The sequence below is a fragment of the Mesoplodon densirostris genome (assembly GCF_025265405.1).
Source record: "Mesoplodon densirostris isolate mMesDen1 chromosome Y unlocalized genomic scaffold, mMesDen1 primary haplotype SUPER_Y_unloc_2, whole genome shotgun sequence".
Classification (NCBI taxonomy): domain Eukaryota; kingdom Metazoa; phylum Chordata; class Mammalia; order Artiodactyla; family Ziphiidae; genus Mesoplodon; species Mesoplodon densirostris.
The window spans coordinates 487,366-559,454 of NW_026778237.1; the positions used below are offsets into that span (position 1 = coordinate 487,366).

Genomic DNA, 72,089 nt, shown 5'->3' on the forward strand with positions numbered 1-72,089 from the left:
ATTTTGATATATGTTACAACATGAATGAACTTTGAAGACTTGTTAATTGAAATAAACAATCCACAGTAAGACAAATATTGTATAATTCCACTTATATACTGTATACAACATTAAAAAATGTATAGAGACACAAAGCAGAATAGTGGTTCTTAGGGACTGGGAGAAGGTGAAAATAAGGATACAGATTGAATGGGTAGAGAGTGGATAGTGGTGAATGTTTCAAACATTTAATGGGTACAGAGTGAATAGTGATGAATGTTTCACAACAATGTGACAGTGTATGATATATTCACTGTCACTGAACTTTACACCTAAAAAATGGTTAATGATAAATTTTGCTATATTTTACCACAATTTATAAAGGGAATAATTCACACAATTAAAAAAAAATTAAACCACAATAAAACCGGCATGACCTGTGCCAAATGAAATAGTTGCCAACCACAAAATTGAGATGTATGAACAATTAGAGACTTTAAAGTAGTTATCATAGATATACCCTACCAGGTTAAGGAAAACAACACAGTAAATGTAGGGAAACACCAATTTGAACAACTTCAAATTTTTCATCAAAAACCCATGCAATGAGAAGACAGTGAAATAACTCTTTAGAGTGTGGGGGAGAAAGCAGTAAATGTAGTTTTCTTATACTAGACATAATTCTGAGATCGAGATAAATGAAGACAATTCATTAGTACAATCTTTCCATAGAAATGAAGGACAGGAAACAGAAAATAGTTAAAAGATTTATTTTTCCTCTTAAGTCTCTTAAAATACAAATAGCTGCTTAAAGAAGAACTATAATATTTTCTTCCTGTTTCTCAATATGTGCAGATGTAATACATATGAAAGCTATAACAGAAAGGTTAGTAATAGTAAATTAATATGAGAGTAAAGTTTTTCTTTTTAATGATGTATTGGTTCAAAATAAACTCTAACTTGCAAATGAAAGGTTAAGTTTGTATGCTGTAATCCCAAGAGCAGCCCAAGGTAGGGGGGAGAAAAAGAGAGACAGGCAGGCAGAGAGAGAAGAGAGAAAGAGACAGAAACAGAAAGCAGTTGGAGGTAGGAGCAGAGACAAAAGGAGAGAGGGTGTGAAAAGGGAAACAGGATTAATTGAGAAAGACACTATAGGAAAGTTAAAATGGAATGTTAAAAAATTCAGATAATTTGAGGATAGTTTACAATGAGAAATAGTGGAATATAAAAAGGCAACTAACAGAAAACAATAATAAAATGGTATACTTAAACAAATCATTGTCAATAATAATGATAAGTACTAATAATCTTTTTTTCCTCAAATGTTCATTTTTATTCTACTCACAATCTTCTTCATTCTCTCTCTCTCTCTGTGTGTGCGCATGCATGCATCCCAGTATGCTTGCACATATCCAACCACATCCCCAATACACAGACCTCTGAATCCTTTAAGAGTGAGTTTCAGATACAATACTTCTTTCCTGCTATGTACTTCAGTGTGTATTTCCTAAAACTAAGAACATCTTATGTAACCACAGTACAATTTTCAGAATTAAGAAATACTGATGTAACACTATTATTTACTATACAGTCCTTATGCAGATTTCACTAATTGTCCAGTAATGTCAATTATAGCAAAAGAAATTTAAGATCAAGCATCATATTCAGTTGTCGTATCTCTTTACTTTCCTTCAACATGGAAGTCCTGAGACATTCTTTGTATTTTATGAAGCAGATATTTTTGAAAGGTACAGGACACGGATTTTGTAGTGTCCTTCAAATTAGGATTTGTCAGATGTTTTCTCGTGATTAGGTTCAAGTTTTGCACTTTGGTAGGAATATCACAGAAATGAGGCTGTGTTCCCCTCAGTGCACCACTTAGGAGGAATATGCTGTTTATTTGTCCAATTATTGTTGAAGTTAAAATGATTATTTGGCAAAGGTGATGTCTGTCATGTTTCTTCACTGTAGCATTATTTATATTATGTCACTGTAGCATTATTATATTAATTATTAATATAGTACATTATATTATATTATGAAAATTATAAGCATTACTTAATACATGCTTTATGAAAACATATTTTGAGATTATGTAACCATCTTAAAACTCCTCAAAAATTTAACACCAGTTTAGCATTTATTGCTGATTACTGCCCAAATTAATTAGAATAAATATCTTTCATTGAACGTTTCTTTTTTTAAAACATCTTTATTGGAGTATAATTTCTTTATAACATTGTGTTAATTTCTGCTGTATCAGGAAGTGAATCAGCTATACGTATACATATATCCCCATATCCCCTCCTGGCATCTCCCTCCCACACTCCCTATGCTACCCATCTAGGTGATAACAAAGCACCGAGCTGATCTCCCTGTGCTATGCTGCTGCTTCCCACTAGCTATCTATTTTACATTTGGTAGTGTATATATGTCAATGCCACTCTCACACTTCGTCCCAGCTTACAATTCACCCTCCCCATGCCTTAAGTCCATTTAATACATCTGTGTCTTTACTCTTGTCCTGCCCTTACTTCTTCATAACCTTTTTTTCTTTTTTTTAGATTCCATATATATGCATCAACATATGGTATTTGTTTTCCCTTTCTGGCTTACTTCACTGTGTGTGATAGACTCTAGGTCCATCCAGCTCACTACAAATAACTCAGTTTTGTTCCTTTATAAGGCTGAGTAATATTCCATTATATATATATGCCACCTCTTCTTTATCCATTCATCTGTCGACAGACACTTACATTGCTTCCATGTCTTTGCTATTGTAAATACAGCTGCAGTGAATTTTGATTTTCTCAGGTTATTTACCCAGTAGTGGGATGCTGGGTCGTATGGTAGTTCCATTTTTAGTTTTCTAAGGAAACTCCATACTGTTCTCCATAGTGGCTGTATCAGTTTACATTCCCATGAACAGTGCAAGAGGGTTCCCTATTCTCCACACTCTCTACAGCATTTATAGTTTGTTGAATTTTTGATGATGGCCATACTGAACAGTGTGAGGTGACTCCTCATTGTAGGTTGTAGTATTGATTTGCATTTCCCTAAAGATGACTAATGTTGAGATCCTTTCATGTGTTTGTTGGCAATCCATTTATCTTCTTTAGAGAAATGTCTATTTAGGTCTCCTGCTCATATTTGGATTGGGTTATTTGATTTTTGGTATTGAGCTGCATGAGACGCTTGTATATTTTGGAGATTAATCCTTTGTCAATTGCTTCATTTGTAAATATATTCTCCCATTCTGAGGGTTGTCTTTCCGTCTTGTTTATGCTTTCCTTTGCTGTTCAAAAGGTTTTAAGTTTCATTAGGTCCCATTTGTTTATTTTTGTTTTTATTTCCATTTCTCTAGGAGGTGGGTTAAAAAGGGTCTTGTTGTGATTTATGCCATAGAGTGTTCTGCCTATGTTTTTCTCTAATAGTTTAGTGGTGTCTGGCTTTCTATTTAGGTCTTTAATCCATTTTGAGTTTATTTTTGTGTATGGTGTTAGGGAGTTTTCTAGTTTCATTCTTTTACATGTAGCTGTCTAGTTTTCCCAGCACCACTTATTGAAGAGGTTGTCTTTTCTCCATTTTATATTCTTGAATCATCAAAGATAAGATGACTTTATGTGCCTGGGTTTCTCTCTGGGCTTTCTATCCTCTTCCATTGATCTATATTTCGATTTTTCTGCCAGTACCATACAGTCTTGACTACTGTAGCTTTGTAGTATAGTCTGAAGTGAGGGAGCCTGATTCCTCCAGCTCCATTTTTCTTTCTCAGGTATGATTTAGCTATCCGAGGTCTTTCGTGCTTCCATACAAATCGTGAAATTTTTTGTTTTAGTTTCATGAAATATTCCATTGGTAGTTTGAAAGGGATTGCATTGAATTGGTAGATTGCTTTGGGTAGTTTAGTTATTTTCACAATGTTGATTCTTACAATACAAGGACATGGTATATCTCTCCATCTGTATCATTCTTGACTTAATTAGTGTCTTATAGTTTTTGGCATAAACGTCTTTTGTCTTCTTAGGTAGGTTTATTCCAACAGATTTTCTTTATGTTGCAATGGTAATTGGGAGTGTTTCCTTAATTTCTCTTTCAGGTTTTTCATTGTTAGTGTATAGGAATGCCAGAGATTTCTGTGCATTACTTTTGTATCCTACTACCTTACCAAATTCATTGGTTAGCTCTAGTAGTTTTTTGGTAGAAGCTTTAGGATTCTCTATGTATACTATCATGTCATCTGCAAACAGTGACAGCTTTACTGCTTTTCCAATTTGGATTCCTTTTCTTTCTTTCTTCTCTACAGTGGCGAAAACTTCCAAAGCTATATTGAATAATAATGGTGAGAGTGGGTAACACTGTCTTGTTCCTGATCTTCCTGGAAATGGTATTTTTTCACCATTGAGAAACAGGCTGTGGGACAGTCATAAATGGACTTTATTATGTAGTGGTAGGTTCTCTCTATGCTTACTTTCTGGAGGGTTATCATAAATGTGTATTGAAAGATGTCAAAAGCTTTTTCTGTATCTTTTGAGATTATATGGTTTTTATCCTTCAATTGGTTAATATGGTGTATCATATTGATTTGAATATGTTGATGAATCCTTGCATTGCTGGGATAAACCCCACTTGATCATGGTGTATGATCCTTTTAATGTGAAGTTAGATTCTGTTTGCTAAAATTTGTTGAGGATTTTTGGGTCTATGCTCATCAATGATATTGGCCTGTAGTTTCCATTTTTTGTGATATCCTTGTATTGTTTTGGTATCAGGGTGATAGGGCCTCGTAGAATGAATTTGGGAGTGTTCCTCCCTCTGCTATATTTTGGAAGAGTTTCATAAGGATAGTTTTTAGCTCTTCTCTAAATGTTTGATAGAATTGGCCTTCGAAGCCATCTGGTCCAAGGCTTTTGTTTTTTGGAATATTATTTATCACACTCTCAATTTCAGTTCTTCTGAGTGGTCTGTTTATATTTTCTATTTCTTCCCTGTTCAGTCTCGGAAGATTGTGTTTTTCGAAGAAGTTGTCCATTTCTACCACGTTGTCCATTTTCTTGGCAAATAGTTACTTGTAGTAATCTATCATGACCCTTTGTATTTCTGCAGTGTCAGTCATTACTGCTCATTTTTCATTTCTAATTCTGTTGATTTGAATCGTGTCCCGTTTTTACTTCATCAGTCTGGCTACTTATTTACCGATTTTGTTTATCTTCTCAAACAAGCAGCATTTAGTTAGATTTTTCTTAGCTATTATTTCCTTCATTTTTTTCACATCTTTATTGGAGTATATTTTTTTTACAATGGTGTGTTAGTTTCTGCTTTATAACAAAGTGAATCAGTTATACATATACATATGTTCCCATATCTCTTCCCTCTTGCATCTCCCTCCCTCCCAACCTCCATATCCCACCCATCCAGGTGGTCACAAAGCACTGAGCTGACCTCCCTGTGCTATGAGGCTGCATCCCACTAGCTATTTTACATTTGGTAGTGTATATAAGTCCATGCCACTTTATCACAGCTTACACTTCACCCTCCCCATATCCTCAACTTCATTCTCTAGTAAGTCTGTGTCTTTATTCCCGTCTTACCCATAGGTTCTCCATGACATTTTCCTTCTTAGATTCCATATATATTTGTTAGCATACGGTATTTGCCTTTCTGACTTACTTCACTCTGTATGACAGACTCTGGATCCATCCACCTCACTACAAATAACTCAATTCAGTTTCTTTTTATGGCTGAGTAATATTCTATTGTATATATGTGCCACATCTTCTTTATCCATTCATCCAATGATGGACACTTAGGTAGTTTCCATCTCCTGGATATTGTAAATAGAGTTTCAATGAACATTTTGGTACATGACTCTTTTTGAATTATGATTTTATCAGGTTATATGCCCAGTAGTGGTTTTGCTGGGTCGTATGGTAGTTCTATTTTTAGTTTTCTAAGGAACCTCCATACTGTTGTCCATAATGGCTGTATCAGTTTACATTCCCACCAGCAATGCAAGAGGGTTTCCTTTTCTCCACACTCTCTACAGCATTTATAGTTTGTTGAATTTTTGATGATGGCCATTCTGAACAGTGTGAGGTGATATGTCATTGTAGTTTTGATCTGCATTTCTCTAATGAATAATGATGTTGAGCATTCTTTCATGTGTTTGTTGGCAATCTGTATATCTTCTTTGGAGAAATGTATATTTAGGTCTTCTGCCCATTTTTGGATTGGGTTGTTTGCTTTTATGATATTGAGCTGCATGAGCTGCTTATAAATTTTGGAGATTAATCCTTTGTCAGTTGCTTTGTTTGCAAATATTTTCTCCCATTCAGAGAGCTTTTAGTTTTGTTTATGGTTTCCCTTGTTGTGCAAAAAAGCTTTGTAGTTTCATTTGGTCCCATTTGTTAAATTTTTATTTCTCTAGGAGGTGGGTGAAAAAGGATCTTGCTGTGATTTCTGTCATAGAGTGATCTACCTATGTTTTCCTCTAGCAGTTTGATAGTTTCTGGCTTTACATTTAGGTCTTTAATCCATTTTGAGCTTATTTTTCTGTATGGTGTTAGGGAGATTTCTAATCTCATACTTTTACATGTATCTGTCCACTTTTCCCAGCACCAATTATTGAAGAGGCTGTCCTTTCTCCACTGTACATTCCTGCCACCTTTATCAAAGATAAGGTGACCATATGTGCGTGGGTTTATCTCTGGGCTTTCTATCCTGTTCCATTGATCTATATTTCTGTTTTTGTGCCAGTACCATAGTGTCTTGATGACTGTATATTTGTACTATAGTCTGAAGCCAGGGAGGCTGATTCATCCAGTTCCATTTTTTTTGTTTTCAGGGTTGCTTTGGCTATTCAGGGTCTTTTGTGTTTCCATACAAATTGTGAAATTTTATGTTCTAGTCCTGTGAAATATGCCAGTGGTAATTTGATAGGGATTGCATTGAATCTGTAGATTGCTTTGGGTAGTAGAGTCATATTCACAATGTTGATTCTTCCAAGAACATGGTATATCTCTCCATCTATTTGCATCATCTTTAATTTCCTTCATCATTGTCTTATAAATTTCTGCATACAGATCTTTTGTCTCCTTAGGTAGGTTTATTCCTAAGTATTTTATTCTTCTTGTTGCAATACTAAATGGGAATGTTTTCTTGATTTCACTTTCAGATATTTCATCATTAGTTTGTACTTATGCCAGATATTTCTGTGCATTAATTTTGTATCCTGCTACTTCACCAAACTCATTGCTTAGCTCTAGTAGTTTTCTGGTAGCATCTTTAGGATTCTCTATGTACAGTATCATGTCATCTGCAAATAGTGACAGCTTTACTTCTTTTCTGGTTTGGATTCCTTTTATTTCCTTTTATTCTCTGATTGCTCTGTCCAAAACTTCCAAAACTATGTTGAATAAGAGTGGTGAGAGTGGGCTACCTTGTCTTGTTCCTTATATTACTGGAAATGGTTTGTTTTTCTCAACTGAGAATGATGTTGGCTGTGGGTTTGTCATATATGGCCTTTATTATGTTGAGGAAAGTTCCCTCTATGCCTACTTTCTGCAGGGTTTTTATCATAAATGGGTGCTGAATTTTGTTTAAAGCTTTCTCTGCATCTATTGTGATGATCATACATTTTTTTCTCCTTCAATTTGTTAATATGGCGTATGAGGTTGATTGATTTCCTTATATTGAAGAATCCTTGCATTCTTGGAATAAACCCCACTTGATCATGTTGTATGATCCTTTTAATGTGCTGTTGGATTCTATTTCCTAGTATTTTGTGGAGAATTTTTGCATCTATGGTTACCAGTGATATTGGCCTGTAGTTTTCTTTCTTTGTGACATCCTTGTCTGGTTTTGGTATCAGAGTGATGGTGGCCTTGTAGAATGAGTTTGGGAGTGTTCCTCCCTCTGCTACATTTTTGAAGACTTTGAGAAGAATAGGTTTTAGCTCTTCTCTAAATGTTTGATAAGAGTTCGCTTGTGAAGCCATCTGATCCTGGGCTTTTGTTTGTTGCAAGATTTTTAATCACAGTTTCAATTCAGTACTTGTGGTTGGTTTGTTCATATTTTCTATTTCTTCCTGATTCAGTCTTGGCAGGTTGTGCATTTCTAAGAATTTGTCCATTTTTTCCAGGTTGTCCATTTTACTAGCAGAGTTGCTTGTAGTAATCTCTCATGATCTTTTGTATTTCTGCAGTTGTCAGTTGTTACTTCTTTTTCATTTCGAATTCTATTCGAGTCTTCTCCTTTTTCTTCATGAATTTGGCTAATGGTTTATCAACTTTATCTTCTCAAAGACCCAGCTTTTAGTTTTATTGGTGTTTGCTATTCATTCTTTCATTTCTTTTTCATTTATTTCTGATCTTTATGGTTTGTTTCTGCGAACTTTGTGGTTTTTTCTTATTCTTCTTTCTCTTGTTGCTTTTGGTGCAAGGTTAGGTTGTTCAATTGAGATGTTTCCTGTTTCTTAAGGTAGGATTGTATTGCTATACACTTCCCTCTTAGAACTGCTTTTGCTGCATCCCATAGGTTTTGGGTCATCGTGTCTCCATTGTCATTTGTTGCTAGGTATTTTTTTTATTTCCTCTTTGATTTCTTCAGTGATCACTTCATTATTAAGTAGTGTATTGTTTAGACTCCATGTGTTTGTATTTTTTACAGATCTTTTCCTGTAATTGATATCTAGTCTCTTAGCTTTCTTGTCGGGATACTTGATACAGTGTCAGTTTTCTTAAATTTACCAAGTCTTGATTTGTGACCCAAGATATGAACTATCCTGATGAACATTCCATGTGCATTTGAGAAAAATGTATATTCTGTTCTTTTGGATGTTATGTCCTATAAATATCACTTAGGTCCATCTTTTTTAATGTATCATTTAAAGCTTGTGTTTCCTTATTTATTTTCATTCTGGATATCTGTCCATTGGTGAAAGTGGGGTGTTAAAGTCCCCTACTATGATTGTTATTGTAGATTTCCCCTTTTATGGCTGTTAGTATTTGCTTTATGTATTGAAGTGCTCCTATATCGGGTCCATAAATATTTATAATTGTTATATCTTCTTCTTCTATTGATCCCTTGATCATTATGTAGTGTTCTTCTTTGTCTCGTTATTGTCTTTATTTTAAAGTCTATTTTGTCTGAGAATTGCTACTCCAGCTTTCTTTTGATTTCCATTTGCATGGAATATTTCTTCCCATCCTCTCACTTTGTCTGTATGTGTCCCTAGGTCTGAAGTGGGTCTCTTGTAGAGAGCGTAGCTATGATCTTGCTTTTTTATCCATTCAGCAAGTCTGTATCTTTTGGTGGGAGCATTTAATCCATTTACCTTTAAGGTAATTATCAATATGTATGTTCCCCTTCCCATTTCTTAATTGTTTTGTTTTTGTTATTGTAGATGTTTTCCTTCTCTTGTGTTTCTTGCCTAGGAAAGTTCCTTTAGCATTTGTTGTAAAGCTGGTTTGGTGGTGCTGAACTCTCTCAGCTTTTGTCTGTAAAGTTTTTAATTTCTCCATCAAATCTTAATGAGATCCTTCCTGGTTAGAGTAATTTTGATTGTAGAGTTGTCTCCTTCATCACTTTAAATATGTCCTATACTCTCTTCTGGCTTGCAGAGTTTCTGCTGAAAGATTCGCTGTCAACTTTATGCAGATTCCTTTTTTGTGTTATTTTTTTTCCTTGTTTATTTTCTTTGTACCTAATTTTTGAGTTTAATGTGTCTTGGCATGTTTCTCCTTGTATTTATCTTGCATGGGACTCTCTATGCTTCCTGGGTTTCATTAACTCTCCCCTTTCCCATATTATGGAAGCTTAGAACTATAATCTCTTCAAATGTTTTCTCAGTTCCTTTCTTTCCCTCTTTTTCTTCTGGGACCCATATAATTCGTATGTTTTTGTGTTTAATGTTGTCACAGAGGTCTCTGAGACTGTCTGCAGTTCTTTTCATTCTTTTCTCTTTATTCTGCTCTGCAGTACTTATTTCCACTATTTTATTTCCAGGTCACTTATCCGTTCATCTGCCTCAGTTATTCTGCTATTGACCCCTTCTAGAGTATTTTTAAATCATTTATTGTGTTGTTCATCATTGCTTGTTTCTTCTTCAGTTGTTCTAGGTCCTTGTTAAATGTTTCTTGCATTTTCTCTATTCTATTTCACAAATTTTGGATCATCTTTACTATCATTTTTCTGAATTCTTTTTCAGGTAGACTGTCTATTTTCTCTTCATTTGTTAGGTCTTGTGGGTTTTTACCTTACTCCTTCATCTGCTGGTGAACTCAGGGACCTGCACAGACTGAATGAGTATGGTCACAGCAGCTCGGTCCTGAGAGCCCCTCAGCCCATAGGTCTGGGCAAACAGGTTGGCAGCACCTATCATGCAGTCCAGATGAAGGGGCTAAGAGAAGGCAAGGTATGAGGGGTAAGCATATCAGTACTCACCTAAGGAGCCACAGCCTCCTTCCCATCCACGTACCCACATTTGACCCGACTGTAGGAGATCATGACATGATCTCCCTCGGGAGGAGGGAGGAGACTTACATTGCTGACATCAAAGATGAGCGGGTGTGGACAGCATTTAGGCCCAGACCAGAAAGGGGCTCCTGAGCTTGTAAGCTAGGAAAACAGAAAGATGGGGGGGGGGACATGAGAGGTGAGGTCTTTCTCATAATTGTGACTCCTCATTTTCAAGCCCAGAAGGCCCTACTTAGTATATCGCTGGGCACTCACTTTGTGCTAGACACAGAGCTATTTATGAAACTTTTATGGATTGCCAGGCATGTACTAACATACTTAATTTATTAACTTAATAATTATCAATTAGCCCTCATAGAACTCTTATGAAATTAGGTCACCTTTATTCCTACTTCCTACATGAGGATACTGAGGAAGAGAGGAAATACATGATTAGTCCCAATATCAAATATAGTTGAGACTTGAAGCCACCTAGGTCCTGTGCTCTTAACACCAAAAGTTCTCTTGTACAACCTCTATAGCCCTGACTGGAAATCTGGAATGACTCATGTCATATCTAAGGGAAATAGGTACCAACTATCTTGCTTGAGAGAACAGGGATGGGCAGATAGAGGAGACAGGTCAGCAGGAACAGGTCTTTGATTTCAAAAATCACTCGCTTAATCGTTTAATGAGATCTCTGGGACTTGGTGGGCTTGCCACAACTGTATTAACTGCAATGAATCATGTCAAAAGCATGTAGCAAACAGCTTACAGTAAGCCTACTCTGACAAATGGACCCCACAAGAGTGTAATACCTGGTTCAGAGGAAAGTTGTGCAGCAGCTGTCTGATGTTCAGTGCTGGGTGTGCCAGTGGTAGTAAGCCCAGGTCACACAGTCAGCCTAGGTTTATGGCCACTGAAGCACCAGGCTGCGCTGCACAGCCTCCAGCACCTCCAGGGGTTGGGTGCCTGCCAGGTGCAGTGTTTGCTCCACAAACATTGAATCCCTATGAAGAATTAGACGGGACACAAACTCAGAATTACACAGTGATCCCAGAGTGAGCTTAACACCACGGAAAGCCAGTGATGACTCCCAAAGGTATATGGCCCAAGGAATCATTAGTTTATTTGAAAAGTAGGCCAGGTCCTAGTGTTACACTGGTTACAGAATGCTTTGACTGACAGGCAGGAGACAGAGTGAGCGAGGATTTGGACAGAATTACACACATTAGGTACTGGTTGACGTTTTCTTCTGGCTGCTTGAAGAGACCTTCAAACTCATCCCGAGCCCACTGCAGACAGAGCAAATCAACACTACGTGGGTTATGGGAAACAAATAAGTTTATGTAGGCATTAGGAACACCATCAGGAAATACAGCAAATAGGAAGAGCATGGCTGTTATGGGACAACAGAGGAAGGAAGCCCTCCCAATGTGGCTCCTCAAACTTGTCAAGCCCTCACCACTTCAATTTAAAAACCAATTATCTTAGTCTGGGAAGAGTTTAACACACAAGTGTACATTCATGCAGAATTAATTAAGATGTACACCTTAACCTAGGTACGTTATGCCTCAATAAAAGACAAAGTTCACACCAAGAATAAAACATGAACGATCTCTATGCAGGTTCTGGGGACTGGGCAGAAAGTAAGATAGAGGCTTGGCCCCTGCTAATTTGGAGGTCGATAGTCACTGGTGAAGTGATCTGGAGCATCTTGATGCTCGAAATCCAGGTTCAAATGCCAGCTCTGCCACAGTCTTGTGACCATCAGGTATATCTTTACTTCTGTATCCTCATTTTAAAAACATACACTGTAACAGTAAAACTAAACCTCATGGAGTTAATATGAAATAAACATGTACACATTTAAAGCTTAGTTTTCAAGTCACAAGGACATATTAAGTGTAAATGCTTTACAGAAGTCCCGTGAGAGTTACTACTGTCATTCCAATTTTACAGATAAGGAATCTGAAGCATGAAGAGGTTAAGTCCAAGGGCACATAGTACATTTGTTTTAAAAGCATTTTTATTGGTCTTTCTGCATGCTGGGTAGAGAGAAACATAGTAATAGAACCATACCCTAGTAGAGGTTTTATATATATAGAAATGAACACGTACACAAAAACACATCTCTTTCTGTCTCCGTCTCTCTGTATCTACACACACAAACCCCTACACACACACACATACACACCCCAACATGGGATGTATGGACAGGGAGAAAGACACATACTGAACTGAGTCCACAAGTATAAACTCATCCATTCTGGAAGGAAAAGTGACAGACTGAACTGTTACTGCTCATTTTCTTCCTGTTCCCATACTTCCTAAACATAGCCTCAGAGACTGCATTAAGAATCATTTTGATAAAAGGATGGTTATTCGTGGTTTGAAAGAGGACTGTAATTAGGGCCAAGTCCTGAGGGCCAGTTAATGGGTTGCTTTTACTTTGTCAATCTACATGATAGGCATGCTGTTTTGTATGTATGTGTACTATTTAAACACAACTATGCTGATAAGCTATTAAACATATTTTGGGAAACAATTAGAAAATCAGTCCTAAATGTGGACTTAATATTAGATATTTAAATAACTAGCAGAGATGATACTAAGTTAATTTTGTTCAACAACAGAATAGTATCCTGTACATAAAGAAACATATCCTCACCTTTTAGATATACAATTCTTACATAAAGTATTTCACATGGTATAAGTAATACTTCCCTGTATGTTTCCAAAATAAAAATTTCAAGTTAAAAAAAAATCATTTTGAAAAGCTTATGCTGCTAGGTTTAAAGTGAGTGAAGGAGAGTTAAACAGAGGGCAGATATTACATACACTGAGGTTTCACCATCTGAATAACAAGGGTTTGGCAACTGAGACACTGTCCAGGTACCTATCTGTTCCACCTCTTTCTCACTGCAAGGCTGATCACCTGCAAAGTGTGCTTGACGGCCTTCGGGAAGTTCTTCAGTGTGCACATGGGGATGGACTTCTCAGGAGGGTCCTGGCTGGAGATGTATGACTGTCAGGAAGGGGATAACCACTTGCACGTTACCCTTGGTACCCAGTGTGCCTGACTCCAGAAGTGGCTTACGTTACAACACATAGCAGTGGTCCATATACGTGCCTGTGAGAAAGCTGCAGCAGGTGAGGGTGGGGAAAATAACATCAGGATGGGACACGGTGACACACACTCCCTAAAACACACACATTACTCTCCCCTTGTCCTCAACCACCCCCAAAACTCATAGGCATCCACACTGTCCAAGGCATTGGCCATACCATCCAGGTTTTGGAAGAAGTTATCATCATTCACATACTCTGTGTGAGGGCCCACACAGTTCTGATGGCTCATCACCTGGATGTGTGGAGTTATCTGGTTCACAGCTGCAGCAGCTGTATCAGACTTCAATTTCTGGGTAGGGATGGAGAAACAACTGTCATTCATATAATCACCCAACAAAACTTTACAGAGCTGTTCTGAAAACTGATTTATGTAATGATGCACAAGACCTAGGCTCTGAGGTCAGGAGGCTCTGTGGTCTATGACAAATGCCACACAGCTTGGGCTGGGACAAACGAGGAATGTGGTGAATAAAAAAGGAAAACAGTGATACAATAGGAGACAATGGGTTGAGATTTGTACTTTTGTCTACCGAACATCGTTTTTAGTTACTAGCACCCAGAGTTGGAGTGCATTCACCCAAAGAAAACCAAGGTCCTCTAAACTTACAAAAATAAAAAGGATCCTCTGAAAGTACAAGTCATATCACATTCCTCTCCTCAAAGCGCTCTATTGATTCCCACTTTCACTAAGGGTAAAATGAGCTGGTCCCTATTACTTTTACAACCTTCTCTCTTACCATGGTCTGTCTCTGTCTCTATTCCTTAAACACACCAGGCATATTCCAACATCAGGGTTTTGCTCACACTGTTAAGTTCACCTGGCATACTCTTCCCTGAGATTTCTTCCTGTTCTTGTATATCATCTTTAATTCTCTGTGGATATACCACCTTTCCAATGATTATTCCCTTTACCACACTGCACACCACCCTCTCATGGCACTTCCAGTTCTATATCTTGTTTTTCATTCTTGCCCCTACACAGTATTTTTCACCTTGGTATGTTCTAACCACATACTGTACTATTGTATTTATTATTTGCTGTACCAGTTGTCCAAACTAATGATTTTAAAACGAAGTTCTGGTTTTTTTTTTATGTGATGCACAGCTATCTAGATTTACTACATTAGACATTTAAACTCAGAAAATTTTAAAATATTATTACTCCATTTAAAATTGGAGGGGCTTCCCTGGTGGTACAGTGGTTGAGAATCTGCCTGCTAATGCAGGGACATGGGTTCGAGCCCTGGTCTGGGAAGATCCCACATGCCGCAGAGCAACTAGGCCAGAGCCACAACTACTGAGCCTGTGCGTCTGGAGCCTGTGCTCCGCAACAAGAGAGGCCGCGGTAGTGAGAGGCCCGCACACCGCGATGAAGCATGGTCCCCGCTTACCACAACTAGAGAAAGCCCTCAAACAGAAAGGAAGACCCAACACAGCCAAAAATAAATAAATTAATTAATTAATAAAAATGGAATAATTCCATTATATAGTACAAACATTATGAAAAAAGCTCCAGGACAAATCTTTAATGACAGGAGTCAATCTGTATTTACAGTTTTGCAAATTTAAGTTATCTTAGAAGATAGCTGAATTTTCATTATCTACTGCCTTTAATGTATTACATGTTTTCCTTGAAAGATGTAAGGGATATCCAGCCTTACAGAAAAATACTTCAATAACATTTTCAGATAACTCTTGATATTTAAAAAAATAATACATAAAAACTTGACAAGTGATAGTACTTTAAAATTTAGTTGCAAGGTGAGATACTGATCCACATCAATATCCACTGTCTTTCTCTGTACTTTGAATGGTTCTTTAGTTAATGAACAATTCTGTATCAACATGAATTGGTCTGGTCATTTGGAAAATACTGTGTCTTTGGGTTATGGACAGCCTCCTAGAGCAGTGGAAAATTACCCTTTCACCTGATAAAATGAGGATAAAAAGGACATAATGTCTTAGTATTATTAAAACAGTTGTGATCTTTTGGACTTGAGGAAAGAGTGCTGGCACCGTCCACTGCATTCGAGAATCTCTCATTTACTATGTCTTCCAACTAGACAAAAGCAGAAACCTTTCACTTGCTATCTTATATATTCTAACTACTTAAGTAGTGCCTAGTATTTGCATGATAAAATGAAAGGAAAGATAAACACTTGGCAGGCAAAAATAGCACTGTTCTTTACAGAGACTCCCCAGATAGATCCCTCTATAACCTAGTTTCCATAGTCCCACATTAGTCGTAACCAGAAACCAAAGGAAAAAAAAATGGTTGGGGACAGGTGTAAACTCACAAATGAAAGATGTAATAAGTTTTCAATAAATATCTGCTAGAAGAAAGACTGAATGGTAGAGAAAAAGAAATAAGGGAAGAACTAAGGAAAGAGAGAAACAAAAATGTCCTAAGGTGGGCTTCCCTGGTGGCGCAGTGGTTGAGAGTCCACCTGCTGATTCAGGGGACGTGGGTTCGTGTCCCAGTCTGGGAACATCCCACATGCTGCGGAGAGGCTAGGCCCGTGAGCCATGGCTGCTGAGCCTGAGCGTCCAGAGCCTGTGCTCTGCCACGGGAGAGGCCATAAAAGTGAGAGGCCCGCGTACCAAAAAAAAAAAAAAAAAAAAGTCCTAACGCGATAAGATAGATAACAAAAAGACAGAAGTGAGAAAAAAAGCTCAACCACTTACCATGTCCATTCCACTAACGTTGATATCTTAAGGCCAAAACAGAAACTGTCGACTCAGATTGGATTTTTCTACGGTGTCCATGTCTGTAATGGTGATTGCCCCGCCCTCCCCACAGACTAGCCCAATCATGGCAAAGCTCTTGAGCAGCTCACAGCCAACGGCCCCTGCATCCACCTGGAAGGTGGCCAAGAAGAGAGACAGAAGATGGTTAGGGTCACTGGGGTAACAAAGGCACTCAACAGTCCTCACTCCCCCTAGAGATGGCAAGAGAGGGTAAGAGGATCTACTACTGCATATTTAAGTCCCAGGGCCATAAAAATCCATGGTCCTCTAAGAAAAGAGGCACAAGACCGGTGAATAAAGCACCTCGTATGAAGAAAATGGAAGAGGGATGAGATGAGGGTACAAGCAAACACCATCCCTTGTAAGCCAAGAGGAGACTCCAGAAGAGGTGGCCAGAGGCTAGGGGACCTAAAGGTAGCTTTTGACCACAAGGTTCTCTCACCAAGAAGTATCTCTGCTTGCCCAGCTTCTCTTGCAGACCGGAGCCAAATACAGCCACCTGTCCATCATAACTGTTCTGGCACTGAGTCATGTGAAGGCAAGAGAGGGTTAGGGAAAAGGCACCTTAAAAAGATCCACACTAATGCCTACTCCATGGGCCCCAATCACATACTGAAAGGCACACGTCCTCTGTAAAGGCCTCTTGGTCCTCAGGGAGACACTCAACGGCATCAAAGTAAAGCCACTGCATAACAGGCATAAACTTTCCAGAGCAGGTCTCAGGACGGTGTAAGAAAGAGGAAGTGATCACTGGTTAATCAGAGCTGGACAGCAAGCAGCAGGGCCAGGAAGGAACCTGACCCACTCCCAGCACTGTCCGTCTCCACTTGCACTGACCTTCATAAACTCCTGGGCAGCCACAAACCAATGAAGGAATTGATGGGTGCCAGATCCCCAGCAGCCATAAGCCAGCTTCCTGATGAGGGCTTCATCCAGACTGTTTTGCTGCACTGCTGGCAGAGCTTGAGCATTCACAGCCTGTGCTAGGGTCACCAGTTCTATTGCATCCTCCTGGAAGGAGAAAAAGAACAATCACACCACTGTGGGGAGAGGGAGAGGTAGAAAAACTAAATAGATGAAGACGCATAGAGCAGCTTTGGTTCAAGGACCTGGCTGGCTTGCCCACCCATCTACCTCATTGTGGGGCCAAGGGGGCTGGCCATGCTGGGCACAGAACTGGTGCAGGGCCTGGAAGCAAATGTGTAGCTCAGGAGGGCAAGAATACTTGGCAAAATCTGTTATCACAAAGTCCGGCTCTGACAGTGAAGTGGGCAAGGATTTCTGTGCAGAGCAAGATATCAGAACAAAAAAAGTAAAAAACGTAGAGATGCCTGGAACCCTACAGCACACCCTCCAGCTCATACTCACAAAGCTTATCTTCTTAGTTACTTTGACCTGACTGACAACGCCTCCACAGATGTAGTCAGAGAAATTGGAGGTATCACAGATACTAAAGGTGTAGGGACCTGGGGAATGAAAAGAATGAAGGGTTATCTGTCAGTTCATTCCGTCCCAAGATCAACAGCACTATCAAAACAGGAATGGGACAACCTCCCACCTCCTTCCTACCCCAACCCCCTCCCCCATACAGTGGGAGTTTGGAGTTAACAGATGTAAGCTATTATACATAGAATGGATAAACTACAAGGTCCTACTGTAGAGCAATGGAACTCTATTCAGTATCCTGAGATAAAGTATCATGGAATAGAATATGAAAAATAATGTATATATAGATAACTGAGTCACTTTGCTGTAAAGCAAAAAGTAACACAACATTAAACATTAAATCAACTATCCTTCAATTAAGAAATAAAAATAAGGTATCGTACATCATGAAAAACAAACGAACAGAAATACAATGCTGATTTCTTCAGACAACACAAGTAACCTATGTCTAAAGGCCACTCTAGAGAAAAAGAAGTAAGCCCTGAAAAGATCCAATGGCAACTACATAATTTCTCTAGAATAAACTCAAAAATATTAAAGGAACACAAAACGCAACTCCAAACAGCTAACATTCACAATTACCTCCCATCCATCAAAACTTACCAGAACACGGATCTGTGGCTGTAGTTTTCATCAATTTGTGAATTTTTTGGCCATTACTTCTTCAAAAACTCTTTCGGCCCACCCCTTTGTTGAGAATTTCTTTGACATCTGAAATATATTTATAATAGCTGTTTTAATGTTCTTGACCAGTGATTTTACATAACAGATGTGATTAACAAATTAACACACAAGAAAAAATTAGGTGATTTCACAAAGTAGAAGACACTATCTGAAATACAACAAAGAGTTGGGGGGAAAGACAAACAAGTGAAGTGCCTTAATATACACGTAAATGGGGTTCTGGAAAGAGATAATGGGGTGGCAGTGAGCTGTGAAAGTAATATTTTCAAAAAAAATACGGCCAGAAATTTTCCCCATGTGATAAAACTCTAAACCCATAGTTAATATAAGTTTAATAAACTGCAAAAGAGACAGGGAGAAAACTATACTAATGTATATCATAATCCCATTGATTAAGATCAGTGATAGAAAAAATAAGCACATTAAATACAGAAAAACAAGAATAAGAATAGCAGACTTCCTGTGGAAAATAAGGCAGGAAAGACAATAGAGCATATCTTTAAAGCAATGAATTCTAAAATGCTACACTCTGTAAAGACATCTTTCAAAAACACAGGCAAAATAAAGTTTCAATCATTAAAAAGCTAAAAGAATCACCACCAGCAGACACCATTCCACAACATATGTTAAAGGCTTTCTTCAGCAGCAGAAAACTTGCATCAGATGCAAATCTGGAGCCACAGAAAAGTATACTGGAAATGGTGATTATGTGGGTAAACATAAACTTTCTTAAATCTTTTCAACAATATAACTGTGGAGTCAAAAATAATGTATTGAGAAGTTTATGATATACATAAAATATACGACAATCAGAAAGTGGAAATATTTTGTTGTAAGTTTTTCTTTAATACGTGTGGTGATGAAGTATTACTTAGAGATTGTTATACTATACATTGTAAAACAGTTTAAAAAAAGAAAGAAACTGAGTCAATGGGCCAAAAAATAATAATGGAATCAAATACTAGTGGTATAAACCTTTTCTGCCTGTAGCTCAGTTCACATGTCTTTATTAAGGCTACCTGGACCCATCTCTTCTAAGTCCCAAGTCAGATTTCAGCGAGGCATCTCCTCTTGGACTTTGGTACAAGTCAAGACTACAGATACGTGTCAACTCTTGGGCTGTGGGTCACCCCACACCACCCGGACAATTATCTCTTTGATCTGGGCAACCATTTCTTGCCCTCCAGTCTTGGCATACCCAGGACTTTGATCTCTAGGGGATAGATGCCATTGAGTTGATTCATGCCCTGAACTTGTGTGAAGGAGATGAAGTCACCACTCTCAAACCCATGTTGGGCCTCATCTAGGCAGGTTACAACACCAGGGTTGTCCTAGTTGGAAGAGAAGTAAAGAAAGCCTCAGAGGTAGGATCAGGGTACCAGGAGCATGAAGGAGGACTATGGCTACCCACATGCCTGTCAGAATCCCTGAGGCCAATCTCCTTATGTTGGTATCCATAGAAATCATAGCACTGAGAGGCTGTTCCCCATTGGAATCCGTCAGGATCATCTCCTCTCCAAAGTCACAGAACAACTGCCTGTAAAAGGAGACAAGAGGACTGGTGCCTGAGACCCTTAGAAATAGTGAACACTTCCTATGAAAGCTTAGCCATCACTGCTGGCACTCAGTGCTCGTGCCAACTGGGGAGAGGTGAACATGGAGAATGGAAAACCTGGTGGGCTGAGAGTAGCATTATGACACTAGGTGCCAGGGGGTCTTAGCCTGGGCTTGGGAGGAGTTGGGGATAAAGGAAGAAGCAGGCACTCACCCAAACAGACCCCGAGTGTCTGCCGTGGCCAGCTTGATTCCATGGCTGTGACAAAACTCACCCACCCACAGCTGGTCCTCCAAAGGACAGTTGGTAAGGACCACCTGTTACAAGAAGGAAGCTCATGCAAAGGTACTGGCATTGGGGTGAAGGGAAATAAGAAAATAAAGGAGAAAGGCAGGCCAGGGGTTGGCAGAATGGCAGGACTAAAGCTTACTGGTTCAGACCTTTTCTGCAAATATTTACAAAGTATGTGTGTCATACTCAGTGAGGGTAAAACTCAATGAAGAGAAATATGAAACCCCAGAATATGACAAGAAAAGTAATGCAGTATTAGGAGGACAGAATTTCAAGACAAACTAATTCACTTAATTCATTTGAAAAACACCCATTTCTGCCTGCCTACAACCCTGCATGTCCTGGGAGTCAAACAATGAGTCACAGTCTGTTCCCAGGTAAGTTTGGGTTTATCCCCAAATCCTACACTCATTTGCTTCAATTCTCAAATAAAACAAAACAGAACAAAGCAAAGCCTGCTCAGCGATAATTTGTAGGGAATCTTTGAATTCCCTTCCTTATTCACCAGGATAAGTTCCTACTGCTGCATCAGGAGTTTCAGTGCCCAAGTTCTCTAGAAACCCCATGGCCCACACCCACAGGACTGGTCCATTAAATAAATACTGAGCAAACCAACCAGGAAAAGGATCTGAGAGTGCAAGTCACGAGGCAGGGTGATGCTGCAAAGTACCTGGAAACCATAAGGAAGTCATAACAAGGGCCCCAGTGTGGGTGGTGACAGGCACATAGCTGTTGAGTTCAGCAAGGCGGGGCTGTGATGCCTCAGCCCGGTTCTTACCGATGTTCTCCTCCCTTAGGTAGAACTACAACAAGGTACAAGAAGGAAAGAAGTGAAGTGAATGCAGACATCAGGTGGTTTGGTGCTTGGGCAAGGGGAAGGGATCCAGGAAGAGGTACCTGGGATGAGCGGTCAGCCCACTGGGCAGTGCCCTGGTCATGGAGGGTGACAGCTTTGACCCCACCAAGGATGATATTCTTCACAATCTCCACCTCTAGGCCCCGAAGGCCCGACACCAGCACACTGGATGTCTGGAGGTGCTTCATAGCCTCATGGCCCAGGACATACCTGCTAGATTTGAAGGAGACTCTGGGTCACGGCTTGGCCTACTCAGCTCTATCCTCTCTGTGACCCCCTCCTGCTTCACATTCCCAGGCTCAGCCATACTCACCGCTGCCGGGAGTAAAGACCCTCATCTATGTCTGGTGCACTGCCTGTTTTTGGCATTCCCTAGGAATGGAGGGGAAAAGAGTTTCAGCAAGACAGCAAAAAAACGCTTAAATAAGAGGTACTTTCCCACCAACCACAATACCATCCCACCTCCAAGATTTAGGGAAAAGACACTCACGTTGGTTGGTTCTGATGGCACTTTGAACAGTACAGAACATGCAGAAGGGCAATCAGCACATAGTTTTGGATCAGGCCCAGACATACAACGTTTCTTCGATAGTGGCATAGTGCACATCTTTAGAAAAAGGGTCAGAGGTGAGCCAGATACGGGGAGGCTTTTCTTTTGTTGGTGGTAACTCTGGTGGAGAGAAGGACTTAAGTACTAGCATCCTCATTTCAAGAACGGAAACATGAAGACATGCTAGGTACTAGAGCTACTCTGAGAGGGAGGAAAGAGGAGACTGAACTCAGACAGTTGATTTTCCCCAGGAATGGAGGATAAAAGTTTCAGGAAGATAACAGACTGCAAGAGTGAGTGAGCAGACACTGGCTAGATTGTGAAGTCCGGCTGGGCTTCTGTGACCACTGATGCAGAGCACCATGCAGGCTGAACAGATGCTGAGAAGGGGATCTAGTAGGAAGGAAGCGTGCTGGGGGAGGGGTTGTATAATAATGATATAGGGGCCTATGAGGCTGAAAGCAGAAGATGAAGGCTTGTGAATGAAGATATTGGCCACTTGAAAGGCCCTAGGGGAGACTATAAGGCATGATGTGGAGTACAGGATCTTAAAAGAAGGGAGGACAACCTGTTTGCTTTTGAATGCACAGGTTGAGCCCTGGGCAAGACTGGGAAGGTGAGTCTCTGATAGGGGTGGTTAGAACCAAAATCTGAAAGGGTCTATCAAATACTGGTGCAGGGAAGGGGAACTGGGAAAGGATGTCTGCCAGATTATGTATCTGAAGAATTCCTACCTGGTATCTGGTCCCCCGGGAGCTTCTGAGAGAAGATACTTGGGATTATCTGGAAAGAATTCTGAGACGATGAAAAGGGGGTATTTTCTAAGAGCAGATATTGGGTTAGTAGTAAAGCATTTTAGTAAAGGACAATGTCGGATTCGGAGGTGTTTTTGATGGAAAATGCTAAAATGGAGTTTGGGAAGGTCTACGACTAAGTAGAAATGCTAGGTGTAGGGACACTTCTTGAAGATGCCATAGAATGGAAGGTCTTTAACGGCAGGTAATAAAGGTCTTTAAAGGGAAATGCTAAAAAATATTAAGTAGAAATGCTGCGTACAGAGTGATCTCTGACAGATGAGACTACCAGGGTGAGACGTGAGCAAGAGGTCTCTGAGAACGAGTCAGGGTCTGTGGTATTCCATAGTGTTGTACTTTTTTAGCTCTGAATGGTGATGAGGAGGAGGAAAAAGGGGAGGGAAGTGTGAGTAAAGATGTTAGAGATGAGTAAAGATGTTCCTCTTGGAAGCTGTGAGGATGGTAATTTGGGTTTACGGTCTTCTATGTAATACACTGACTGGGAATATTGAATCTGGTGCTGTAACGTGCTAGATCTGTGAGGGAATAAGGTTCTTGGCTAGATATGTTGCACCCGAGACTCTAAAGGTTAGGAACTGGGCCTCTGGAGCCCTGAGGTCAGATTCCAGAACACAGGCAAGAAAGAGTAACATCGGCCCCGCCCCAGCATCCATCCCTATGCCGCCTCTTCAGCCCAGTTAACCAGTTAACCACCTCCAGGACCCTCCCAAAAACCCTGCCCGGGGAGAGGTGCCAAGAAAGGCCGTTTGGTACAAATGCCCGTTCCCACAATCACTCTGCCGCCAACTCCATGTGGAGCCAAAGCCAAGCCCGGCCGCTGCCCTCTTTTTACTACTACTTCCCCGCCGACTGGCTGGAGGACAACTGCAGCTGCCTCAGTCTTACCCTCTTCCACTGACCACGCCTCCTTTACCTCAACCGCTGAGCCAGAAGCCCAAACCAAACGTTGGGTCCTACTCGCCATCGCACCGGTAGTGAAACACTGGTGATGTCAGCAGCCCTTGTGTGACTCATTACGTGTGCTGACGGCAGTAGGAAGACAGCTCCACCTAGTGGCTGCATTCAGTAAAATGGGTATAAACTGAAACACGCATAGTTACATCACTGAATCACTCTGAGGGAAGACAGCAAGCTAGAGGAGTCAAGACTTTTGGTCTCGAATTATACAAGACACTAGGTGTTAACGGACTTCCTGAGTGGAAGTCCGTCCCGAAAGAGACTTGCAACAGAGGCATATGAAAGCAAACGGGTGCTAAGATTTCCCGGAACTGCTTATGATTCCTTTTATCAGCACATAGTTTAAGCATGTAAAATTTCTACTCTGAGACCTGAGTGCTCTAATCTCCATTACTCACTCTTGAACTTAATAAGTGAGTAGGGACCAATGCCTCACTCTCCTATTCTATACAACTGTGATAACAGCAGCCACCTGATATGGTCAATATGATATGAAATTGGAAACATTATGTACAGGGAAATAAGATAAAATGAATAATCACTATGGTGTAAAAAGTTTACAGCAATGCTCTCTATGCACTAAACACTAAATGTTAAGTTTAAATATTATAATAATATTGATGAGCATGCACAATGCACATACATGGTAAACCTGGCATAAGTCCAATTGGACAACTTGGAATTTACTATCAGTCTTTGCCAAGCATTGTAGTAACCTAACCGCCTAAAAAGATATTAAGACTTGGCATCAAGAAATAAAGTGGATCCAGGGCAGGTAAACAACCACCCAGTCATCAGGGACCCAACATTTGATACCTAAAGCTTTCAATTGAAAAATCAATGATCAAAGCGGGAAAAGTGATGAAAATTTATACCTTAAGGCATGACAAGAAAATTTAAACCTAAACTTCTCTTTCTCTGGTCTCTTCCCTCCCCTTTAAGTATGCAATATTGATAAACATTATAAATTAACCAGACCTCCTCAAAGATAGGACCACCTGCTCAACCATAAAGATCTTTTTTTTTCTTTTCTTTTCAAGGCAGCAAGTAACTTCTTCAAAGAATAGTGTTCTTTCCCAACTCTGTAGGGCAACACTGTGACTTACTGATTGCTTTGTACCTGCTTACTTAGACTATATATCCATGGTGAACTTTATGTAAAATATCATTTTGTCATTTTGATGTATGATCCTTTGTCTCAAGGTCTGCATCAAGTTCTAATAGTAAGAAGAGATTTCAGAGCTTTTTGAGAACCAGTCTCCCAGGTTATAATCCTCAGTTTGGCAGAAATATAATTTTTTTCTTCTTAACTTGATTGTTAGTTCAATTTGCATGGATAGCAAGACATTTTATTCTTTTTGATGCAGTTGTAAATTGGATTGTTTTCTGAATTTATCCTTCTGGTAATTCGCTGTCACTGTATAGAAATCCAACAGATTTATATTAATTTTGTATTCTGTAAATTCACCCAATTTACTGATGAGTTCTCGTGTTTTTTTGTAGTGTTTTTAGGATTTTCACGTATGTTATAGTCATCTAAGAACAGAGAGAGTTATGCTCTCCCTTTTCTACTTGGATTCCTTTTATTTCTTTTTCTTCTCTGATTGCTGTGGCTAGGACTTCCAAAACTGTGAGTAAAAGTGGTAAGATTTTGTATCAGTGCCTTGCTCCTGATCTCAGAGGAAATGGTTTCAACATTTCACCACTGAGTATCTTGTTAACTGTGTGCTTGTCATATATGGCCTATGTTATGTTGAGTTATGTTCCTTCTGTACGAACATTGTCAAGAGTTTTTTTCTTTTTTTCTTTTTTTTTTTAATCCTGAATGGATATTGAATTTTGTGAAAAGCTTTTCTGCATCTATGGAGATGATCATGTGGTTTTTATTTTTTAATTTGTTACTATGGTGTATTACATTGGTTGATTGGCAGACATTGAACCATCCTTGCATCCCTTGGATTAATCCCATTTTGTCATGGTGTATAATACTTTTAATATATTGTGGGATTCAGCTTCCTATATTTTGTTGAGAATTTTTGCTTTAGTGTTCATCAGTAATTCTCCTTTTTGGGGGTATTTCTGTCTGGCTTCAGTATTAGGGTGATTTTGGCCTCACAGAATGAATTTGGAAGTGTCTCTTGCTCTGCAATTTTTTGGAATACTTCCAGAATGATAGGCATTAAGTCTTCTCTAAATGTTTGGTAGAATTCACCTTGAAGCCATCTTGTCCTTTTGTTGGGAGTTTTTACACTGATTAAATTTCATTTTATCACTTATCAATTTATTACTCAGATAAATGAGAAATCATGCATCAGAGTATTTTTTTAAGTGAAGTTCTCTTATTATGAGTGAAGTTTCATGACCTTTTCCTATATCATGAATAATGTTTAGGGTCATGCATTTATAATGTGCATGTGATGTGCTCTGTTATTATGCTTTCAAATGGCAATTGAATTATCCCAGTATCATTATTAAAATGTCCATTTTTTTATACTGAGATATTTAAAATTTTCACATGTATTTGGGTGGAATTTGTGATTTTAATTCTGGGCCACTGCAAAGGGTTTATATTATTTCATTTTATTTTTGTCTATTCATGTGTAAGAGCCAGGTGTTCAATTATACAAGCTTTGGATTGGGCTTGAGACGTAGTAGGACTAATTTCTTTCATCTCCCCACATTTTTTGGGGGGGAGCTTTCCTTTTCCATTTATTTTGTTGTTACTCTTACATGTTTACTTTCTGGTCTCCTCAGAATGCTCTTCAGTGAGGTTTATTTTTTTCCTTAGTTGTGTTAGAATATACATAAGATAAAGTTGTCTTTTTCAATATTTTTTTCTCCTTTTCTCTCTTCTTTTGTTTTTCATGTGATACGTAACATTATTATTTAGCCATTTTTAAGTGGCAGTAAGAGCATTGACAATGTTGTGCAACCATCACCACTGTCCATCTCCAAAAATCTTTCACATCCTAAACAGAAACCCTGTCCCATTAAATGAGCAAACCAGGTTACCACCTACTTCCAGCCCATGGTAACCTCTATTGTACTTTCTGTAAGTATGGTTGTTGTAATCAAGTTATTGAAAGATTTCTGCAGTAAGATATTGCAGAAGTTGTAGTTATTCCTGGCAATTTACTGCAGAGATTGCAGTAAGGCTGCTGTTTGTTAACCCAGAATTCCAAGAACAGAGATGTGGTTGAGACAAACCAAACAAAAATAAAAAACTCCACCTTTTATTTAAGATTTGTATGACTTCAGCCGAAAAATACAGATTCAAGAAGCACTTTGATTGTATTCTGCCACGCTAAAAAATGGAGGAGAGTTATACAGAGGCAAGAAGTTATTTGTCAGGTACTGTAACTAGAGAAAGCAAGAAGTTAGGGTGCCTGTTAAGCAAATATTTGTTGTGGGTGTGAAATGTTTGCATAATTACCAGGGGGAACCTTGTTACTATAAACTTGCAACTGGCATATGCTATTCCAAATATGGCTGGTGGTGTTCTTGGGGTTATACAGTTCATAGAATGTTCAACTTCTTAGTGGTAAAGGGACATAACTGAGGACAGATGCTAAATGGCTGTCCGACCCCGTTTGTTATGTTGAAACTGTAATTACTCCATTATGATTTCAATCTTTCATTACTGTGTTGACCAGTTTCTGCAAAGGTTGTGATTTAACTTCCTTGTCCAATTTCTGCAAAGATTGAAATTTTGCTTCTTATGTAGTTACTGCAGAAGTTGATTAGTTTGCCTCTCTCTTCACTACAGAGGTTGTGTTTGTTTCTTGGGCTGATTGTTTCAAAACTGTGTCTTAGACTTCCTGGGCCAATTGCTGCAAAGGTGTTTATCTCTAGCTGCTGCTGAAGAGGTTATGGTTTGGCTCCTGTCTACCTGATGAAGAATTTGTGGTTAACTTTCCTAAAGATCACTGCAGAGTTTTGTGGGTCAATTTCTGCAGAGGCTGTGGTTAAACCTTCAAAGTTGGTGGTCAAAGTGATTGTGGTTAAGCTTTCTGGGCTAGTTGCTTCAGAGGTAGTGGCTGGCTTCCTGTGTCAGTTGCTGCAGAGCTGTGTTATTTTTCCTGCGAGGACTGCCATACATTTGGTTTCCTTTCTTAGGTACATTTCTATAGAGATCTGGTTAAACTTCTCGGTTTGACTATGTTCATGCTCAATGGATACAAGCTACAGAAGTTGCAGTTAGAGTTCCTATGTGGTTTTTACATCTAGGTTTTAGTATTCAGGTGTGGTTTGGCAAAGAGTTCAGGAAATAACTGCCACTGAGGAGATAATGTATTACAATTCCAAAGTACTGAAACCATATCATGTTATGGGGAGGGGCCATGCTGGTAAGCAGCAGTGTCAGTCAAGAGACAGAAGGAGGGGCTTCCCTGGTGGTGCAGTGGTTGAGAGTCCGCCTGCCGATGCAGGGGATGCGGGTTCATGCCCCGGTCTGGGAGGATCCTGCATGCCGCAGAGCGGCTGGGCCCGTGAGCCATGGCCGCTGAGCCTGCGTGTCCGGAGCCTGTGCTCTGCAACAGGAGAGGCCACAACAGAGAGATGCCCACATACCGCAAAAAAAAAAAAAAAAAAAAAAAAAAAAAAAAAAGGAGCAAGTAAAAATGCATGGAAGAGCCTTTATTGTGCTTTCCTTATGAAGAGTAAGACAAGGCAGTGTAATCAGCCTTAGCATTGACTGGGGTATAGTGATTTCCTAGAGTTGTCTGGTACTTAGCCCTGGGGTAATTAGGACAGGTGGATAGTGGCCTGAGTTTTAGAACCAGATAAAGTGGGTGGTTGCCATATGGGCTTCAATTTGGTTGGTTTGCATTTGGAAGATGTGCCCTGGGCATGCTTTCTGCTATCTCTAGGCAGTAGCTAAATTTGAGAAGGGCAATCCCTTCCAGTGTCCGAAAGACCCCAAGATGTCAAAGCATGAAAAGAAGTGCTTACTATAATTGACCCTGTGTTAGTCCACTGGCATATTAAGAACTTTTGGAGTGTTGATATCATGTTCAATGGTAAGGTCCTGGACTGGAGATGATATTGAATATTGTCTGAGGAGAGGTCATCTGTAATGATGAGTTCCTGAGGAAAGGTGATGTTGTCTGGGAAGATGGAGTGCATTATCATTGTTAAGTGGATGCCCACTTGAGTTGATATGTCTCATATTTCTTCCTCTGTAGTATTATAGTAAGTCTGAGTTTGTTGGATCCCCGCATACGTCTGTAGGCAGACCCTCTAGATTTGCTCAGTGGCTATGGGCCATTTCCTTATTAGTTTGGTGATGAGCAAGCCAGTGAGGTAGTTGGGTCGTACAGCTTGTATTACCCAATTTCAACGGCCTGTGGGTCTAAGCATTAGAGCCCCGTATCCTGTCTCATGCTCTGTAAGTCTTCCTCTACATTTTATCTTCTTTGTATATATCCTTCAATTTCTTCATCTGTATATCTCTCCCCTCCTCATGTACCTCCCGCATTTCCCTTCTCAAATAACTACTCTCTTGTATTCCTCTTTGTATATTTTCTTTATTTATCTCCCTACGTGTCTCCCTTTCAGGTGTTTTGTACTTTCGCATTCTCTGAACATTCTCTTAATCTTCGCATTTATTCTCCTTGGTCTCCCTCTTCAAATTTTTTCAGGTCTATCCCATTTCAAATTACTCTCTTCTTTGCTGTCTATTTTCCCCCTGTGCTCCTTTCTGTATCTCTTATCCCTCTGTCTCTTGTTTTCCCTTTTATCTTCCTTCATGTCTCCCGTTCTCTCTCTCTTTCTCTTTCAGTATGTTCTCACTGACCTCCTTTTTTATTTTTAACTTGTGGTAAGCAACACAAAGGATTTACCATCTTAACCATCTTTAAATATAGTAGACTTCCATTTTGGAAGGCTCAATATTTCATTGAATGGATTTTAAGGCTTAATATTTTAAGGCTTAATATTTCATTGGATGGATAGATCACATTTTTCTGTCCACTCATTCACCAGTGAACAACTTCTGTGCTTTCACCTCTTATCTGTTATGATTAGTGCTGCTGTCTATATCCTTTCTTAGTGGCTTTACCTGTTGCCCTCAGTGTCTCTACATATATCTCCATGTCCCACACACTGTCTGCCTTTTTCTTTTCTGAGGTGTTTTCTGTCCTATCTTTCCCCCTTTTCTCTTTCCCACGATGTCTCTCCTTTTTAAATCCTTTATCTGCCTGAACATCTCTGCCCCACCCTGGACTCCTGCTTGCATCTCAGACACTGGCCTGGGATCTAACATGTATCTAAGGACTAACATGTACTCCCTCCCTTTCTGCAGCTGATAAACGCCTGCAGGAGCTCCAGGCCATGCTGCCCGGCCCAGAGAGCCTCCCTGGGTTCAAGATGTACCTCATCAACTTTGAGAAGGTGCTATGATGGGGACCTTCAACAGTGTAGGAGAATGGGCTGAGCCATCCTAAACTTTCGTGGGGATTACAGGCCTGACTGTAATTATGTTAATTTTTTTTTTTTTTTTTGGCGGTACATGGCTTTCACACTGTTGTGGGCTCTCCCTTTGTGGAGCACAGGCTCCGGATGTGCAGGCTCAGCGGCCATGGCTCACGGGCCCAGCTGCTCTGCGGTATGTGGGATCTCCCCAGACCGGGGCACGAACCCGTTTCCCTTGCATCGGATGGCCCAGTTATCTTTTGTGTTCTGGGCTAGTATTTGGTTGGTCTGGCAGGTACTTGAGGTGAATATACTTCAGGTCGCAGTATCCAGGAAAACTTTTCCTCCTTAACTCTGTCTCCTGTTCTTCCTCTGTCTCCACTCACAATAGGATGATGACAGCAACTTTCATATAGATTTCATTGTGGCTGCATCCAGTCTCCAGGAAGAGAACTATAACATTCCCCATGCTGACCGGCATAAGGTAACAATAGTCTAGACCTAACCTTGCACCCTTTTCCAAGTTTGAGTCTGCCACGTTTAACCTCTTCTGTAGACCCTGAACGTCTCTAACTACTACGTCTGCTCATCACCTTCTGTGTTATAGAGTAAGTTGATTGCAGGGAAGATCATTGCAGCCGTTGCCACAACCACCGCAGCTATAGTTGGCCTTGCAGGTCTGGAGCTGTAAGGTAGTGCTGGGACACCAACAGCTTTAGTCCTATAAGAACAGCTTCATCAACTTGGCCCTGCTCTTTTTCAGCTTCTCTGAGCCCCTTGCCCCACACCGTCACCAGGTAAGGGCTTGCTTTTATAGAAACCTTTGGTGTTGCCCATCAGTGAGTGATGCTTTGTGTGTGTGTGCGTGCATAGAGGTTGTGTGTATCTTATCTCTGTAGAACTGGCTCTGGTTTTCATTATACCACGTGAGAGGCTTTGTTTAATTTTGTGTATCCTTTGACCATTGTTTGAACCTGTGCAAAGTAGGAATGGAACTGGCATGTTTGTGAAATAAAGAGGAGCATATGATTAGGGCTTGCTCCCGTTTTACTCTTTGTGCTTTACTCTGTGTTTTGTCCCACAGTACTATAACCAGCAGTGGACATTGTGGGATCGCTTTGATGTACAGGGGCTGCAGCCTAATGGTGAAGAGATGACCCTCAAGCAGTTCCTTGACTACTTTAAGGTAAGGGCCTTTCACTCACTGCACTTGTGGTGGTGGTTGCCCAGGTTACTGGTACTGTCCATCCCAGTGACCCTGTTGCCCCTCCTCCTTTCCACCCTCTTCAGACAGAGCACAAGTTGGAGATCACCATGCTGTTCCAGGGTGTATCCATGCTCTACTCCTTTTGCATGACAGCAAGCAAGATCAAAGAGTGGTTGGGGGCTTCCCAGGTGGCGCAGTGGTTGAGAGTCCGCCTGCCGATGCAGGGGACACGGGTTCGTGCCCCGGTTTGGGAGGATCCCACATGCCGTGGAGCGGCTGGGTCCGTGCGCCATGGCCGCTGAGCCTGCGCGTCCGGAGCCTGTGCTCCGCAACGGGAGAGGCCACAGCAGTGAGAAGCCCGCGTACCACAAAAAAAAAAAAAAAAAAAAAAAAGAGTGGTTGGATCAGCCATGAGTTTGGCCAGTGGGCAAGCAGAAACAGGTCCTGCCTGGGGTGGGAAGCATCAGCTAGCTATGCAACTCATCTTCACTGTTCTCCTAACTTTATTTGTCTCTGTGAGTCCTTTCCTCTCTTTCTTCTTCACAGACCCTCTTTTTCCTCACCCCAGGATAACAGCAATAGTGAGACGAGTATCAAAGCAAAAGCTGGGACACCACATTCAAGCACTGTTGCTTGAGCTGTGCTGAAACAACGAGAGCGGCAACGATGTGGAGGTGCCCTATGTATGATACACCATTCGCTATTCCCTCTACACCCATCTACCTCATTCTCAGTCAAGTCAATCTATTTCCATTTGTCTTATAGTTGTGGCAAAAGCCGAGCCTTAAGTTCTGCTGAGGACTTTTTGTTGTTGTTGCTGCTTTCTACTGTTTGGAGTTGGAATTCTTAATAAAGAGTTATTAATCCAAGTGTGTCATATCTTTCTTTTGTCAAAGGCCCGTACCCTGTTGTCTGTGGGAAAGACCAGCCTTTCTTTAGCTCTGTAGGTTCAGGTGATAGTACAAAAGGTTCAGCCCCTCCCACCAGCATGGAATTTGCCTCACATCCAACCTTATGAGAAAAGATTAAATCCACCTGTTCTGGTAAATCATTGCTTTGCTATTTTCCTTTGTCCTCGTCTGTTTAAAAAGAAATAAGAGGGGGAGTTGAGGAAGATGGCAGAAGATTAAGACACGGAGATCACCTTCCTCCCCACAGATACGTCAGAAATACATCTACACGTGGAACAACTCCTACAGAACACCTACTGAATGCTGACAGAAGGCCTCAGACTTCCCAAAAGGCAAGAAATTCCCCACGTACCTGTGTAGGGCAAAAGAAAAAGAAGAAAAAACAGAGACAAAAGAATAGGGATGGGACCTACACCTGTGGGACGGAGCTGTGAAGGAGGAAAGGCTTCCATACACTAGGAGCACCTTTGTGGGCGGAGACTGCTGGTGGTGGAGGAGGGGAGCTTCACAACCAAGGAGTAGAGCAACAGGGTGCAGAGGGCAAGGTGGAGAGATTCCCACACAGATGATCGGTGCCAACCGGCACTCACCAGCCCGTGAGGCTGGTCTGATCAGGTGCCAAGGCGGGCGGGGGCAGGGGGCTGAGGCTCGGGCTTCGGTCAGAGCACAGGGGGAGGACTGGAGTTGGCGGCGTGAACACAGCCTGAAGGGGGTTAGTGCACCACGGCTCTAGGGGAGCGAGTCCGGGAAAAAGTCTGGAGCTGCCAGAGAAGCAAGAGACTTTTTCTTCCCTCTTTGATTCCTGGTGTGCGAGGAGAGGAGATTAAGAGCGCTGCTTAAAGGAGCTCCAGAGAAGGGCGCGAGCCGTGGCTATCAGTGCAACCCCAGAGACGGGCATGAGACGCTAAGGCTGCTGCTGCCACCACCTAGAATCCTGTGTGCAAGCACAGGTCACTCCCCACACCTCCCCTCCCGGGAGCCTGTGTAGCCTACCACTGCCAGGGTCCCGTGATCCAGGGACAACATCCCCAGGAGAACTCATTGCACACCTCAGGCTGCTGCAACATCACGCCGGCCTTGGACGCCGCAGGCCAGCCCAGCATCTGTACGTCTCCCTCCCCCGGCCTGAGGGAGCCAGAGCCCCCGAATCAGTGGCTCCTTTAACCCTGTCCTGTCTGAGCAAAGAACAGACACTCTCAGGCAACCTAAACGCAGAGGCAGGGCCAAATCCAAAGCTGAAACACAGGAGCTGTGAGAACAAAGACGGGAAAGGGGGCTTCCATGGTGGCGCAGTGGTTGAGAATCTGCCTGCTAATGCAGGGGACACGGGTTCAAGCCCTGGTCTAGGAAGATTCCACATGCGGCACAGAGCAACTAGGCCCATGAGCCACAACTACCGAGCCTGCACGTCTGGAGCCTGTGCTCCACAACAAAAGAGGCCACGATACTGAGAGGCCCGTGCACCATGATGAAGTGTGGCCCCCCTTGCCTCAACTAGATAAAGTGCTCGCACAAAAACAAAGACCCAACAGAGCCATAAATAAATAAAAGAAAGTTCCCTTGATTAAAAAAAAGAAAAAAAAATTATTTCACCCCAGGGTCAAAAATGAAAACAAAACAAAACAAAACAAAAAAAGAGAAAGGGAAATCTCTCCCAGCAGTCTCAGGATCAGCGTACTAAATTGCCGCAATCAACTTGATGTACCCTGCATCAGTGGAATACCGGAATAGACAACGAATCATCCCAAATTAAGGAGGTGGACTTTGAGAGCAAGATATATTATTTTTTTCCTTTTTCCTTTTTTTGTGAGTGTGAATGCTTCTGTATGAGACTTTGTCTGTATAGCTTTGCTTTCACCATTTGTCCTATGGTTCTGTCCGTCCTTTTTTTTTTTAACTTAAAAATATTTTTTTTTCTTAATAATTATTTTTATTTTATATTTTAAAAACTTTATTTTCTTACTTTATTTTATTCTTTTTTTCTTTCTTCCTTTCTCTCTCTCTCTCCCTCCCTCCCTCTCTCCCCTCCTTCCCTCTCTCTCTCTCTCCCCCCCCCCTCTCTCTCTCTCTCTCTCTTTCTTTCTTTCTTACTTTTTCTCCCTTTTATTCTGAGCCAGGTGTATGAAAGACTCTTGGTGCTCCAGTCAGGAGTCAGTGCTGTGCCTCTGAGGTGGGGAGCCAACTTCAGGACACTGGTCTACAAGAGACCTCCCAGCTCCACATAATATCAAATGGCGAGTATCTCCCAGAGATCTCCATCTCAATGCCAAGACCCAGTTTCATTCAACAACCAGCAAGGTACAGTGCTGTACACCCTATGCCAAACAACTAGCCAGACAGGAACACAACCCCACCCATTAGCAGAGAGGCTGCCTAAAATCATAATAAGGCCACAGACACCCCAAAACACACCACCAGACGTGGACCTGTCTACCAGAAGACAAGATCCAGCCGCATCCACCGGAACACAGGCACTAGTCCCCTCCACCAGTAAGCCTACACAACATTTAGAGAAGAGCTAACACCTATTCTTCTTAAAGTCTTCCAAAATACAGCAGAGGGAGGAACACTCCCAAACTCATTCTATGAGGCCACCATCAACCTGATACCAAAACCAGAGAAGGATGTCACAAAGAAAGAAAACTACAGGCCAGTATCACTGATCAACATAGATGCAAAAATCCTCAACAAAATACTAGCAAACAGAATCCAACAGCACACTGAAAGGATCATACACCATGATCAAGTGGGGTTTATTCCAGGAATGCAAGGATTCTTCAATATATGCAAATCAATCCACATGATACACCATATTAACAAATGGAAGGAGAAAAAAACATGATCATATCAGTAGATGCAGAGAAAGCTTTTGACAATATTCAGCACCCATTTATGATAAAAACCCTGCAGAAAGTAGGCATAGAGGGAACTTTCCTCAACAAAATAAAGGCCATATATGACAAACCCACAGCCAACATCGTCCTCAATAGGGAAAAACTGAAACCACCTCCACTAAGATCAGGAACAAGACAAGGCTGCCCACTCTCACCACTCTTATTCAACATAGTTTTGGAAGTTTTAGCCACAGCAATCAGAGAAGAAAAAGAAAAAGGAATCCAAATCAGAAAAGAAGAAGTAAAGCTGTCACTGTTTGCAGATGACATGATACTATACATAGAGAATCCTAAAGATGCTACCAGAAAACTACCAGAGCTAATCAATGAATTTGGTAATGTAGCAGGAAACAAAATTAATGCACAGAAATCTGTGGCACAACTATATACTAATGATGAAAAATCTGAAAGTGAAATCAAGAAAACACTCCCATTTAGCATTACAACAAAAAGAATGAAATACCTAGGAATAAACCTACCTAAGGAAATAAAGACCTGTATGCAGAAAATTATAAGGCACTAATGAAAGAAATTAAAGATGAATAAAATAGATGCAGAGATATACCATGTTCCTGGATTGGAAGAATCAACCTTGTGAAAATGACTGTACTACCCAAAGCAATCTACAGATACAATGCAATCCCTATCAAACTACCACTGGCATTTTTCACAAAACTAGAACAAAAAATGTCACAATTTGTATGGAAACACAAAAGACCCCGAACAGCCAAAGCAATCTTGAGAACGAAAAACAGAGCTGGACAAATCAGGCTGCCTGACTGCAGACTATACTACAAAGCTACAGTCATCAAGACAGTATGGTACTGGCACAAAAACAGAAATATAGATAAATGGAACAAGATATTAATCCCAGAGATAAACCCATGCACATATGGTCACCTTATCTTTGATAAAGGAGGCAGGAATGTACAGTGGAGAAAGGACAGCCTCTTCAATAAGTGGTGCTGGGAAATCTGGACAGGTACATATAAAAGTATGAGATTAGAACACTCCCTAACACCATACACAAAAATAGGCTCAAAAAGGATTAAAGACCTAAATGTAAGGCCAGAAACTATCAAACTCTTACAGGAAAACATAGGCAGACACTCTATGACATAAATCACAGCAAGATCCTTTTTGAGCCACCTCCTAGAGAAATGGAAATAAAAACAAATAGAAACAAATGGGACCTAATGAAACTTCAAAGCTTTTTCACAGCAAAGGTTAACCATAAACAAGACAAAAAGACAACCCTAAGAATGGGAGAAAGTATTTGCAAACGAATCAACGGACAAAGGATTAGTCTCCAAAATATTTAAACAGCTCATGCAGCTCAATAGCAAAAAAACAAACAACCCAATCCAAAAATGGGCAGAAGACTTAAATAGACATTTCTCCAAAGAAGACATTCAGATGGCCAAGAAGCACATGAAAGGCTGCTCAACATCACTAATTATTAGAGAAACACAAATCAAAAGTACAATGAGGTATCACCTCACACCAGTTAGAATGGGCATCATCAGAAAATCTACAAACAACAAATGCTGGAGAGGGTGTGGAGAAAAGGGAACCCTCTTGCACTGTTGGTGGGAATGTAAACTGATACAGCCACTATGGAGAACAGTATGGAGGTTCCTTAAAAAACTAAAAATAGAATTACCATATGGTCCAGCAATCCCACTACTGGGCATATACTCAGGGAAAACCATAATTCAAAAAGACACATGCACTCCAGTGTTCACTGCAGCACTATTTACAATAGCCAGGTCATGGAAGCAACCTAAATGCCCATCGACAGACGAATGGATAAAGAAGATGTGGTACATATATACAGTAGAATATTACTCAGCCATAAAATGGAACGAAATTGGGTCACTTGTTGAGACGTTGATGGATCTAGAGCCTGTCATACAGAGTGAAGTAAGTCAGAAAGAGAAAAACAAATATCGTATATTAACGCATGTATGTGGAACCTAGAAAAATGGTACAGATGAACTGGTTTGAAGGGCAGAAATTGAGACACAGATGTAGAGAACAAACGAATGGACACCAAGCGGGTAAAGTGGCCGGGTGGTGGTGGTGGTGGTGGGATGAATTGGGCGATTGGGATTGACATGGATACACTGATGTGCATAAAATGGATAACTAATAAGGAAAAATATAAATAAAAAGAAAAAGAAAATTATACCATTGGAATTTCTCTGTTTTCAAAATCATGTATGGGGGGGGATCATTCTTAAATAAGGAATCGGACCAAAACAAGAATAACAACAGGAATTCATCAGTGAGCGGAGAGTGTTAGGGATCTCATCCCCCATACTCACCAGCTGACCACACCGTGGCATCCCTGAACATGTGGCCTCTCTGACCTCAGAAACCTTCTGGGGCTTCCTCATTAAACTCTGTTTAGTGTCCTCACCATTCAACCATCCATCTGTCACATGTGGACAGAATCTGTTGGCCACTCTTGGATTCAGTGCAGGCTTCTACTTTCCATCTCCCATGCCAGCTGGCCGAGGAGGTCCCTTCTGCATGTGCTTTTTCACAAGAGATTGATTCACACCACCATGAACAGACCTCCAAACCTCAGCACTAAAATCAGTTACCCAACAGCCCTTGGAAAGTTTGTTTTGGAAGTAGGAAATTTTCAACTATTCATTATCAGTACAAATGAAAGAAGAGAAATGTGATTAGTTTTGAGAGATAACACTATCTACCTGTGAATAGATGAGGATAGAAAACTTTAGGAGAGTCCACACAGAATCAGTGTTGTCAGGGTTAAAACATAAGTCCCGAAAGGCTTTCACCAGGTCCTTAAGAATAACATTACAAAAAGTGACATGAGCAACCATTCGAGAAGAAACACACAGCCTCTGTAGAAATACAAGTAAATTCGCTCTTTTTCCTTAAAGGAGCATTCAAGTGCATTTTGTTCATTTTTACAATAATGAAAGAGAGTGCCCTTCAGTCAATTTTCTGTAATTTTCAGGACCTGGTACAAATTATTATATTTTCTCCCTTTAAGTGACAAGGGCAAAAAGTGGAGGGCTCCCCCGCCACCCAGAGCCAAGCGCCTGGGTCAGCAGGGGGAGCGGAAGGATCCCCTGTGCTCCGAACACAGGGGCACCCCGCTAGGCCCCAAGTTCACGGGGCGCTGGCCTGGTGCACACAGAACCTTGTGCCCAGAGGTTCCGAAGCTGCACGAGCCGTCACAGCCCGTTGCCAACGGTCGCCTCAGCGACGTTAAGCTTCGCATCTACAGACTTCGGGGCTGCGCAGAAGCAGAAGCCCGTCGAAGGTCCGACCCCGCCGACCTTCGAGCATGGGCAGCTCCCTGAGCAGATACCTGGGCATGGCCAAGGCCAGGCAGCCAGCCTGCGCCTGGAAGCGCCGGTCCACATGGTTCCCATGGTTCCGATGGTTCCCACGGACCGGGCCCGCCCGCAGCACTTGCCTCCCGCTGGGCCGGGACGGGTGACAATTCCTGCACCACCGCCTCTGCCGGGACTGCTGGCTCCGGGTCTGCAGGTCGCTCCCCGCCGCCCTGCACCGCTGGAAGCACTACCGGGTCTGCGGGTTCTCAGCACCTCAGGGCTGGAGGCGCCTTCCCAGTGGGCCACCCCGCTGCACCTTCTCGGGCCTGGGGTTTTCCGGCCATGGCAACAGTTTAAGGATGAGGTCCCTGTGGAACGCCCACCACACGCAGCGCCTGGTGGACTTCCGTACTGCCCCCCGACAGCCTAGGCAGCTTGTACACGTCCCCGGACCCCTGTGCCAAGGAGACCGTGCTGAGGGCCGTCAGCCGATGCGAGAAAGGAAGAAGGCGGCGCGACGGGCCTCTCAGGTCTGAGGGCCCCGAGCCCAGGAGAAGAAGTCAGAGACCGAAGCCCAAGCCATCAGCCATCCAGCCGGTGTGGAGGCATGGAATGGTCACTGTCTTTGTGCCCAGGCCAGGGCCTCTGAGAAGCAGCTTCTGCTCCCAGTGCTACAACCTCCGAGAAGAGGACATTGAGCCCCGGCCTGACCAGCAGCCCTGCCTGAGCCTTCCCTCTCTGCTGCCCACGCTTTGGTGAGGCCACCACCCCAGCCCCCCAAGCCCCCCTCACCAAGCTGCACAGGGCACAGTCCCAGAGCCTCCCTGGAGAGGCTCTGGGACAGGAGAGATGGGAGCAGATCAGCACTCCTGGGCCTGGGCCTCCTGCAGCCTGACGTCCCCGTTGAGTCCTGAGAGCCAAGGCCACCTCCTCCTGACACTCAAACCCACATTTCTTTTTACCCAGCTGACCCCTGCCCTACCCCTGCCTGAGTCAGTGGCACGGGCCGCCAGGCCAGCTCCCTCCACTTCAGCCAGGAGCTGTCAAGTCCCAGAGCCACCTCCCCTACCGGCAGAGCCCACCCTGAGGAAGCACCGCTGAGGTCCAGGCCTGCACTCCCTCCTGCCCACCCACCCTTCCTGCCTTTGCCCCTGAGATGACCCTTCTCGGAGGACCCTTCTCAGGAAGGCGTGCTTCTCCCCTATTGCCCACTCGTACGGTTTAAAGGTTGTTCTTATTTTAAATAATACTAAAATTGCTTCATTATCCTAGAGATTGTCATGGTCTTTCTTTGAAAGATTCAAACATTAGGATTTCATCCACATGATGGTTTCTCCACCCTGGCTCTGCTGGGGCAAGACAGGTCTTTGTCTGTGGGGTGCAGACCTCTGCATTGTAGGGTTTTAGCAAAATCCCTGGTCTCTATCCTCTAGGTGCCAGTAGATAATCCATACTGTAAACATACAACGTGTCTCCAGGCACTGCCAGATGTTTGGGGGGAAGGGAGCGGAGCAGGCGGTGCACAATGACACTGGTGGAGAGCCCCTGAGGGACAGTGACCTCTACTGGCAGAAACAGTCAAGCCCAGTCTCCCAAAATGTGCCTTTTTCAAAGACACAGAGAGGAACAAAATGAAGTGGTGTGTGCTTGGCAAAAACATATCCCCCATTTTGCAGAATGCTGTGGGGTGCGAATGACTCATGTTTTGGGTCTTATTAACAATCAGACCATGAGGTTTTTTAAAAATGAGCTACTCATTTATCATCTTCAGGTTGGCAAAAATTTAAAAGTTAAAAAATATCAAATGCTGGAAATGATGCAGAGAATTGGAATCCCAGGCAGTGCTGTGGGTGTCGACGGGTCCAGCCCTTCTGAAGTGGCACTTGGAAGTGTTTTCTAGAACACAGTGCAGCCACCAGAAACACTCTTCACACACACACACACACACTGGTGAGGATGTCCTTCGTAGCTCCCTTTGTCAGAGCAGAGAACTGGAAGAACCTAAATGTCCACCAACAGGGGAAGGGATAAAGTAAATATGGTATTGCTATCAAGGGACTACTGCTCCACAGATTAAAGGAAAGAAAGAGCCCAGGGTTTCTGCACTGTTCGGTCTGGGCCAGATGATTCTATGATGTGGATGCCCTGTGCGTTGTAGAATGTTTAGAAGCAAAGCTGGCCTCTGTGGACTCCACATCATCAGGACCTCCTCCAGTAATCAAAATGTTTCTAGCCACTGTCAGACACTCCCTGAAGGACAAAAATCACCCCCAGTTGGGAACTACGGAACTAGAGTTATACGTTATTTTTAAAAAGGTAAATCTCAAAAATACACTGTCAAATGAAAAAGATAGGAAGTGGCATATTATGGGTAGCACAAGCCATTTATATAAATAAAAAAATACGAAGTAATATTGCTGGCATAATAGAGGGGCTGGAAACCAAGTAAATGGTCATTTGGACACTTTGCCTGTATTGTTCCTTCCACCTAAAGCCTCTTCAAATACTGTTCAAACATGAATTTCAAGGTTTCCCCTTAGGAGAGTCAGAGAATGAGCTGTAAACATAGCGAAGTCCCTTCTCCCTCCCCTGGAGCACGCTTTCTAAGGGGGCGGAGACAGAAGGTAAACATTTAAATAAATGTACACACTGACAGGTGGGGAGATGTGCTATGAAGAAACCAAGGCAGGAGGAGGGATGCACACAGCTGCATCGACACACTGTGGCCCAAGCGCTTCCTCTGTCCCCATCACCATGGAACCCACTATCCCTTACTACGAATTCAAGGCCTTCATTCCGTGTTTCCACTGGGGGGCAACACGTCATGCTTTAACATGGCACCTCAGCAAATAAAAGGAAAATATGTTATCTACTTAGAAATAAAGATGTCCAAAACATTCAAATTGTTGGCTGAAAATATTAAACTCAACATTTTCAATGGAGACAGTTACTGTTACATACGAAACATCCTGGGCTGAAACTCTATACATCAAGCTTTGATTTTGAAGTTTACTACCTGCCATTTGCTAGACAGGAGACAAGGCATTGCACTCTGCATGAGTTACGAGAAAGGGCTTGGGACCTTCGTGTGTCAGTGAGGGTACGGTTCACTGCTTAGGGGCTTCCTCAATAGAAGAGGAGTAAGTATCCCTCCTACATGATGGTTTGGCCAGGAAAAGTAAGTCAAAGATTTTAAGCCCACAAAACAGTAAGCTTCTGCTCTACAAATATCAACTATAGAGACAGAACTACAGAGATGTGTTTCCATTTGGTTCCGATCTAGGCAGTTGAACTGCTAATGAGTAAACCCACTTGCCAAAGTAGCGAGCTTGTGGGGAAAGGGCCAGAGCAAAGCACACCCCTGCTTCTGGAGCCAGCTGCAAGGCAGAGGCTGCACAGGATGATGGAGACACCCTCGTGGGTTGGGGCTTCCTCCTGGTCTGGATGATCCTTTGGGAAATTAATGGATGTCCTGGCTGCCGCAAGAGTAAGACCCTGAGGTCCAACAAGAGAAAAAGTGCAGGTGGTGGGGAGCTCCTTCTACTGTGGCCATTCCCACCCCCTTCACCGTGGGAGTATGTGCCCAGGTGACTCAGGTGCAACACGAGGGAGAAATGGTGGGTGGGACACCGTCTGCTTGGGTCCACTGCAGCCCAGTAGACGGGCCCCTAGTTTAAGAGCCAGGACGTTAAGCATGCTTCATTCACTCACAGATGTTTACCAAGAGCTAACAATGATTAGCCACTATGGTTAGGGAGCGTTAGGAAAAGAGCTCTACTGCAGGGGCATTTAGATTGCAGGACCCTGCCCATAAGTGTTGGGTCTAGGAGTTCAGTGCTATTAAGATGCTTGAAGATCAAGGTCACAGCGTGAGCTCACCAGAAGATTAAAACCAAAGTGGAGCCCAAAGTCCCGAGATGCCCGAATGTATCTGCCAACAAGACTCCATGCTCCATTGGAGAACAGACCCAGGACAGATGGGAGGGCACAAAATTTACAAGCAGCTCATGCAGCTCAATAACATAAAAAAAAAAAAACAACCCGATCCAAAAATGGGCAGAAGACCTAAACAGACATTTCTCCAAAGAAGATATACAGATTGCCAACAAACAAATGAAAGAATGCTCAACCTCATTAATCATTAGAGAAATGCAAATCAAAACTACAATGAGATATCATCTCACACCAGTCAGAATGGTCATCATCAAAAAATCCAGAAACAGGGCCTCCCTGGTGGCGCAAGTGGTTGAGAGTCCGCCTGCCGATGCAGGGGATACGGGTTCGTGCCCCGGTCTGGGAGGATCCCATATGCCGCGGAGCGGCTGGGCCTGTGAGCCATGGCCGCTGAGCCTGCGCGTCCGGAGCCTGTGCTCCGCGACGGGGGAGGCCACAACAGTGAGAGGCCCGCATACCGCAAAAAAAAAAAAAAAAAAAAAAATCCAGAAACAATAAATGCTGGAGAGGGTGTGGAGAAAAGGGAACACTCTTGCACTGCTGGTGGGAATGTGAATTGGTACAGCCACTATGGAGAACAGTATGGAGGTTCCTTAAAAAACTAAAAATAGAAATACCATATGACCCAGCAATCCCACTACTGGGCACATACCCTGAGAAAGCCATAATTCAAAGAGTCATGTACCAAAATGTTCATTGCAGCTTTATGTACAATAGCCAGGACATGGAAGCAACCTAAGTGTCCATCAACAGATGAATGGATAAAGAAGATGTGACACATATATATAATGGAATATTACTCAGCCATAGAAAGAAACGAAATTGAGTTATTTGTAGTGAGGTGGATGGACCTAGAGTCTGTCATACAGAGTGAAGTAAGCCAGAAAGAAAAAAACATATACCATATGCTAACACATATATATGGAATCTAAAAAAAAAAACAAAAACAAAAACCAAAATGGTCATGAAGAACCTAGGAGCAAGACGGGAATAAAGACGCAGACCTAATAGAGAATGGACTTGAGGACTTGAGGCGGAAGGGTAAGCTGGGATGAAGTGAGAGACTGGCATGGACATATATACAGTACCAAACGTAAAATAGATAGCTAGTGGGAAGCAGCTGCATGGCACAGGGAGATCAGTTCAGTGGTTTGTGACCACCTAGAGGGGTGGGATAGGGAGGGTGAGAGGGAGGGAGACGCAACAGGGAAGAGATATGGGAATATATGTATATGTATAACTGATTCACTCTGTTATAAAGCAGAAACTAACACACCATTGTAAAGCAGTTATACTCCAATAAAGATGTTAAATAGATAAATAAATAAATATTTTTTTTAATTTTAAAAAAAGGCTTCCCTGGTGGCACAGTGGTTGTGGGTCTGCCTGCCGATGCAGAGGACACAGGTTCATGTCCCGGTCCGGGAAGATCCCACATGCCATAGAGCAGCTGGGCCCGTGAGCCATGGCCTATGAGCCTGCGCTTCCGGAGCCTGTGCTCTGCAACGGGAGAGGCCACAACAGTGAGAGGCCCGCGTACCAGAAAAAATAAATAAATAAATAAATAAATAAATAAATAAATAAATAAAACAAAATAAATAAAATAAAATAAAGAAAACGTGGTCTATACATATCCTTTAAGAGATATCCTGAGGCAAAATGAAAACATACTAATAATACAGGAAGTGGGCTGCGTGGGGTGACACATCTGCCTATACATGAATACAGATAATTACTTCTAAATGCTGGTGAGACAGCCCTTTCTTTTAAGGTTTCTCAAGACTTTTTATCAAGGAAATTTTAAACACACTCAAATTTTTTCAATAATGAGAAAAACATAATCAATACCTATGAAAATTAAATCTAACTCAGCCAGTTATAAATTTATGACAAGTTCTATTTCCTCTACAACAGCTCACTCTTCTTCCTTTCCAGTTTTTTAGAATCAAATTAATCTGTAAATAATACAATATTTACTAGCTTTTAAGTATATTAAATTCTGTGGATGAAAACAACTCTCAGAGCAGCACTAATTGAGATTTAGAATGATGAAAATGTCATACATCTATAGTACCAAACTCAGTCAGCACTCACCACATGTGGTTACTGAACACTTGACATGTGGAAGTAGGAATGAGTAATGAATCTTAAACTTAAAAAAAAATTAATTAATTTTAATCTGGTACATTCAAAGAGACAATAGTTGTACTGGACAACATGGCCATAGAACAAAACAGTGATTAACATGAAGCTAGACACTGTGAATCCCTGAATGATAAAAGGCAAAAAGACATGAGCATAAGTGTTATATTGACTAGAATGAATTTTTGAAGTCATTGAAGTAAATGTATGACTATCTCCAGTGTAATATGGGAACCACTATATAGAGCATATGGGAATCACTATAATGTAATTAAACACCTCCTATAATGTAGAATAATTATTCATTTCCAACTATATGCTATGCCATTTCTGGCAAAAACTTGTAGCAACTTGTCATACAGACAGAAATTTAAGATAATAAGAAAATTTTAAAAATAAGCATAACCTTAGTTGCTAACTCTTATTAATCCTTTAAAATAACTGCTACAGTGATTACTACTGCAATTAGGACAATTGAAGTTGTCCAACAAAAGTGTAAGGCAGTAAAGGTGCACACCTCTAGAAGGACATATTAGTCATATAGTTTTAAAATTTCCTGTATCTTATGTCTTGACACCCATTCTCAGAGCAAGGAATTCTGCTAAGAGCAAGCCTTCCATATGCATAACAACAAATCCCACCCCAACCACCTCCTTTATCTCTCATACACTAAGCCAGTATTTCCTGTGCCTTCAATCGTTTTAGGGACTAGATAACCAGGAACCATTCATGTAACTCAAAGCCTGCCTGAATTATTGAAACTATCAGTCCTAAACTGTGTCCTCTGTGCAGCAGACCTTTCCCATTTAAACCCCAATAAAGGATTTGACCCAGATTTTCCCTTCACTCCTGTTTCCAGACCTACGTGGTTCTTTCTCCTGTGGTCCTCCATGACGTGTTCCCTCCTCTCAGGACACTGACCTCACTGTTGTCGCTCACTTACCTCCATAAATTAAAATCCTGCAGACACAAGTGAGACAGAGGCTTCCTCTATTTTAAATACATTGTTCCACTCAATGATCAGACTAAATAAATGTCAGAGAGGAAATTAGACAATTTCAATTCCTTAATTTTCTGACATAGTAACAATGTGCTAAATCATTTATTTTTTTGATTGTTGGTTAAATAATTTCAGCTTTTAGAAGGAAGCTGAACAAAACAAAAAGAGCGAAAGTATTTCAACATAAGGAAAGCATATGCTGCACCTCCTTAAAACTCTTCAATGATTCTACACAGATTCATAACTAAGCCTCCTGGTAAGTGAAGACACCTGAACCTTGCTTACCTAGCTAGCCTAACTCTGGTTGCCTCCCTCCAACTGCTCCACACTCCCTCTGCTTCAGAGCTTCTGAAAAGCGGTATCAAATGAAATTCCATTCCAGCAGTTTCCCATTATTTCTGTTGCCTTTGGCATTACTGTACATTACCCTACCCTTTTTGAAACCTCTTAACAACTTGAGTTAATTAAATACTTCTTCAGAACTCATCATGGTAATCACCTCTCCTAGGAACTCTTCTTCAACATTCCCCAACCCTCCAATGTTGTTATACACAATTTAAAAAATATGTGATCATTAAAACTCAGTGTTTCCTTATATAAAAGATGTGCCTAAGTCTAGTCTATCATCTACCCCAGTATTTTTTTAAGTTAACATACTTCCACATAGTTCTCTTACTAGTAATATTTTATATTACCATGGTGAATTAGTTACAAATGATAAAAAGAATATTGACACATTATTAAATTCCATAGTTTACATTAGGTTTCACTTTGTGTTGTATCATTCTAAGGGTTTTGGTAACGTATATATGATGCATCTACCATCACAGCATCATGGAATGACTGTGTGCCCTAAATATCTTCTATGCTCCAAATATTCCTCCCTGTCTTCGTCTCCCTAAAACCTTGGAACTGCTAATCTTTTTACTGTCTCAAACTTTTTCATTTAAGGAGTAGTGAATAAACAAAATCATTCACCATGATTTTGCAGCCACAAATTTTGGGGCCTTTTCACACCACCTTCTTTCACTTGACAATATGTGCTTAAGGCTCCTTCATGTTTTTCATGTCTTAATAGCCTATTTATTTTTATAGTTGATTAATATTTTCTTCTAATTGATGTATCATTGTTTGTTTAACCATTCACCTACTAAAGGACATCTTGTACATACTGTTAGAATTTATACCTATTTCATTTTGTATGATAATGTAAATGATGCTGTGTTTTTAATTTCAAATTTTTCAATTCACTGCTGGTATACAGGAAAGCAACCTCCTTCTGTATGAGCTTGTACGCTGCAACCTACCTATAATTGCTTATTAGTTACATGAGTATATTTGTTGATTTTCTACTTTCAAAATGTATAATTACATCCTATATGAAAAAAGATAGTTTTCCTTCCCAAAATGAATCACTTTTATTCCCATTTCTTGCTAATTACGTTAGCTAGGGAACTCTAGTTAAACAGAATTAGAGCATTGTGAAATGCTTTTCCTACACCTGTTGATATTCCCTTTGGTATAAATGTATTATGGTGATTTTTGGAATACTGAACCAGGCCTTACATACCTGGAAAAAATTCCAGTGTCATGCTCTGTAAGTCTTTTTATGCATTGATTAATTAACTGCTAATATTCTGTTGAGAATTACTACATCCACATACATAAGAAATACTGGTCTACAGTTTTCTTGCATCCTCCTTTCTGATTTTGGTACTAGAGTGATGCTGGCCTCACATAATGAGTTAGGAAGTATTTGCTCTTCTATTTTCTGGAAGAGAATAAGAATTAATATAATTTCTACCTTTAATGTTTGGTAGAATTCATCACCAGAGAACCCAGCTGGGTCTAGTGATTTCTGTTTTGAAAGGTTATTAATTATTGAATAGACATAAACCGATTCAGATTATGTATTCCTCCTTGTATGAGATTTAGTAGTCTTTTATGATCCATTTCAGATAGATTATCAAATCTGTGATTTTAGAGTTGTTTACAATACTCCTTTATTATCCTTTAAATGTATGTGAAATCAGCGGTGATGGCTGTCTCATTTATCACTGATAGTAGTAATCGGTGTCTTTTTTCCTTGGTTCACCAGGCTAGAGTTTTCAATTTTACTGACCTTTTTAAAAGAACCAGTTTTTGGTCCTCACAGATTTTCCCTACTGATTCACTGTTTCAATTTATTTTCCACTTCAGATTTTATTAATCTTTGCTTCTTGTTACTATAAAGTTAATTTTCTCTTCTTTTTCTAGTTTTCAAAAGTGGAAGCTTGTTTTATTGACTGCACATCTTTCTTTGTTTCTTCTAATATAAACATTCAATGCTGTACATTTTCATGTATATACTGCTTTCACTGCATCCACAAATTTTGATAAGTTGTATTTTCATTTTCATCAATTTCCAATATTTTATTTCTCATGAGAGTTCTTTGACTTCTAGATATGTGTTGTTTAAGCTCCATCACTGGAATTTTTCCACCTGTCTTTCTGTTATTGATTTCTCATTTAACTTCACTGTGGTCTGAGGACATGCTCTGTATGATTTCTATTTAAAAATAAATTTGTTCAGGTGTATTTCTGCCCAGAATGTGGTCTATGTTGATCAGTGTTCCATGTCTGCTTGAGAAGAATGGGTATTCTGCTGTTGGATAATATATTCTATAAAATCAATTACATAGAGTTGACAAATAGGGCTGTTCAGTTCAACCTCATTCTGCTAAGATCTCTCAATTACTGATAAAAGGAAGTTGAAGTATCCAACTATTATAACGGATTAATCTATTTATATAAGATTAATCTACTCTTATTCAGTTCTATCAGTTTTTGATCTTGTGTATCTTGATGTTTTTTAAAGGTGCATACATATTAAGAACTGTTATACAGTCTTGGAGAACTGACCTCTTTATCTTGATGTAACGTCCCTCTTTGTTCCAGGTAATTTTTATTGTTCTAAAGTCTACTTTCTCTGAAAGTAAGATAGCTATTCTCACAATTGCTGACTAGTGTTAGCATGGTATATATTTCTCCAGCTCTTCATCTTTAATTTATCTGCATCTCTATATTTACAGATAATATATAATTAGGTTTTGTTTCTGTATCCACACTGAAAGTCTTCCTTTAATTGGTGTATTCAGAACATTTACATTTAAAATGATTACTGATATAATTGGATTAGTATGTACCAAATATGTAGCTGTGTCCTATTTACTGACATTGTTCTTCTCTTTCTTTTTGTCTTCCACTCCTTTTCTGCTTTCTCTGCTTTTATTAAGAATTTTGTATGATTTTTTTCTTCCTCTCTTAGAATATCATTACATCCTTTAAACAAAATTTTTAGAGCCTTGCATTAAATATTACAGCTAATCTAAATCCACTTTCATGTAACACCATACTTTACTACTACAAAGGTAATACACGTATGTTTTAGAAGAGACATTATTTTCAATATTATTTTAAAGAAGTTTTAATCTGTTAGAATTAAGGGTAAGAAAAATTAAAAGTTTTATTTTACCTTCTGTAACTCCAATTCTTCCTTCTTTCTTTAGACCCAAATTTCTAAGTAACATCATGTTCCTTCTCTCCGAACTTGTTCTAACAATTCTTGCAAAGCAGATCTAGCAACAAATTCTCTAATTTTTGACTTGTCTGAGAAAGTCTACATTTGTCCTCTTTTATGAACAATAATTTTGCTGAACACAGAATTCTAGATTTGGGTTTTGTTAACACTTTCTTTCACTCCACTCTTTTTGCTCACATGGTTTCTGAAGGGTAGGCCAAAGTAATTATTTTCATTATGCCTCTTAGGGTAAAGTATTTCTTTTCCTTTGGATTTTTTAAAAATTTTCCTGCTGCCCTTCATTTTCTGCAGTAAATATGATTATGTCTAGATGTAGTTTTTAGGTATTTGTCCTGCTTGGTATTTTCTGGGCTTCATGACTCTGTGGTTTGGTGTCTACCATTAATTCTGTAAAACCCTTGAGTCACTAGTAATTCAAATATTTCCTCTCTTTCTGTCTTCTCCTTTTGGTACCGCTGCTATATGTTACACTACAGCACATTTCTTAGATATTTGGTTTTTCATTCTTTTTTCTCTTTGCTTTTTTAGTTTGGGAAGTTCCCATTGGCATATCTTCAAACTCAACGATTCTTTCCTTGGCCATATCCAGTCTACTGATGAGCCCATAAAAGGCATTCTTCATTTGCCTTAAAATGTTTTTTGACTTCTAACATTGCCTTTTGATTTCTAATAAAGAGTTCCATCTCTCTGCTTACCTTACTAGTATGTTCTTCCAAGTCCATTTTTCCCCCTTATTCTTTAGCATATTAATTTCATATTCCAGTCTGATAATTCCAAGATCTCTGCCATATCTGGGTCTCATTTTGATGCTTGCTTTGTCCCTTTTTTTTCTTCCCTTTGACCATTCCTTGGTATTTTTTATTTATAGCTGGACACAATGTACTGGATAAAAGCATCTGAGATATACCGGTCTTTAATTTGAACATTTATATTATCTGGCTTTGAGGCAGGTTGTTTTTACCATGTGCCATAGCTGTAGGCATCAGAGACTAAATAAAACTTCCTCTGTTGTCCTTTCTCCCTCCTCTGCATTTTTGGGTATTCCTAGAGACTCCTTCTTAGTGTCTGAGGCTTGTAGTTCTTTCAGATGTCATTCTCTGTTATTTTACAGGAGCCAGATTAATGTGTGGAAGGGTAGGATTCTATAGTCCTTTGATTAGGTCTGTCTTTTAGTGAGCCTGTGTTCCTTGGCTGTGAACTTCACAAGTTACTTCTCAGTTTTGTTTTGTTTCATTAGATGTGACAGGGAGGATAAAGGGGGCTAAAGTTGGGTATTGCCCTTCCACCAGGAGATGTGGCTTTGGTAAAACCCAAGTCAGTTAGGCTCTGGCCTTTATGATGGCTCTTGTTGAAAAGAACAATGTTCAGAGCTTATTTTATAATGACCACTTTTCCCTCATTCTGCCAGAGGTACCAACAGATTCTCCATTCTTCATACAGAAATGTAGTGGGTCTCCTAAAGGTAAAAATTGTTGTAGGACCCTCCAAACTAGGTTCCCTGGAGTTTTCTAACTCTCAAGATCATCCACATTCAGTCTCCAACAATTATTCAATCACAGTTCAAGTGCTTCTACTAGTATACCAGCATCAGGCTTATGCTCCTGGGATTCTGCTCCCAGTTGGCTATTACTCTCTGTATTTGCCTCTCTCTCCATTCTTAAGGGTCATGCCTAGCCCTGTTATCTTAATTATCTGATGGATGTAAGAAGAGTTACTGATTTTCAGCTATTCAAGTTTTTTTGTGGTTGTGTGGATGGGAATAACACTTTCAGGCTCTTGACTTGCCAGAAGTCTATCTCAGCATTTTAATACCTATCCGACTGTCTAGCTGTCTTCTCAAAAAAAAAAAGTTTTAGTATATAATACTGAACTTTTGAAATCTTTAAATAAAGGTACAAGTCTCATATACAATGTAACAAACCACATTCAAATTATTAGCTGCATAAACAGACTAAATTAATTACAAATTCCTTAAGATTTGCAATTTATAATTTTATCAGGAGAGTTTGATCCTTCTTTTTCTTTTGCATAATAATGTGGGATTCTTTTTTCCACATTTTATGCCTCATTGTAATCAAAAACTGGGTACGCTAGACCCACACAATAGAAAACAGTACCATTTTTACATTTCCCATTTATAACTGGGGGCTCTCAGATATTCATATCTGGGAATATGGTGTAATCTGCTAAAATAATAAGATGAGCGTATCTCTGAATAATCTATAGAGTTCTAGCTGAATATACATGGTGATAAAAACTATTACACAAACTATCTTCTTTTCCACTGACATGTAACAAAAGCTATCTTCATTCAATTTACAGATATAACAAAAACACATAAGATTTGAGTGGTTGATGAACAGCTTATTGACATATCAAAGGAATAAATAATGTTTACCACTAAAATGAATGTAAAAAGTTCCTGGATTACAGAGTTTAGAATTACTGTCTTTATAATAATCAAATAATACTATAGTAACTGGACTAAATTCCACTAAAAAAAAAAAAAGAAGAAACGTAAGTGGAAAAAAGCACATTACGTAGATCATAAATCTTACCTTAGCTGCTCAGTTCATTATCATCATCTGCAATGAAAAATAATCAGAAAGGTCACCTTTGATTTCTTTTGATAATTTTATGGCAAAAAAACCCACAAAACATTAAAACGTGAAAGAAATACTTCTCTGACTTCTATTGTTAGTGTTCTTAATTTAAATATAGATTCTTAATTTAAAAAGAAAACCACACCTAAAATTTCTTCAAGACCTTTCCCAGCCCACCTCCACAATTTTGATTTAGCCCTAGAATCAAATATTTGACTTTTATCAAAGTGTTTTTACTACTCTTCTTTTTTAAATTTCACACTAATACAGCTACAAAATTATATTAAGGTTAAATATATAACATTTCATTAATTCAAAATCTACGTGAAATTCTGAAGTGGTTTAGAGTAAGCTGTATTTCTGAGAATAAGATAAGGATAAAATAAATTTAAAAAGAAGGGCTTTGCAAGAGAGGAGCATAAACACATAAAGGAAAACTGAATAAGTTAAATGCAAAACAAACGTTCCTGGTGCACTTCTGGAACACCAAGGCAAAAGTGCTTTAATCACAATGCCTAGACTTATTATAGGAGTGCACAAAGTTTCTGTGTAATGAATAAATGAGTAAGTCTTTACTGGCAATTTTATGGATGGGTTCTTTATATGGCCATTTATTCTTTCAAACTTCAGTAAAAGAAGCAGAATAAAGAGGATTATATAGGTGTAACACTTTAGGAAGCCAAAGAATCCTAGTTCTATTGAGCAACTTCAATTCAACAACTGTGTGAAACTATGCTCTCTCTCAGTCCACACCAATTGTTTCAAACATTTTTGTTTTTGTTTTTTTTAAAGTCCAGGGAACATCCTGCAAAGACCATTTTGTCTGAGATTTACATATGTCAGCCTTTAACTTAAAAATTCTATCATTAAAAAAATAAAACTGTTGTGATGACAGTATTAACACTGGAAGTTAAGGATATGACTGCACTAATCATAAAGATAATAATATATAGCAGCAGCTAACGCTGATTGAGCCCGTTTTCCATTTACTACGCTACATTGCATTTACTCCCAAAACTATGCCTGAAAGAGGCACTACTATTTTTCCTATGTTATAGATAAGGAAACTAATTTGGAGAGCTTGAAATAACTTACTCAAAGTCAGCTAGTAGAAGGTGGGAATAAGATATGAATGCTGCAGATGGATACTGAAGCTATGGCAGTTGACAGTTTTAGATTATGTCAATCTCAACTGCCAATGCATTTCTTTCTAATGCTTTTATGATTTTTATGGTTACCTGATGCTGCAGGTAATGAAATACGCATTATAAACAGTGAGAAACTTGCACATGATTACTGTACTTCAAGATCTGTACAAAAAACATGTTCACTTGACATAAGTAGTACTTTCCAATCTACTGACAGCATAGTATAAAGCACATCTGAGTCTACCTAAGTTCTATTAGAGTTTCCACAGTTTGAACATGTTTTAAATGCAATTGCAATCACACATCTGCAGAACCCTGTGGCGCCTCCCAGAAGCGCGTGGAGCAGGCAGGAAAGCAGTTCTGCAGGAGTCCTCAGTGTGTGCCTCCCCGGGCCAGGCACTCAGGATGCAGGCCACACCCAGGCCCTGGCAGATGGGGCTGGTAGTTGGGGGAGCTGACATTCCGGGCACAAACCCTCTTGCGTTACAACTGATGCAAGTCTTACAGATGAGAGGTACGTGCTGTAGAGTACAACACCCAACCAAAACCCAAAGAACAGCTTAAACACTGCAGGGATTCTGCCCCTGCGGCTCCCTAGGTCAGACCAGGCCCCAGGTGTGAGCATCTCACGGAGCTGCGGGATTCCAGCCATCAAGGGAATTACATTTTCATCCAATGCCTGCAATCCTGTAATACAGACAGCTACTTCACCTGCCGCTCAGTTAAAGGAAAAAGCGGTAACTTCCAGGGCCAGAGGACAATCGGCAGTTTTCACCTGTGTTAGTGAGAGACTATGAACCAGTTTCCAGTGTGGGCTGTTCTAAAGCAGTGTCTCCATGACGGTTTCTGGCACACGCGATTTACAATAGCCAAGACATGGAAGCAACCTGAGTGTCCATCGACAGATGAATGGATAAAGAAGATTGGACACTGTTTGTATATTTATGCTGTTTTAACATTAAGTGCAAAACAGGCAATGGGGATTTCCCAACAAGATATAGTTAAGGAGAACAGCTATGTCTGGCACAGAATTAGAGAAAATTAGAGGTTTCCACGTGCAAGGAAGTTGTCACCAGGTCAAAATAAGAACACATGTTAAAAGTGCTGCAGATAGGGCTTCCTTGGTGGCGCAGTGGTTGACAGTCCGCCTGCCGATGCAGGGGACACGGGTTCGTGCCCCGGTCCGGGAAGATCCCACATGCTGCGGAGCGGCTGGGTCCGTAAGCCATGGCCGCTGAGCCTGCGCGTCCGGAGCCTGTGCTCCACAATGGGAGAGGCCACAACAGTGAGAGGCCCGCGTACCACAAAAAAGAAAATGAAAAAAGTGCTGCAGATAGCTTTCCAGAAAGTTCACTTCATCCCACTTCTCCATCAGTGATGCTCCAGTTTGTCCCCACCAAGGTACTGATGCTGACCTTGCTTACAAAAGGCATTCCAAGACCCAACTTACTCTGCCATGACTACCCATTACCACTCTGTGCCTAATCAAGCATCCATCCTCTGAACCCCTCTATCCTCCTGAATGTCAGTGAAGTCAACAGAGACCAGTGGCCAATCCAGGGCTTCTCCTTGGTCTTCTTCTAAATGGCCTAAGGCACATGCAGCCTTAAAGTGTGTATACTCTACAAACATGCCCTCATAGTTAACCACGGTCCCACCTTGAGAATATTTCCATCCAGTGAACTTTCTCAGGTATTGCTTGTTGTCTGGCATTATACAACAGAAAATCTCAGGAATACTATGGTAAAATAAAATTTTTTGTCCCAAGTTCAGGGCAGACAACTCCTAAAAACCCTTGCAATTTTCGAGTAAACGGAGTGTCTCTGTAATTCATAAGGAATGCTTTTGACCACTCCTGAACTTCTGCTAATGAAGTGACTGTTGGCAGGCACCTAGACAGCTTCAGGATGAGGACTGGATGCCCCATGGGTTAAAATACCTACCTGTAACCATGCCTCACAGATTTAACAGAAACTGGTGATTAACACAAATTCTTGAGTTTATCTTACAGAACAGCACCTAAGGGAACAGCATGTTAAAAACCGCTCTTCTTTAACACAACAAAGCTGGCTAAAACTGGAAAGAACCAACAACTGGAGCATGCACAGAATAGGCTTGCTTGCCCTTTTTCCATCAGAGGGCCAAAATCTCCACCCCAGACCATGCTAATAGCATCATTTGCTGAACATGCATCTCATGAAGAAACATGTAACTCAAATGGGTCTATACAGAACATTTTTCCCTACCTCCAATCACCTTTCCGCACACCTAAGACCACCCTGCTTATTCCATAAATATCCCAACCCTCTTGCCTTTGAGGAGGCAGATTTGAGAGTTGTTCTCCCACCTCCTTGTTCGGCTGCCTTGAGAATAAACCTTTTCTCTGCTGTAAACTTCAGTGTCTCAGCATTTGGCCTGCTGTGTGACAAGCAAAACTGGTTTTGTAACACCAGAAAAAACAACATGATTAGAGGGCTGGAACTTTCAGCGTTATGGTCTTTTTCCACCTCATCCCAAAAAACAGGGACTGGAGATCGAATTCCATCATGTGTATGTATGAAACTTTGATAAAAATTCTGAAACAGGGAGGTTGTGGGAGCTTCTGGGTTGTTCAGCACAATGATGTGCTGAGAGAGTGGCATGCCCATGTAACTGTTCTTGAGCTGTATCTTTATAAAATTGTAAGTATAGAACCTTCCTGAGTCATTCCAACAAATCAGTGAACCTGGGTCGGGGAGGACTTAGGAACCTGTGATTTGTAACAAAGTTGGACGGAAGTGTGGGTAACCTGGAACTTTTGAACAGTGCCTGAAGCGAGTGTACTCTTATAGGACTAAACCCTTAAACCTGCTAACTCTGGATAGCTGGGTTGCCCCAGCAAATTCCTCATCTGTGAAATGAAGACAGTATCATAGGAATGGTATGAGAATTAAGTGAAATAATGTATGTACAGAATTTACATGTATATAACATCCAGTGCCAGAATGGCTACCCCATAAACAGTAAGAAATGAGAGGAAGTTAAAAAAAATTAATTTCTAGAACTAAAAGAACTTGTCTTCTGACAACCAGAGTGCTGGAAAGAAAATGACATTAAATGATCACAAAGGTATTTTCCTAGTCTCCAAGAACTAGACCACGATACTCTAGTTTACACAAGTCTATGCCAACTTCCCATATAATAAACCAAAGTATACCCAAATCACAAAACTCTTCTGAAATAAATAAGTCAGTGAACCAGGAAATTCTAGTACAGTCAAGTGATGTTTACAAAAAAAATACTGGAAGCACCAGATTCCCATACCAATGTCTTCAATTTGGGGACCTAAACAAGACACAGAGAGTTCTAGATTAAGTAGTGCTGATGACTTCAAAAAAGCTTCTAACAGGGAAACGAAGAATAGGATTCTTTAAAGTCCCTGACTGAACAGTTCTAGGTTTCCTCTACCTCTACAGTTTTGCTTCACTCAACAAATTTGAGATTTCAGGCAACAGAAATTATCCATTACAATGGGTGCTAGAAACAGAGAAATAAAAAAATTTTTTAAAAAGAAAAAAAAATCAAATTCTGTCCACTGATTTTATCAGAACACTTAAGTCCTATTAGAAGATTATCGTCAAGTGCTATTTGAAAATGGCAGAAGAAAAGTTATTGTCCTCAATACAATTATGGTCATTTCAAAAAACAAAACTAAGCTAATACTTCCACTAATTCTTGCCTTTGTACTTACAAAGTTGGAAGAAGAAAAAAAAACAAAACACAATTCTGAAAACCTCAGCCAAAGTCTTTAGCAGATAATGTCCCAAATCTCACACACCCCCAGGATTGGATTTACATTCCAGACTCCTTACCTAAGTGTTCATACGCAACACATACAAACTTGAAAGAGCGACACAAAGTACATAGGAGCATGTTAGTAAACGCTCAGCTAGGTAGAATGTCAAAGGACACCAATATCAAGTATTAAGTATGTGTGCATTTTTTCATACATTAATAATTAAAAGGTAGAATTTGGTTAGGGTATGTGTACGTATATAAATTTCCTGGATGTCTGCATGTCTCTCCCCTCAGGTGCAGGTGTGTGTGTGTCTTTCCCTGAGGTATGTGTATCTCCTGGAATCTAGGGAATCTCTCCTCAGATGCATGTAAGTGGGTACATATGTGTGTATGTGTGAGAGTAAGTATCTTTTAAGTGTCTTTCTTTCCTGGTCTGTGTGTGCATGAGTGTGTGTCTCCTGGATATATGTCTCTCCTCCAAGGTGTGAATGTGACTAGTTTGTCTTGGGTATCTGTGTGTGTCTCTCCCCAGGTATGTGTGTGCATGAATATGTTTCTCCTGGGTGTCTGTATTTCTCTCACCAGTCACTTATTATGTGTGTCTGTCTTTCTATATAGTGTGTATGAATCTTTGTGTCTGTGCGTATAAGTGTGTTTTACTTGGGTGTCTTTGTGTCTCTCTTCCCAGTCTCTGTGTGTCCAGGTGTTTGTGCAACTCTCTTTTTTGGGTATGTATGTGTGCGTGTGTCTCTCTCTTTGGTGTCTACATGTGTCCTCCCACCTGTGTGAATATATCTGTCTTTCCCTGTGTATTAGTGTCTCTGGATGTTTGGGTACCTCTCCTCCCAGGTGTGTGTGTGTGTGTCTCAGTTTGTGAGTCTGAGTGGCTGTAGTGCACCTCTCCCCAGATACACGTGTTTGTCTTTTTATGTGTGTCTTTGGGTGTACTTGTTGTTGTGCTTGTCTGCATACCTTTCCCCAGGTGTGTGTGTCTTTCCTTGAGGTGTGTCTGTCTCAGTCTCCATTAAGTCTGTGTGTGACTGTTGTATCCTTGGATGTTTGTCTCCTCAGGTATGTGGGTGTGTGTGTGTCTATGTGTGTACTTCCACAAGTCTGTACGCATGTCTTTTTCCCAAGATGGTGTGGCTCTGTGTATTTTTGTGTCTCTCTCAACAGGTCTGTAAATGCATGTGTGTCTCTTAGGAGTCTGTGTCTCTGTCCAACTTGATTGCATGTTTCTCCCTCTCGTAGGTGTGCATGTGTGTGGCTATAGAGATTGGAGTTTCTCCTTCCCAAATATTTAGGTCCGCCCCAGGCCCAAACCGCACACGCGGCCCGCGGGCTCCGCTCAGACGCTGACGCCCGCGCAGCCCGCCTAGGCCGCCCGCCTAGGCCCCCCGCCCGGCCCCGAAGGGAGTCGGCGCCTCGCTCACCTCGCGGCCACACGGAGGAAGCCCAGGAGCTCCGGGCCGGCCCGTCCGGGTGCAGTGAGGAAAGAGAGAGGGTCGAGGACACGGCAGGCAGCAGACTTCCGCTGCCCTGCCAGAGTCCAAATACATCCACTCCCTTCCAGCACGGAGGGAACAACATGGTGACGGGGTGGGGCCTCGCCGGCGGGAGTCCTGGGAAGGCGGGGCGGGGCCGGGGCGGGGCCTGGTCGGGGGCCCCGGGGGAGGCGGGGCCTCGAGGTCTCCTTCGTCCAGCCCTTACCAACTCCGTGCCTGTCAGTTCTAGCTAAATCCCGGGTTCTCTTCTGGTTGGCTATTCCTCTGGTCCTACGGCTGCGTTTCCGCAAGAGAGAGCACGAAATAATAGTTATCTTTAAAGGTTGACGTAAAGTGGAATTAAACAGATCGCATAAGCACAATCACAGGATGCTGATTACGTTGAGAAATGAATATGCAAATAGACAAACGAGTAGATGAAAAATGAAAACAACCTACTGTGAAATAACAGTAATGTTTGAAATTAACCTTCTATAATTTCCCTTTAATCTTATTAAAATACTGCCTTTGTTATCCCTAAATAGAAAGTGGTAATGGGATAAAACGGTATTGGGGGAACTCTTCTCAATTCGTCACTTTATACATGGAGTTGAGCACACGGTTTCATGACACAGGTCTTTAGAGATCAGAGGGAATTTTACTTGCCACCTCATATATTTTGTGAAGTAGATATAGTTTCTTTATTTTCCAATAGAAAGATCTCACTTTACAATGTACTGAGGTCTCAAATATTTAAATAAGCCGTTGTTTTTAGCGCGCTCGTTTTCACTTAACGAATTTAATGAACTAGTCTTTTTATTCACCAGTTAAATGGTTTATATTTGAGACGGTTTCTCACAAACGCAAACGAACAATTTAGAATACTGGTGGAAATGGTACAATACTTTTGAAAATAAATAATGACTAGGTTTTAGTTTGACTTTAACTGAATTTCACTTTTATAAAAAGTTATCTAATTTTTAATTCCTGTTAACAGTAAAGTTATCTTTACCCTTAGAAATATAATATTTACAAAACAGAAATCCATTGAAAGTAGAGTGGAGTAGGCTGTATCATGATCTTATTTTAAAAAACCAATAAAGTTCCATAATATAAAGTATATGAATATTAAAATTAACTTTCAAAACAAATAATATCAAGTATAATGGCCAAAACTGGCAAGCAATCTACAGGTTGACTAATGAAATACCACTTGAAAATTGTATATCATAAACATGGTTAAGAGAAAGTGATTTATTTATCTAAACAAACACTAATACCAACTACTTAAGAACAATTATATGGGATTTTATGTTGACTTGAAGCAAGCTTTGAGAAATCCAAGTATTAAAACAAAACAAAACAGTATTCTACAAAGGTCTGCTTCAAACGCAAGGGAAGTATATGACTGTACTTGGTTTTAGCTTTCTAAGAGCACCTGAAGAAATAATAGGGAAACTTCTTTCCTAAAATAACTCCATTACTTAGACACTAGCCAAATGTACTTAATAAATTGAATATAGTCTGGTCTCTGTATCACTTACTGTCTCATTTAATCCATTTGACAGTGTAAGACTAGAGTGGGTTAAAAGAGTTTTCCTCTAAGGGCAAGTTTGGGAGATATTTGTTGTTAGGTATGTGTGGCTGGCAGCAAGACACAAGTTGAATACATGGTCTCTACCTCCTTTGTTGAATCAATTGTTTTATATACCAAACATTTAAGAACCACTGAACTAGTCTGATTCTTCCTCTAATTAGGATTTTCATTTTTATATTCTTTTGTAAACACATAAGGCATCAGTCACAGAGGTTGCTATACATTGATGATTTCTTCCTTTAAATAATACATTTATTGACATGAGCACTAGGAGTTAGTACCCCACTTCAAGCCATAGTCTAAAAGGAATAACCTCTGGTATCCATGATGAAAACTACAAGTAAATGTGTCATAGACCCACTAGAAGTGAGTTTCAGGTACAATAAATAATGATTATGGTGGGGTGGTGATGAATTGGGAGATTGGGATTGACATATATACACTACTGATACTATGTATAAAATAGATAACTAATGAGAACCTGCTGTATAGCACAGGGAACTCTACTCAATGCTCTGCGGTGACCTAACTGAGAAGGAAATCCAAAAATCAGGGGATATATATATATGCATATAACTGATTCACTTTGCTGTACAGCAGAAACAGACACAACATTGTAAAGCAACTATACTCCAATAAAAATTAATAATAAATAAATAAATTCATATTTCAATTAAAAAATAATGACTATAATTAAGTTACTTATATTTTTTACATACAAGAAAACACACATAACTCAGTGACAGGTGACTTGACAATTAAATGACAGATACATAATCAGAAATGTGGTATTATCCCCAAGGCACTGACCAAAATAAGAGATTTGCTCTCAATATTGCATTTGTGTTCTTGTATAACTGTACTAGAAAGGGAGAAAGGCGTAAAATAAACACTCACACAAAAGTTAAAGCCTATTATAAGTGCCTTTCAAGAAAAATTAGTGAGGGCTTCCCTGGTGGCTCAGTGGTTGAGAGTCCACCTGCTGATGCAGGGGACGTGGGTTCATGACCCGGTCCGGAAAGATCTCAAGTGCTGCAGAGCGGCTGGGCCCGTGGGCCATGGCAGCTGAGCCTGCACGTCTGGAGCCTGTGCTCTGAAGGGGGAGAGGTCACAGCAGTGAGAGGCTCACGTACCACAAAAAAAAGAAAAAAAAAGAAAAAAAAAAGAAAAATCAGTGAGAGTAGATAACATGTAATGTGAAGAAAAGCAGTGCATTACCAAATGCTAAGTGGAGAATTATCCTAATTTGATAGAGGAAAAATAACACAGTATCTACTTTTTCAACCTAAATTAAAATATTTATGTGTTTACAATTTTAACAACATATAATTTTTAATATTTCAAATTAATATCGCACTCTTCCAGTTTGCCTAGAAACTAAGATCAGCATATTTCTTAAACTAATATAGAACATCTGATCCTAGTCCTTAAGTCAGGTAAAATCTCAATACATGAGGAAATACCAGAAATCTGATTTGTTCACTGCTTAACTTATACAAGAATTATTATTGAAAAGAAAAAGAGAGAGAGATTAGGACTGTCATCCTTTGTCTATATGCCATTGGTGAGCAAATTTCTATTATTCAGTTTGAAGTAATCAAATTAAAATTTTGACCTGCCAACCATAATAGAACATATATTCTTTCTCAGGTGAAATGAATTCTCCACACAGCATTCAAAACACTGATAGCTTCTTTCCTTCAACCTACCCACTGTCAGAAGAGAGGGGGCATGGGAATCATGATCCAACACAACCAGCACTTCTTTAGTTAGTGTGTAACCATTATCCTGGACGAAACCCTTCCAATGCCTGCAGCATAGACATGTATCACTCTCTCTCCCCTTGGGTGATTTTAAAAATGCAGGAAGTTAAAATGAATTCAGGTCAATGCTTACTTATTCAACAAATACACATTGACTGCATGCATACACTGTGGTAGGTGTTGTAAATACTGCAGTAAATAAGATTCAGGAGGAATTCAAAGTTTGTCTACAACAGTATTCCTCTTTTCTGAAGACTACTTTTGTTCATGTATGCCAACTATGTTTATATCACATGGCTTATCTACCTAGGAGTAGAAACCTGATCCTGTCTGTGTCAATAAGATTCTCTTCTGTGAGTTTGGAATTGGGACAAAGAGGGCCTAGCTAATGTACAAAAATAAAGGGATGTCAACTTGGGAATTATGGATAGCCACAGTAGTATGTGCCTGACAACACAGAGACAGCAGACCTACAGGGAATATGAATAATAAAGCCGCCATTTGGAAAGTGGCTTTCTGACCACTCTGCAGGCCCCTCTTCCAGGATCTGAAGGGGGTTACCTAAATTCTTGCCCTAAAGTTCATAGGAGATCCTGATCCTTTGTAACAAATTCTATTTTTCATTTAATTTAGTTTTGAAATAACTTTCTCTTTGTTACAATGAATAATGTAAATTGACTGAAACACAGAATCCTGGTACTTCTGGTTTCTGTTCTACCATGTAATAAGCTTTGAAGTCATCACTCATGTCTATACAACAAGAAACAAAGCTGAATAAATTGAAAACCAACAATTTTTCTTAGATCGATCAGAGAACTGATAGGGGTTTTGCATCTATGTTCATCAGTGAGATTGGCCTGTAGTTTTCTTTCTTTGTGACATCTTCATCTGGTTTTGGTATCAGGGTGATAGCGACCTTGTAGAATGAGTTTGGGAGTGTTCCTCCCTCTGTTTCCATTATTTCTGAGCTCATCTTAGGACCTACATGTCCTGCCCCACTTGTCCCCAGTGGGAAATGTGCCCTGGAACTTGTCATCAGGAGCACAAATTCCTCACAGGTAATTCCCTGTCTTATCAGCTAGTGACAAGATATGAGTTGTGGTATTTTCTGATAGTTCATTATGGTGCATGTTCAGCCCCCTTTCTAGATGCTTAAGATCTTTCTCTGCTGGCAGGAGCCAGCTTTGCCTGTTAATATGGTAGGCTAAAAGTGGCAGAGGCCCACCAAATCCAGACGTACTCAACTTATGATTGATGGAGACACAAATACTCTACTTCCCTTCCTTTCAGGGGTGATAACTCTAAGACACATGCCCAAAACTGTCTCCTAGAATTCCCCAGCAGGACTAAGTCACAGTGGTAACTTAAAAAAAAATTTTTTGTTGAAATGTAATTGATTTACAATGTTGTCATAGTTTCAGGTGCACAGCAAAGTGATTCAGTTATGCATGTATATACGTACACACAATATATATACAATATATATACACACACGTATGTACATATATATTCTTTGATAACATTCTGTGCATTTTAGGTTATTCAAAGATATTGAGCATAACTTCCTGTGCTATACAGTAGGTCCTTGGTGATTATCTGTTTTATGTATAGTAGTGTGTATCTCTTAATCCCAAACTGCTAGTTTATCCCTCTTCCTCTTTTGCCTTTGGTAACCATGAGTTTGCATTCCATGTCTGTGAATCTACTTCTGTTTTGTAAATAAGTTCATTTGTATCATCTTTTTATATTCCATCTATAAGTGATATCATATGATATTTGTCTTTCTCTCACTTATTTCACTTAGTATGATAATCTCTAGGTCCACTCATGTTGCTGCAAATGGGTGGCATTTCATTCCTTTTTATGGTTGAGGAGTATTCCATTGTATATATGTACCACATCTCCTTTATCCATTCATCTATCTATGGACACTTACATCACTTCCATGTCCTGGCTAGTATAATGCTACTATGAATGCTTGGGTACATGTATATTTTCGAATTATGGTTTTCTCCAGATATGTGCCGAGGAGTGGGATTGCTGGATCCTATGGTAACTCTACTTTTAGTTTTTGTTTTTGTTTTTTTTTTTTTTCGGTATGCGGGCCTCTCACTGTTGTGCCCTCTCCCGTTGCGGAGCACAGGCTCCGGACGCACAGGCTCAGCGGCCATGGCTCACGGGCCCAGCCGCTCCGCGGCACATGGGATCCTCCCAGACCGGGGCACGAACCCGTATCCCCTGCATCGGCAGGCGGACTCTCAACCACTTGCGCCACCAGGGAGGCCCTACTTTTAGTTTTTTAAGGAAACTTCATGCTGTTCTCCATAGTGGCTGCACCAACTTACATTTCCACCAACAGTGTAGGAGCGTTCCCTTTACTCCACATCCTCTCCAGCATTTATTATTTGTAGACTTTTGATGACCATTCTGACCTGTGTGAAGGGATACCTCATTATAGTTTTTATTTGAATTTGTCTAATAATTAACAATGTTCAGCACCTTTTCATGTGCCTCTTGGCCATCTGTATGCCTTCTTTGGAGAAATGTCTATTTAGGTCTTCTGCCCATTTTTGGATTAGGCTGTTTGTTTTTTTGATATTGAGCTGCATGAGCTGCTTGTGTATTTTGGAGGTTAATCCCTGTTTGTCACATCTTTTACAAATATTTTCTCCCATTCTGTGGGTTGTATTTTTGTTATGTTTATGGTTTCCTTTGCTGTGCAAAAGCTTTTAAGTTTAATTAGGTCTCAGTTATTTATTTTTGTTTTTGTTTCCACTACTCTAGGAGATGGATTAAAAAAATATTACTGTAATTTATGTCAAAGAGTGTTCTGCCTATGGTTTCCTCTAGGAGTTTTATAGTGTTCAGTTTTACATATAGGTCTTTAATCCACTTTGAGTTTATTGTTGTCTATGGTGTTAGGGAGTGTTGTAATTTCATTCTTTTACATGTAGCTGTCCAGTTTTCCCAGCACCACTTATTGAAGAGAGTGTCTTTTTTCCATTGTTATTATTGCCTCCTTTGTTGTAGATTAATTGACCATATGTATGTGGGTTTACCTCTGGGCTTTCTGTCCTGTTCCATTGAACTATGTGTCTGTTTTTGTAACAGTACCATGCTGTTTTGATTAGTGTAGCTTTTTCATACAGTCTGAAGTTAGGGAGCATGATTCCTTCACTTCCGTTTTGTTTTTCAAGATTGCTTTGGCTATTCAGGGTTTTTTGTGTGTGTTTACATACAAATTTAAAACTTTTTTGTTCTAGTTCTGTTAAAAAATGCCATTGGTAATTTGATAGGAATTGCACTGAATCTGTAGATTGCCTTAGATTGGTATACTCATTTTACAATACTTATTCTCCTAATCCAAGAACACGGCATATCTTTCCATCTGTTTGTGTTAACTTCAATTTCTTTCATTGCCATCTTATAGTTTTCACAGTACTGAATGGTAGTTTTATACCTAGGTATTTTATTCTTCTTGATGCAATGGCAAATGAGATAGTTTCCTTAATTTCTCCTTCTGACTTTTCATTATCAGTGTAGAGAAATGCAACAGATTTCTGTGTATTAATTTTGTACCCTGCAACTTTACCAAATTCATTGATGAGCTTTTGTAGTTTTTTGATAGTGTCTTTAGGATTTTCTATGTATAGTACCATGTCATCCTTGCATCCATGGGTTAAATCCCACTTGGTCATAGAGTGTGGTCCTTTTAATGTATTGTTGGATTTGGTTTGCTAGTATTTTGTTGTGGATTTTTGTGTCTATGTTCATCAGTGATATTTACCTGTAATTTTCTTTTTGTGTGTGTGTGATATCTTCATCTGGTTTTGCTGTCAGGGTGATGGTGGCCTCATGGTATGAGCTTGGGATTGTTCCTTCCTCCATGATTTTTTGGAATAGTTTCAGAAGGATAGGTGTTAACTCTTCTCTAAATGTTTGATAGAATTCTGTTGTGAAGCCATCTGTCCTGGACTCTTGTTTATTGGAAGGTTTTTGGTCACAGAATAAATTTCAGTACTTGTAATTTGTCTGCTTAGAAATTGTACTTTTCTAAGAATTTTTCCACTTCTTCTAGGTTGTCCATTTTATTGGTATATATTTTCTTGTAGTAGTCTCTTATGGTTCTTTGTATTTCTGTGGTGCCAGCTGTAACTTCTCCTTTCTTATTTCTAATTTTATTGATTTGGGCCCTTTCCCTTTTTTTTCCTGGTAAGTCTGGCTAAATTTCATTTATCTTTTCAAAGAACCAGCTCTTAGAGTCTTTGATCTTTTCTATTTTTTTTTTTTTAGCTTCTAGTTCATTTATTTCTTCTTTGATCTTTATGATTTCTTTCCTTCTACTAACTTTGGGCTTTGTTTGTTCTTCTTTCTCTAGTTGCTTCTGATGTAACATTAGCTTGTTTATTAGAGATTTATCTTGTTTCCTAAGGTAAGCTTGTATCACTATAAACTTCCCTTGTACAACTTCTTTTGCTGCAACCCATAAGTTTAGATCATCACATTTTCATTTTCATTTGTCTCTAGGTATTTTTTGATTTCCCTTTGATTTCTTCAGTGATCCATTTGTTGTTTAGTAGCAAATGGGTAAGCCTCCACATGTTTGTGTTTTTTGCACTTTTTTTCTTGTAGTGGATTTCTAATCTTTTTTTTTTTTTTGGTCAGTGTGGCATGTGGGATCTCAGTTCCCTGACCCAGGATCAAAGCCACGAGCCCTGTAGTGAAAGTGCAGAGTCTCAACCACTAGACAGCCAGGGAAGTCCCTGATTTCTAATCTTATAATACTATGGTCAGAAAAGATGCTTAATACAATTTCAATTTTCTTAAATTTATCAAGGCTTGATTTGTGACCCAAGATATGATCTATCCTGGAGAATCTATCCATGAACACTTGAGAAGAGAGTGTATTCTGTCGTTTTTGGATGGAATGTCCTATAAATATCAATTAAGTACATCTTGTTTAATGTGTCATTTAAAGCTTGTGTTTCCTTATTTATTTTCATTTTGGATGATCTGTCCATTGGTGAAAGTGGGGTGTTAAAGTCCCCTACTATGATTGTGTTACTGTCAATTTCCCCTTTTATGGCTGTTAGCATTTGCCTTATGTATTGAGGTGCTCCTATGTTGGATGCATAAATATTTACCATTGTTATATCTTCTTCTTGGATTGATCCCTTGATCATTATGTAGTGTCCTTCTTTGTCGCTTGTAATAGTCTTTATTTTAAAATCTATTTTTTCTGATATGAGAATTGCTACTCTAGCTTTCTTTTGATTTCCATTTGCATTGAATACATTTTCCATTCTCTCACTTTCAGTCTGTATGTGTCTCTAGATCTGAAGTGGGTTTCTTGTAGACAGAATATATATGAGTCTTGTTTTTGAATCCATTCAGCCAGTCTATGTCTTTTGGTTGGGGCATTTAATCCATTTACATTTAAGGTAATTATTGATATGTATGCTCTTATTGCCATTTTGTTAATTCTTTTGGGTTTGTTTTGTAGGGTTTTTATTTTCCTTCCTTTCCTCTTTTGTGCTCTTCTCTTGTGATCTGATGACTTTCTTTAGGGTTGTGTTTTGATTCTTTTTTCTTATTTGTGTGTATATCTATTACAGAGTTTTAGTTTGCAGTTACCATGAGGTTTTTGATATAGCAATATATATATGTATATGATAGTTTTAAGTTTCTGAACTCCTAATTTCAAATGCATTTCAAATATCATGCATTTGTAGCAAGGATAAGAATTTAGAATATAACTGGAAATATAGGGTGGAAAGATGGCATTATAATTACTACAAATCTTTCAGATACAGTCATTATTTCTCATCAGAAACAGAATATGGAGCAGTTTTTGTTGATGTTAAACATTCTTCTACAGATTATGAAAATACAATATCCTATAGGCTCCACTAAGATGAATTACTCACTAAAACATTTTAGATAATTGCTTCAGCATTCAGTCAAGAATTAACAACAAAGCCTAGGTCTGATGGAAATGTTTGGCTCTGCTCAAGGTTTACTGTGATCTTTGATATTTTTTCTCGTTTATTCACCAAAGCTTTACCCAGAATCTACTGTGTGTTATGATATGGCATTACGGAATAGAATAGGGAATTAAGTACAATGCCTCATCAACAAGAGGCTACTCAAATGAGGAAAGACAGAGAACAAAAAAAATAGGCAAATGTTAAGGAATATAACTTACGTTTTTGATTGTTGAAAGATGTTTTTATAAAGTCAAACGTCTGACATATACATAAGCCCCTTTCTTAATCTGGGTTCATAATTAAAAAAGACAAATATTGGAAACTGGTGAAATCACTAGCTCATGTATGGCTTTTACTGATCATTATACCACCTTTGCTTTCCAAAATATGTCTTTTTTTTTTTTTTTTTTTGCGGTACGTGGGCCTCTCACTGTGTGGCATCCCCTGCATTGGCAGGCAGACTCTCAATCACTGTGCCACCAGGGAAGCCCCAATATATTTCTTTTAAAGCAACATTTTACAACGTTATTTTTTTTAACAGCATACATTAATTTAGTCTCTATAGGATAAATTGAGGAGGGGACCATTAGAAATTATACCATGTGTCTTTCAAATGTGATACTGGAACACACAATAAACAGCTGTCTGAAGTCTAATATTACTAAGTCTTTAATGAATGGATTCTTCAACATCAGGAAATGCAGAAAAATAACAAAAGTATAAACGTCAGCAATGAGACAGCATGAGATACCCCACTCTCAAAGGAAGAAAAATGCATTTATAGTAGTTGTGCTGTATTCTTTAGCTTTATTTCCAGTCTGAGAGTACTAAATTAGTGATGTCCTGTTCCTTATTTTTCTTAATGAATTGAGCCAGCCCTGACCTAAACTTGGTGATGGCTGTCTCCAGGATGTCAGTAATATCACTAAAATGCATTTCAGAACTCATCACCCTAAATATTGTAACATCTGTTTTCCTGAGAGTCCCAAACATGTATTTTTGAGCTCAACTGTAACTGCACTTTTCCTGAGACTCAGAAACCAAGTGATTTATTTAAACTTTCTACTAATTCTTTGATAAGGTAAAGCATTTGAAGGCATATTTTTTTAACCAAAGGATCAATGTGAGTAGTGTTAGGGAATGAGATATTTTCCAAGTTAAGATTTTGATTTAATTGTTGGTGGGGATGTATCAGAGACATCATCTTTAAAACAGGTGGGTCAAAGCCTGCTGCCCAGGGAAGCAGAGAATATTTGTAAAGCGTGGCTGTATCAGAATGGCAACCAGGATTTTGGACTGCCAGTCCCGTGTTCTCTCCATGACATCGTGCTATGATCCATTCTCAAAACTAAAATGGTTTGGGCATTCAGAAGTCAAATCAAAGTTAATCTCCCAGTTATATCATTAATAAACATACAGGTGGTGTTAACTTTGGAAGGCCTAATTTCTGCACAATGACAAACATAAAAGTCATCGTTTATTGTAAGATATCAGCTAACACTTCCCAACATGGTGAATGGGAAGCTCTAACCACACAATTAGAAAGTAAAGATTAGCAGGATGAATGAAGAAAACATGATTGTACTATGCTGTCCATAGGAAACACATTTGAGGACCAAAGAAACAAATAGTTTGAAAGTGAAATGACAAAGTAGACATCAATTATAAGAAAATAGTTACCAAAAGAGAATAGACTTGACTCTATTAATATCAGACAAATAGAATGTTTTAAGACAAAATGTTACAAGAGTCAAAGAGAACATTATATATTGCTAAAAAGTTTAATTCATTAAGAAGACTTAACAATTATAAACATATGTGGCCTGAACATATGCTTGTTTACTATATTTTGTTTACAAAATATGCTCTAAGGCTGGTGGGATCTCTTTTCCCAAACCTGGGTTTGAACCCCGGCTGTGGCAGTGAAATCCTGGAATCCTAGCTACTAGGCCACAGAGGAACACCCAAAACCCCATTTTTAATAATGGACCAAACAATCACACAGAAGATCAATAAACAAATAGATAACTTGGACAACAGTATAAACCAAGCAGACCTAACAGATTATTTGCCTATTATCTCTCTCTATCTATCTATCTACCTACCTAAATATATGTACATATTTGTAGTTATTTTATTTATATAGTATATAGGAAAGACTCTTTTACATATACATGTGTATATACATGTACATATGTATATTTCACACATCAACAGCAGAATATGTATTGTTCTCAAGTGCACATGGAATCATCTTTAGGATCGACACTATGTTAGGCTGAAAAAACAAGTCAGTAAATTTTAAAAGATTGAAATCATGGAGAGAGTCATTTTTGAGCTAACAGAATTAATCTAGAAATCAATAACAGAATGAACACTGGAGTGCTTCCCTGGTGGTGCAGTGGTTAAGAATCCACCAGCCAATGCAGGGAACACAAGTTTGAGCCCTGGTTCAGGCAGATCCCACATGCCCCGGAGCAACTAACCCCATGCGCCACAGCTATTGAAACTGCGCTCTAGAGCCTGTGAGCCACAACTACTTAGCCTGCGAGCCACAATTACTGAGCCCATGTGCCACAACTACTGAAGCTCACGCACCTAGAGCCTGTGCTCTGCAACAAGAGAAGCCACCACAATGAGAAACCCGTGCACCGCAATGAAGAGTAGCCCCCACTAGCTGCAATTAGAGAAAGCCCACAAGCATCAATGAAGACCCAATGCAGCCAAAAATAAATAAATAAAATAATAAATTTTAAAGAAAAAAGGAACACTGGAAAATACACAAATATGTAGAAATTAAACATTAGCTCTTTAAAAAGAAACGGCTCACAGAAGAGATTATAAGGGAAAGTGAAAATATGTAAAGGCAAATGAAAAATGAAAATACAGCCTAACAAAGCTTATGGGATGCAGTGAAGACAGACCTAGAAGGAAACTATTGCAGTAATCAGTTGCATCAGTAAAGAAGAAGAATGTCAATAAATAACCTACCTTTAAATCTTACAGAACTAAAAAAAAGAAGAATGTGTAACCCAAAGCTAACAGAGGAAGGAAGTAATGAAGATTAGAAAGTGGAGATAAACAAAGGAAAGAATAGAAATACAATAGAGAGATCAATGAAACAAAAAGTTGGGGGTTTTTTATTTATTTATTTTTGCGGTATGTGGGCCTCTCACTGTTGTGACCTCTCCCGTTGTGGGAGAGGCTCCAGACGTGCAGACTCAGCAGCCATGGCTCACAGGCCTAGCCATTCCATGGCATGTGGTATTTTCCCGGACCAGGGCATGAACCCATGTCCCCTGCATCGGCAGGTGGACTCTCAACCACTGCACCACCAGGGAAGCCCAAAAGTTTGGTACTTTGAAAAGTACCAACAACTGACAAAACCTTAACTGAAAATCTTTAACTGAAAAAACAACAAAAAAGTAGAGATATAGGAAATAACTAGAATTAGATTTGAATATTAGGACAATATTACTTAATAATACTAATAAAAGTGATGATAAGATTATAGCATAGATTATTTTATGCCAACAAATTTGATAACATAGATAAAACCAACAAACCTAGAAACACAGAAATTATAAAAACTTACTCTAAAGGAAACAGAAATTTGAATAGACTTATGTTTATTAAAGATATTTATCAATAATTAAAATTTTTCCAAAAAGTAAAGTCCACTAATTAATTTCTTCGTTGGTGAATTCTACCAAAGTTTTAGAGAATTAACATTAATCTTTTTCAATATATTTTTTAAAATGGAAGAGGAGTATTTTCCCAGTTCAACCTATGAAGATAATGCAAAGAACAGACACATTTATAGATCAGGAATATTGAAATAAATGTTCAAATAAAGGGAAAAAATGCCTTTTCTAACAGAGGAGTAGGAAGTAATGAATCTCTGTGCACAAAATTTACATATCTATAAACAAAAATGATTTTTCATTACTATCACTTATCTGCAACTTAGAATTGTAAAATAGCTCATAAAATGTAAGAATGGAACCAGAAAATTTGGAAATAAATGATCTGAATGTGTTGCTTTTCTTTGGAGCACAAATATTTTCTTACATCATCATAGAATAAAATTAGTTTTATGACAGATTTCCTGTTAACATTCATGGGAGAGTGATGGCAATCTTATGTTACTAAGTAGTGAAGACTTAGAGGGTTTATTGTACAAAACAGGAGGCTTAGTTGGACATCTCTCTCTGTCTCTCTCTCTCTCTCTCTCTCTCTCTCTTTAATTGGGGTATAGTTGTTTTACAATGTTGTGTTAGTTTATACTGTACAGCGAAGTGAAATAGAGTTCCTTGTGCTATACACAAGTTGTCATTAGTTACGTATATTATACATAAAAGTGCATATATCAATCCCAATCTCCCAATTCATCCCGCCCCTTCTTCTGCCCCTTGGTGTCCATAAGTTTGTTCTTTACATCTGTGTCTCTATTTCTGCCTTGCAAGCCATTTCATCTGTGTCATTTTTCTAGATTCCACATATATGTATTAATATATGATATTTGTTTTTTTTCTTTCTGTATGACAGTTTCTAGGTCCATCCATGTCTCTACAAATGACCAGATTTTGTTCCTTTTTATGGCTGAGTAATATTACATTGTATATACGTACCACACCTTCTTTATCCATTCATCTGTAGGTGGACATTTAGGTTGATTCCTTGACCTGTCTATTGTAAATAGTGTTGCAATGAACATTGGGGTGCATGTGTCTTTTTGAATTATGGTTTTCTCAGGGTATATGCCCAGTAGTGGGATTGCTGAATCATATGGTAATTCTATTTTTAGTTTTTTTAAGGAGTCTCCATACTGTTCTCCATAGTGGCT

At 39.8% G+C, this 72,089-nt stretch overlaps 1 protein-coding gene and 1 pseudogene across 1 annotated transcript; one reads left to right on the forward strand and one right to left on the reverse strand.

Moving 5' to 3' along the window:
• Positions 1–10,243: 10,243 nt before the first annotated feature.
• Positions 10,244–57,986, reverse strand: LOC132483036 (ubiquitin-like modifier-activating enzyme 1; annotated as a pseudogene).
• On the forward strand, positions 27,757–31,236 carry LOC132483037 (ubiquitin-like modifier-activating enzyme 1). The gene is given in 7 exon segments (XM_060088277.1): positions 27,757–27,814; positions 29,770–29,858; positions 30,271–30,363; positions 30,487–30,566; positions 30,568–30,676; positions 30,964–31,065; positions 31,174–31,236. Coding segments are annotated over 7 exon segments (594 nt in total).
• Positions 57,987–72,089: the final 14,103 nt, after the last annotated feature.